Raw genomic sequence first — 60948 nt, forward strand, 5'->3', positions numbered from 1 at the left:
GAACCCCAAGAGCATGAACTATAGAGTCAAATTTACGACGTTTTCCGTACATTACCACAGCATTATGAGAATGTATGCGTCTGAATATAATGTTCCATGATTTTCCCCCCTCTGTTTTCCTGGAAGTCATTAGTGACTTTGGATCTGTATTTTAAAAAGATGCATTTGGCGGTTTGCAACCGATATACAGCTTTTTATTGCGATTTGGCCAATTTAATCCAAAAAGCTATAAATTTGTGACACATTAGCCATTTTGTGTGGCAATGCTAACTTGCCAGTTCATAAAATCTTTAAAGACCTGCTGTCTGTGGTCCCCAAAAGCTGTCCATGCACTGGTCAGGAGCCATAGTCTCACCTGATGAAATTATGAATTGGATGATTTATGATATTCAGGACTGGAATATTCCATAACAACAGGGATTAACTAAACAATTAGTTTACATAAATTAAAGGGTTGATGTCTATGAGGCTAAACCTCTATGAGTCTTTATCACTAAACTGATGGAAAAACAGACCAAATATAACACATTAGACCATGTCTAGACATCCTTTCTTTTTAAACTTTGGGAAACTTCATATTTTACATTATATTGTACAGCTCCAAATAACTGGTAGTTGGTCCATTGATATGCTCTGTTGAATTCCATCTCATTTTCCATTTTTATTTGTAAAATTGTTCATGTACAGTACTTTTTATATCCAGTTTTTAACTTGTCAATCAATGCATGCAAGTTTTTGTTCTTCATTTTTGCTGTATTTATTCTCCTTTGTATTTTTTATTTAATATTTTAAAGTTTAATATTTTGCTTCTCAATGCATCCACTCATGTTAATCATTTAGTGGCTTTGTGCAAACAGACACATTACTGAAGCATTGCTTATCCAGCATCTGTTGTTCACATACAGCAGGAATCCATTTCTTGGCATCTGTTGAGTACTTTTGGCATATGCACATGGTTTCAAGAATGTATTTTACATTCACATCACTCCTGCACCTGTCTCATCAAAAGGGGGATAAAGATACTTTATGAAGAATAAGTCCAAATCTGGTGCTTGGTCAGAGCTCAAATTCAAACTTTTACAGCAGTGCGTCACATCGGGTCTTTGACTTTTTAATTGGTCTTAACAACTGGAATAAATATTTGATCTTTTTGTAATTTTGTTAGATTCTTTCCAAGAAGCCATGGTGACTGTTGGTAGGGAGAATGAGATAAAACACCTGATTTCTCCACCTGTGCTTTTGGTAATCCTGTTAAAAGACCAAAATATGTTGTTCTTGTACTTCGGATGCTGTTTCCATAAGACTTCTTTGCTAGCATTAAAGGGACACTGACTTAAAAAAAAACAGGCTCATTTTCCAACTCTCCTAGATTTAAACCGTTGAGTTTAACATTTTCAAATGCATTCAGCCTATCTCTGGGTCTGGCGGTAGCATTTTTTAGCTTAGCTTAGCCTATATCATTGAATCTGATTAGAGCAGTAGCATCTCGCTCAAAAATGACCAAAGAGTTTCTATATTTGTATATATTTTTATATTTTCTAGGCCGATGTCTAGGAACTATACTCTCATTCCGGCGTAATAATCAAGGAACTTTGCTGCAGTACCATGTGTGCAGCAGGCACAGTGATATTATGCAGCACCTGAAAATAGTCCCCGGCAACTCTGCTATTGCTGCAACTACACAAACTAGCTGGGGACTATTTTCAGGCTCTGCATGATATCATTGCACATAAAAAATATAGAAACTTTTTGGTCATTTTTGAGCGAGATTCTAACAGTCTAAACAGAGTCAATTATCTATGCTAAGCTAAGCTAAAAGTGCTACCGACCGAGCCGAAGATCGAAGATTTAAAAATTGTAAAACTCAGCTGTTTAACTCTAGGCCCATTTTTGAACTCTCCTATTTAAAAAAAAAAGTGGAATGTTCCTTTAACCAGCCAGGGAGTGTCCACTTTCCATTCTTACTCACCTTGTTCATTTTGCATACAAACCCATTTGCAAGTAAAAAAAAAAAAAAAAAGGATTTGTACACTGAAACCAAATGCAACCTTTTGATGTAACTCAAGACTCATCTTTTCCAACAAGCCAGTTTGTCTTGAACAATACAGACCTCTGTCAATGACTGATTAACCTCGTGTCTTTTCCTCAACTGTTACTGTGATTTCCCTCCCACATCTTATACTTAGATACTGACAGCACTTATATCATTTCCGGTGCTCTTCAGCTTAAAGATTGCTCTATGTGTCCAGAGGCTAGTGCTCTCAAAATGAGGATATACTACTTCCCAACTGAAGCCCCCTGAAATACAGATGCTCTTTAGGAGGATGGCCCATCAGGTTGACAAAAAGCAACGCTTTAAAAAGGCGCTGGACTGCCCTAGTGATCCAGAGCCAGGAGCAGCGAAAGGTTAAAAGCGCTCGAGCCACACATATACATTCTTCAAGGGGCGAGTAATGGGATCAGGACTTCCATAACTCTTACGAAGAGCCAATCCTCCCTCGTTTTGTCTGGTTAGTCCTCAAAGGCAAGTCTGTATGTCAGTGGAGGCTGGGTAGAGATTTTAAGGGCTTGCTGCTCCCGCTGCTTTTTTTTGGGCATGAAACTCGATTTCCATGGTGTGCTGGAGAGGACACCATCTGAAACCAGGAAATAAAGATCTTTTAATATGGGCCATATAACCTGCTCTGGCATGAAGAGATATAACTGTGATTGAATCGGCTGAAATAATCATCATTTCAGACGCCCCACAGGCTCCACCAGGACCAAGGAAGGTCCAGTTCTTTTCGTTCGTGTCCTACTGACAGTGCTGGTGTAAGGTTTTTGGACAAACTGAGAAATGTGTTGATGTATTGCTCGTTCTTTTACCATTATTCATCTTTAAAATCTACTCGAACAACTTGCTGAGTGACTTAACACAACCCTGTTTCTGTCATGATTCTTATCGATGTCTCGTTTGGCCGTCATCCTGGATCCCCGTTCCCCAAACGGCCCTGAGGCGAAGTCAAACTCCTATTCTGAACCACTGCCTGAGAAAATCCAGAGAGAGGACTCCATCAAAACACAAACTTGACCTCTAACCTCTTTTATGAGAACCTGTGCGTCTGTTCGGTGACCTAATGCCAAGAGCAAGTCTCCCTGAACTACTGTATTCATGTGGTGATAGGTGAGCACACCTCACCTCTAGATCTCAAGAGAGGCCTCATTTGTCATGGTGGTCCCGTGTGCTGTGGTGTACTGTAGTTGGGGCTGGATTTGGGATGTAAGTGTGGTCGGACTGCTAAACTGGGGAGATGGAGAGCCAAAGGCCCAGCGGGCGTGTCAGACTTCCGCCGTTGAAAGAAGCCATGGTGTGTTGCTCATAATGAGAAGCAATATTTCAGTAATGTGGGCTAGAGAGAGGGCTTGAACAAATACAGGCGTTCTGTAACCTAGAGGTTAAAAGCGACGGCATGCCTGCTCCATGCTAAATGTCAAACTAATTGATTCAAAACATTTATTTTCTCTGAAAAATAAAACACCCAGCCAACATTACTGAATGTCTTTATCTGTATTTCCATAAAATGTTTATTTTTCATATCTTGAATATGTTTCTCTTACTTTTTTATTTATTTATTTTTAAAATAATTTAATGATTTCAGAGCTGGAGGAAGCTGAGAGAAACCACGCCTATTATTGTTATTATTATTAAATTGAAAGAATGTGAACAGGTGAACAGGAGCGGATTTAGTGCTTTGACCAGTAGTTAGTCAACTTGATGCTGTTCTAAAGCTATATTATGCTACCTTATTTTGTTTTGGATCACAAAAGAAGAAGTTATCAAAAACAATACTTGTCAATTTAATAAACTGTAAACTTTTTCAATCTTTTTACAAACATAATTTTTTACCATGCAGCTCATTCCATATTCAAAGTGTTTTGAAGAAATAAAGTTTAGGTTTATAGAAGGAAAAAATAAAATAAAAAATGTAATCTATAATCAAACGAAAATCTCCAGTCATCACACTCTTGCATTTATACAAGTGCGCAGCATTTTGCGTCGGTGCGCGTAGGAATAGCACACAAGACATTAAGACAAATACAATTATTTTACCTGAAACACAAGACTTTTTTTCACTGATGAGACTATTGTATGAGAGTATTGTTGTAACGAATCCAGTCTATGAACTTCCATACACACGCCACTCAGACATTCACCCAGTACTCCATTTCCCAAGATCCCCTCTGATTACACACTCACCTGTTTCCAATAACACTTTAAATGTTGCTCTCACATACACATGAGGCGTTTCTCAATGTCAAGGATACTTCCTTGGTAGGACTGATCCTTCCAAGTCACTTCCTTCAGAGGCTAGGTGAGAGTCCTCTTTAGCATAGGGAGAACACGTGAATGGTATCATTAAATTACTTTGGACAACTTAACTAGTTATTTATAAAATAAATGCCATTGACGCAACCAATTGTTAAATGACAGGTCCGGTTCAGTTAACCATTTGTATTTGTATAATTTACAATTTCAATACGGTAGTAATTTGTACTGGCATTTAAACGTCAAACTTTACTTATATTTACTACAGTTATAACAAATGTTTGGTAACGTGAATAAAAACCGTTACCGCTCCGACTACGTTAATGTTCGACATTTTTTAATTTTTGAACTAACGTTAGATAGCAAAGCTTCGCGCATAGGATTGTGGGTGATTTGAGAGCACGAAGAGCGCGAAGGATACACATATGCATCCTTTCCTGTGTATGGGATATTCTTCGAACGAAGGACTCAGTCCTTGGTTGAAATTCCAAGGATCCTCGACATTGGAATAGTCCTTCGACGGATGTCGATGACGTAACATCCTCGAAATACTGGCTTCCGAGGATCCTTCCTTGACATTGAGAAACACCTATGCTCAGTATTGTTTAGCCTAGCCAAGTGCTTCCTAGTTTCCTTTTTCCCAGTGCTGTCCCTCGCCTTGTCTTGAACCTTGCCCATTTATCTCTCCTCTGCTAGTTTGCTGCCAGCCTTGTTCTTTTGCCTGTTTTTTTGATTTTTCTCTTGTCTTGCCCTCTGGACTCTGTTTGCTGGTATATGACGTTTGCCTGTCTGACTTAGCTCAGTGTTTGATTAAAAGCTGCAATTGGATCTGACCTTGCCTACTAGACCCTCATTGTTACAATTGTACAGCCAAAATGCATGCAAAGAGTGCTCTCTTATAAAATCACTTAAAGCTGTCACTCACTTCAGTTCATTCAATAAGCTCTCAACACTGCACTGTGATTATCTTATTTACATCATATCTACACTCTGCTATAATGAGAGGATTCCCGTGCTTGCGGGAAGTATGCACTTGACCAAAACTCTGCATTTTGAGCGGTGAGTGGCTTCTAAGTTAAACATTTGTTAAATAAATCAACAGATATGTCTGTGATTGGCTGCATTGCTCAGTGCTGCAAATATGTTTTGCTCATATCAGATGAAGCGCCCTGATTCACCATGGCCCTAAGCAGTTGCTTACCTTGCCTAAATGTTAAGTCCGTCCTTTATTGATTAATTTATACTAGTGGATCGAATTCAAATTCTTCAATAATATTAGCCGATAAAATGTCAAACACAGAGAATTTACTGTACAGCCTGTGCTGGTGATGCTCGTCTTTCACCGGCTCCTCTCGAGCGGATCCCAGCGTTGCTGCTAATTAAAAGGACTCCATTGTGTTGATCCGATCCTCCTTTTCACCTCATCTTGGATCAAGTGACACTAACAAGAGAGAAAGGGAACCAGAGATTAGAAATGCAAAACAAAGCTCTCAAGCATGTCCTCAGGGTGCTCCTGGTTTGCCACCTGGACTCTGTTACCTGACCCTAGTAGACACACATAGATGCCACCACACTTACCTGGATCATATTCCCTATATCACCCTAGCCAATGACGGGCTACAGTAAATGTTGGTTTTTGTTTGATTTATTTGCACATAATTAATCATGCAATGTTCTAAGATGAAGCAGACCACTAAAAATTAGTTTAACAGGCTATTTTATATACAGCACATTAGTTAAGTGCTACAACATAGGCTTTGTTTACCAAGAGGTCAGTCACCTGAGCAAATACAGCTGTGTAATTGATGTCTTTCTCTAGTTTTTCAAATTGCCAGCCAGTTTGTCTGTAATAGGCCTTATTCCATTATAAATTCCATAAATATGTACAGTAACATACGTACATGTCTCAGGAAAAGGTGCCTCAAGCAAACAATGGCACATTTCATGTCATACTAAAGCCAAACATGGAATGTCTGTGTGAACTTGTCTGGCTCAGCATTGGCTCAGACGTAATATAACCTGTTTACACTGTCGTCAGGTTTAAGATGCATTAATCACATCGAGACCTTGAGAAAACCAACTACTGTGAAAAATAACAAACTGCATATTTATAAGGCTGTAACTTGGTCTTATAGACTCACTGAACTTCACAGCAGCACATATGGCATGGCTGAAGAAACAAAAAATAAACGAGGAAGTTTTTGCATGACACATTATGGAGAAAAGTGAGATTTTCTTCATTTTTTTTTCTTCTATTAAAATCATGTTTTTCTCAGATGTTTCTCCTTAAATTCTTTAGAGTAAATGTACAGTAGAAACAAATATGATGGTAGTTTAAAATAAGAGTATACAGATACAAAATGTATGTGAACAGCATGTTTCACAGTTATTAATACTTTGATGTGCACTCATTAAAAAATAATTATCAGCATATTAAAATGATTTCTGAAGGATCCCTTGAAACTGAAGAATAGAGTAATGGCTGCTGAAAATATTTTTTTATAGTTTTTTAAGTATCTTATGCTTACCAAGGCTGCATTTAATATACAGTAAACATAGTCAATACTTTACTAATAGTGTAAAGTATTACTGTCATATTTACATGTTTTTTAAAGCATTATATTTTAAGATGAAATTTGTTTCTGTGTAATGCAAAGCTGAATTTTCAGCAGCCATTACTTCAGTCTTTAGTGTCACATGGTCCTTCAGAAATCATTGATTTATTATGTGCTGATGAAAATATTAATAGTGCAAGTTTATGATATTTACATATTTATTGTACCTTGCTTACATGCATATAAATCAGACTTTAATAACATGTAGATATTTACTCTACATGTTCTCAGTTCTATAGCTCCTGCTAACATAACTTGGAGGTTTGCTACTTCTTATTATTTCTATTGTTTCTTTTTATTGTTTAAAATTAAGTAATTGTGTTTTCTGGGTTGCGGTGCACCACTGTAGTCATTTAAAATAGCTCATTTGTGCTTTTTCTTTCCTATGGGATGAAATAGGAGTAGGAAACTCATGCTGTGATAAGAGTAGGCTGGAAAGTAAATATAGATTGTTGGACGTCCTTATTCCTTATGAGCCGATCAGGCATTGTTCTCTGTCTCTCTCTATTTCAATCACCCTGACGCTCTCCGAAATTTTCCAGTGGTCTGTTTCACCTTCCCAACGGAGGTTAATTCCTGCCCTTTGGCCTTTTCTTGCACGAGCAGAATTTATGTACTCTCCACAATTTCCATCGTAACAACATACAGGCTTCCTGAGCGCAGCTTGATTCATCCAGCAGCACCCTGGCAGAAAGTGTCGGCACACCAGCGCACAGAACCCAATAAATCCAGAGCAGACTGCATTTCCAGACTGTTCTTCTGCTCTTCAGTGAGTGTGGTCCTTTGTGATGTTGACTGGGATTGCAAACAAGCGCACTATTTAGGTGACACCCTGTCCATCACTCCCAGTGCTTCTTGATCCAGGCGCCCGCATGGCGTGCCGGGGTCATGAATAATTCCCGCTCAAGTCGCTGACTGTGCCCCCCATCTGTTTGCATGTCATCTCTTAGCATGGCACTTTGGCACTCGGACGGCGTTAATTATTTATAATCTTCATCATCACTTGCTTTGCTTGACTGAGCTGTGTTGTTCAAGTGTGTGTGAGTGTGTGGTTTCATGCGTGTGTCTGTGTGTGAATACGATGTGCTCTGTGTGTTGTAGTGTTTTCGGCTTCTGCCCTTTATAATGAGGACAGGGTAAACACTAAGCTTTTCATTAATTTATAAACTCACTGAATAGACAAACTCGTTTATTACTTATTCAGAGCCGTTTGTTGCGGGCCACCAAGAAACAAGATGGTCACACTCGTCTCACGCCTCTGCGCTTTCTTACTGTCCCTATCACAAGGACGGGCCATTTATCAGCATGTATATTTGATGGAGTATCTGACCGAGTGTTTCGTGTTCGTTGGTTTCAATAGGATGATACGGTTTTATCGTGTTCACAAGTGTAAGAGGACCTCCCGATAAAAGTCAATTATTGCAATAAATCAGTGTCACAACTGTTTTTCTAGAGTTCAGTTTGAAATATCTGCTTTCTGATAACCTTTCTTGTGTGATTTATATTTAATCCTGTAAAAATTGACCAAATTTTCAAAACTAAATATATTTATTCTCTCTCTCTCTCTGTGTGTGTGTGTGTACAAGAGAAACCTCTCACATTCAGGGTACTATTTTTTAAGGATAAGTTTGTAAGATACAGTGGTCAGCATTTGAAGTGTGTCAGAAAAGTTCATCAAAGTTGTCCTAAGACAAGAACACATTTTGGGTTTAGGTCAACTTTGATAAAAAATTTTGTCGACACTTCAAATATTGACTAGTGTGCAGTTACAAAGGGAATGTGTTTTTCATATATTATACTTTTTCCATAGTTTCCATAGAACCATAACATTCATTACATATGTGCCTGTGGAACAGTCCTTATAATAGTCCCTTTTATATATTAAAGCAGTCAGCGTATGGCCATTTTCCACAAAGTTGATATGATTCTTTAGGGTCTTAATGAACAGTATGTAACACATTTTGATTAAAATTTCTCAGTGGTAGTGTAAAACAACACCATTTTTACCCTGTCAAAAACAGTTCTTTTCAGAGCTTTTCAGAGCTTTTCAGAGCAGAGCAGTCGTTTTATTGCATGTCGCTTTAAATGCAAATGAGCTCTGCTGACACCGCCCCACTCTTCCGAGCCGCTTTCTGAGAGAAACTTTAAACTTTAGCCACAATTATTGTGAAACTCGTTAACTAGAACTTTATCAGGAAAGGCGATTTGCAAAGATTCATTAAAAAACGTTATTTAACACAATTCTTCTGGAGGTGAAGCTGGACCACGCATAAGTTGTGCAAAGATAGATGTATTTAGGGAGATCAGGAGCCTCATTCCCTTCAGGAACAAAAGGTAATCCACTGCGTCTTCAGCAGCTCAGATGTTAACATTACATCCGACAACAAAACACCTAATCACTTAGGAGACATCTGCTTCAGCGGTGAAACAATAGTGTACTGAACCACAAACACTACTGTCAATCAAACAATAGTGGGAGGGGCCTTGGGGTACAGTAGAAATACACTTGGGCTTTGGGTAGAAATCTTTATTAATGTTTCCTAAGAAAGCTGCAACTTTCTTTGAGAGTTAAGAGGAACATGAAGTCTTCTGAAGAGGTGCTGCTGTTTTCCTTCTGAACAGATGTGTTAATATCCCAAGTGTTATAATGGGACAGTCTCCTGCTCTCAAATTGGCCAATTTTGTTCTTTATTTCCAGACTGGCACTTGAAAAGAACTTGCTCTGTACACAACATATTTCCAGTCAGAGTGGCATCTGTTCAGAAAACACCTCTTAATCAGATCTTGAAAAGAACTAGTCTGTTTCATGACAGCGACAAATGGGTCTATTAAATGTAGATTTTGATATGTTTACCCAGGACGTTTGGCCTTGAGCTCTGCCTCATTTAAAAAATCACTCGCTCTTTGTCTGGACTGTACATCCACATGAAGATGAAACAAAACCATTTAAAAACCCATCCGAGACGCGGGGCTGAAAAGCTCTTTTATTAATACAGGCTTTAGACTGTTCTTTTGAATTGTGTTTGCTCAGACGATTATGAAGATTAAGCATAGCTTCTGAGATCCAGCGAAAACAAAGTGCAGATCGCCTTGATGGCCAACCGCAGGGCTGACTGCTCTCTGGGTGCGTGTGTTTATGCACGATATAATGTCAGAAAAGTTGCATGTGTGAGTCAGTTGTAGAGACCACCATCACTACAGCATCAAAGGTGACCATTGATCCCCTCCACATTCTCATTTACATTGCATGACCTTTTTACCGAACCATGCACACAACATCTGTGCTGGATGCATTTACCTGTCTCAAATACCTCTTCCTTATTTTACCTAGATTTTGATCAGCCCTTTGCTACTTTACCAGGATCAGCGTATTTAAAACATTAAACTTTTTTTTTAATATATTTAATTTGAGCATTTCATTAGCTCCTCTACAGATCCTGTAGTGACTTTTTTTGATTTGATTTGTTGTTTTGGATTTTTTATAGGCAACAGTCTAAATTGTTATATTTAAAATTTATTAAATTAACAGAATTCTGAAATACACTGTGTGATATACGTGTATAATTTTTTTTAAACTATACATTTCTAAAAAGGTTGAAAAAAGCACCATGCTCAAATATTTCCACTAAAAAGTTCATTTTTGATGCTGCTATAATACTATAATTAATACTGCTGTCTGTGTCATTTTCTTTCTCTCTTTTTCTCTCTCTGTCCTATTGCAGAACACAAGCTGTTGTTGAGGCAGGATGAGTGTGTTATCAGGGTTAACAGAAGACTGAAAGAGGGTCATTGTGTACAAGTGAGTACACTCAGGTGTCTTCACCCTCCCAGTGTTGAGTTTGTGCAGACCCTCCTGACAGTCTCTTGTGTGTGTGTTTGTGGGTCAGGCCTTGCTTTCATATTCAGCCTCAATGTGCCACTGTCTTTACTATGTAAATGCAGCTTAGATGCTTCAAGAGATTCAAGAACATTCAAAATCCTGTATGCAAATAGGTATATAAGATATATAAGATATATAAGCAAAAAGACCAATTGAAATTCAAACATGACATCACTCTTAGAACGGTCAGCTTTTAAAATCTGACTAACAGCAGTAGAAAGGCAGGAACAACCTTTGCCCAGATTTTTGCCTTGTTTTTTGTTTTGTTTTTTTGGGCACGTCAACGCTAATTGGTGAGTCTCAGACCCAGTCTGCAGGTTTTAGTCAGAGTTAGTAGATTCTGCCAAAAATTGCATAGTGTATGATGGGTGAAGAATCTCATTTTTTTGCTTCAGTTGTTTTGTGTGCAGTATGTTGTCAAGTTTTTCTCTGTAACCATTATTTACAAAGTCGGCAAGCGTATGATGCCTAGTATTTTCAAATCTGTTCAGATTTAGAAATTTGTGTGGTATATTCCAGCCCTAAGTCAGTTGAAACAAATTCAGATCTTTAATTTTAACATTTCAAAAGTGTGAAGTTTGCAAAAACTGAAATAAGGCTAAAACTATCCCTTACAGTTTGGAGTTTAAAATGTAATAATTTTGGGCTGAATTAATTATGGAAAGTAAAATGTAATATTAAATAAACCAAATGTAATTTTGAAAACAGTATAGTTACGAAGCAGTAAGTGACCTGAGTTATTTGAGAAGATTTTACATCATGCAAAGCATTGTAAATTTACAGTGATGGATGCTTATTTTGATGTATGGATTATTGCATGTGTTTAAGTGCTTGTGGGCTCATTAGAAAGTTCTCAATCCTTAAATTCGACAGCTTTATATAGATGTCCTTGATTAGGATTGTGATGTGGTTGAGCCGAACAGCTGGAATAGAGTCTGTAAGAAACCCAACCTGTGGAATTTAATTTCGATGCAAGTCAGGTTAACACACTGTTTAAGTTCATAATGAACACTGTCAGATTCCAGCCTGACTGCAAAGTCTCTTTTAAAACAAACATACCGAGTGGATCGACGGGACTCGAGGGAGCACGGAGGCCAGAGATGAAAACGAAAACAAACGAAAGCCAAGGAACGAGGGATTGGCGGAGAGCTGGTGGCTGTCAAGAGCCTTAAAGCGGGGAGAAATTTGCATGTGATAAACTGAGAGAGAGAGAGAGAGAGAGAGAGAGAGAACAAGAGAGAGAAAGGTTGGGTTAAAAATCCAATTCCTCCTCAAGAGGTTTCTGCAGTTGCCATGCAAATATCCATTTTGTCCATGTCTTGCCGTCTCCGTTTGCAGTGGTGCTCAACAAACAGTCGTTAACCAGCCAAATTAGAAAAGCAAACTCCCGACAGGCTTCTGCACAATCCAGAATATAATAAACCCACAATGAGGAGCATCTTCTGGGGGCCTTGGAGCATCCTGCAACTGCCTGGCTTGGACGAGAGACTGAGATAAGCTAAGACAATGAGGCTGGATGGAGCAGGACAGATAGGACTGCATCCAGTGGAGGATGAGGTCTGCTGTCTGCTGCCATGGTCTTGAGCCTTTCTGGAGCCACAACATACTCTGTATTTATTTTTATTTTTTTCAAATTAAAATCTGAATTTGATTTATGCTGCATGAACTGAGTGTTATAATTCTAGACTAAAATGTTCTGTATGCAAGTTATTATTAAAGGAATAGTTCATCCAAAAATGATCATTTGCTGAAAATGTACTCACCCTCAGGCCATACAAGATAAACATGAGTTTGTTTCTTTATCAGAAAAGATTCAGAGAAATTTAGCTTTACATCACCAATGGATCCTCTGTGGTCAATGGGTGCCATCAGAATGAGAGTCCAAACAGCTGTTTAAAACATCTTGAAATAATGACACCAATTCATCAATTGACAGCTTGAAAAGTAAAAAAAAAAAAAAAAAAAAAGCTGTGTGTAAAAAAAAAAAATCATTAAGAGAAAAATAAAATCCAGTGAAAAAGTAATTTTATCTGGATCAGGAGAGAAATATGCACAGAAATATCAAGAATCGTTTACAAGCAAAAGACAGTCCAAAATGGTTTTACAATAAGCATTTTGGTGGATTTTGATGTGTGAGGACAACAGGGATGGATTTTTTAGAGTTATGTATAATAGTCTTGTATTTTAATCAGAAGCAACAGTTTAAAATTAAAACGACTTAATGTTTTTTTTTGTTGTTTTTTTTTTTTTTTTTACTTTAATTTTACATTAAAGTGGACTGGAGTGGTGAGGATTACTTGTGGATTATTATTATTATTATTTTTTTTATCAGCTATTTGGACTTTCTTTCTGATGTCATCCATTCATCGTTGTAATGCTAAATATCCCCGAATCTATATCCGTGAAGAAACAAACTCATCTACATGGATGGATGAAGGTGAAAATAAATGTTTATTTTTGGGTGAACCATTCCTTTAATCAAATACAATCACAGTCTGAAAATAATTTTTAAAAATGATGTTTTTATTAAAAATGTGCTTTATAAAATTCATTATTCAAATTAAATAAACATAATTATAAAAGCATAATGTCACTGATAATATTGCAAAGGAAAACAATAAATTCACTCACACTGAAACTAAAGGTGATACATGTAGTGCAAAAAAATTACCACTTTTAAGTTTCCAAACAGGTTCACGCACCTTGAACTTTCTGAGCCAAAAAATTGCCTATTGATGGCTCATTTAAATGTGTAATTTTAAAGCATTTTAACATTGTACAATTGCACGAATCACCTTTAAATGGAGAAACACTGACTGAATGTCTTTTAGAGGCACTGCTGTTTTGTAACAGTGTCACTCACTCTCTCTCTCTCTCTCACACACACACACACAAACACACACAAACACATAGAGATACAACTTTAAATGGACTCTTAAAAGCTTGCCATCCAGTCAAATCACAAATTGTACTTTCATTCATTTGTTCTGTAAAACCAAAAACCCAAACGTGGGGGGAACTTACGTCATGTTCTGCATGTTTACTGCTTTGGCCATCCTATTATTGTATTTGATCCATTAATATAAGAAACATTTTTGAGAAAACATTGCTCTCAGTGAATAGGATGGTAAACATTTAAATGTGCTCATTTAAACTTCAGACCGCATGAAACGTTTCAGAAAAGACATTGTGTTATATATGGTTCAAAAGACAAAAGAAGTCACCCACCCTCAACGTGCAAAAAAAAAAAAAAAAAAAAAAGGTGAAGGGAGGTGTTTAGTGAAGATAGTTAAAAATAGTTAAACTGTATATGAGTACATATTTTAAATAAATAAATGTAAAAAAAAATATGCTTATTTTTATTCTTTTGCTCTTTTCTTCCATATAATTGTAAAGGTATATAAGCAGCTAGTCTTTCTACATTAAATATGGCAAATGAACTGATCTGATCTCCAAGTCCACACACAGTGGATAATTCACAGTTCAACATCCAAATGCATAGTTCAAGAGTGGATCTCTTCAGCTTTCAGGTGTCTCTTTTAGGTCCTCTTACATTACAATATATGGCTGTTTAAATGAGAAATACGGCAAAAGTCTGATTGGGTAAAAAAGGAGTACTATTTTAATCAACAAAGGAAATGTGTAATCCTCAACTTTTTGCCTGATGAAGATTTAAAAGTTCAAAATGTGATTTTTGAATCTGAAATTGAATAGAATCTGGAACTGTAATAGCAGTTTGAGGACATTTACTCAGTTTTTTTTTTGACATTTGTTCATAGTGTTCTGTGCCTAACTTGAGTTGGATGTGGACTTTTCTATCGTTTACCACAACCAGATTGGACCACTTTTGGGGTTATCATAGTTTTGTTGCTGGTGAGGTCACAGTAAGGTAGTTTCTTCATTGTTTCAAAATCCAGGGTCTACTGTCAGTCATCCCAACCAAATTTTCTGCCAGTCATTTGGTAGAACTTCATGTTGAAAGGCCTGTAGAAGTCTCTAAGTCTCTGCACGACCTCAGGGTGAATGTTTGGATGGGTCCGGCCTTTGGTTTTACCCAGGCAATGGGGCTTGCTGCTGCCCTCTGCCTTTTTGAGACAAGGGAAGCCCTTGGTCTGGTTGAAGTAGAAGTGTTTGTCTGTGATGATCCTCTTGAGCCCCAAGAAGTCCTGCACGCGGCCCAGCTCTCCGGCCGGGTCACTGATCAGCCGCTCTCCACTCACGAACAGGATCTGGCTCATGGGGAAGAACTGCAGCCAGTTGTCCAGGTGTTTGGCGTAGATGCCGATCTGAATGGCGCTCCACGAGGTGTCGATCAACCCTGTAGTCCTGTTTTTGAACGTCAGGCTCTCAAAAGTAGGAATGTCAGGCTTCTTGGACAGTGTCTGTGTGTAGTCAGAGATGGCTCGAGTGACAGGGTCCCGGACCACCACGATCACCTTGGTGTCGCGGGACATGGCGTAGATCCGGGCCGGAGCCTCGCGGGTCACAAAGTAGCTTGGTGTTTTCTCCATGGTGATCTGGCCATCAAGAGTCTTAGGCATTAGGTCCCTATGGAGAAAGAGAGAGAAAGATAAGAGAAAGATAAGTTGATGTAATTATTGCAGCAGTTACAGTACATGTACAACTTGTTAAAAGTTTGGAATAATTATGTTTTTTGTTTGATGAGTCTCTTTATCCACACAAATGTATTTACTGTATTTTTCGGACTATAAGTCGCACCTGAGTATAAGTCGCATCAGTCCAAAAATACGTCATGATGAGGAAAAAAACATATATAAGTCGCACTGGACTATAAGTTGCATATATTTAGAACCAAGAACCAAGAGAAAACATTACCGTCTACAGCCGCGAGAGGGCGCTCTATGTTTTCAGTGTAGGCAACAGGAGCACTGAGCAGCATAGAGCGCCCTCTAGCGGTAATAGACGGTAATGTTTTCTCTTGGTTCATTTCTCTTGGTTAATGTCAAATTCATTTCGATAAATAAGTCGCACCTGACTATAAGTCGCAGGACGAGCCAAACTATGAAAAAAAGAGCGACTTATAGTCAGGAAAATACGGTAAATTAAAATTTAAAATGTAGTTTTTTTGTAATTTAGTTTATTCATGATGGCAATGCTGAATTTTCAGCATCATTAATTTCAGAAATTTGTTATGCTCACCAAAACTGCATTTGTTTGATCAAAGCATTACAGTCAAAACAATATATTTATAGTATATTGTCATGATGCACCTTTTTTGTCATTTTGCTACTTTTTTGGTCAGTTGTTTAACTGGTAGACTTTATCTAAAGCTTTTTGCTCTCACTCCAAAATAGCATTCAACACTCCGAGTTGTTCTCATGATTGACCTCTGTTCATTTCTGAGAGGATGAATGCTTTTCTCACAGGCTCTTAGTGCCAATCGAGACTCCATTAGACCATCAAGCACTGACCCCAACATCACATGACCCTAGACCCTCTCTGCTTTAATATGGGTTTCTTTTCTTTTGTAGCAGAGTTACTGACAAGACAAATTACTTTGAGAAAAACTGCAAATAGACATGCAGTGTCATATGACAAAAACACCAAAATAAGTTTCTGCTTATGCTGGCTTTTATGATAGTCTTTCTCTTAGGAAAAATAGCTGTTCATCTCGTTTCCATTACAAGTCAGGAAGGGCAGTTGTAATACTTTTCATGTGATTTTTCTCTTGTGCTTTGCTTTCTAGCTGTGTCGTATCTTGAAGAAGAAGAAAAGAGTCTAATCTGTTTGTCCATGCCGCTCTCACTCTATCTTCCCACTGCTCTCTAGTGCCTTCAGGACACTGACCTGAACCAAAGAGGATAAAAGCAGTGGATTAATGATTTACAGCACTCCACTCCACCATTTAGAGCCTCATAAGGCCCGTTCACTTCAAATTCAGCCCAAGTGCAGAATGCAGCCTTCAATTATTTATCTCCCTCCTCTTGAGGGTTTAGGCCCTGACAAAATGGCCTCCCTCAACCCCAATGGCGGTTTATGGGCCGTAATGGCATTAGCGGGCTGAGGGTCAGCGGCTTTAGATAGCCCTTCAGGTCGCTCTGATAATTGCCCTTATTTTTCATTGCCAATTGTATTTCATGTCACATGCCGGCACAAACTCATGCCTCCTGATAAAAACAAGAGCCCAGTGACATTCCAGCATGTGGCAGCTAGTGTTTATGTGCTCTGCAGCTGGGCCGTTTCGCTCAAGTGAACACCACAGGTTGCTGATTGAGTCAGGTTTGTAGCACTCCCACAGACGGAAGAAGTTTCTGGAAGGCAGATTAAACTAGTGATGTAACACATAGCAACACTTTTTTTTGCATATTACTTGTTTTTCCATTTAGCTGATGTTTTAAGTGACTTTTAGTATGTTTTTAACAGGATCAGCCCCCAAAAGTAATCTAGAAGTAAAAGTGTTTTGCTCATGCAACAATGCTGATAGTTAAAAATAAATTCATCTAATGAGGTCTGAGTTTGTAGCGGTTAACTTCAGTTAATCCCACATAACATTAACGTTTTTAAATATACTTTTATATTGCTATAATAACACATATTAAAAAAACATAAAACAACAAAGACCCGAGGCGAGTATAACTGATACCAATACTTCTAATGTGTCTAGGAAATTGTTCTTTATTGCTAATATTTGACCATTGAATAGCCATTCAACATTACAGTATACTTGAAAGCTCTCTACAAATCAGCGTTGTTGGCAAATCTGATCTGTAAGCAGATGGCGTGTGCTCTGCGCTGTGCCGATGTGTAGTTTGCTTTCAAACCAAAGCATAAATACGCAAATAAAAAAACGTATCCTTGTGGCATGGCTGATACAGAATAGCATACACCATCTGTGCACAGCTCAGATTTGTCGAAATGCCGCTACGCTGATTTGGAGAGACACAGAGGACAGTCTCAAGCCTACCGGTTTTCATCCAAAATATCTTAAATTGTGTTCCGGAGATGAACAAAGCTTTCGGAGTATCCCTTTAAAACAATCTTCACATAAACCCATTATAATAAATGTCATATTTACCTGTGCGCTTCAGAAAATAGTTCATTTACAGAAGTTGAATAAAGTTATCATGACTAAATTCTAACCTAAATAAAAATGAATCCTTAAAGCTACAAAAGTTATTGAATCCCTCTTTTTGTTTTGTTTAACAGACATCACAGCAGCTGGGTAATCGGCTTATTTGGCTGCTATTGCTTTAAGAGCTGCCGCTGCTGAATGTAAGGCAAAACTGACACACATGCTTGTAGTTTCATTCTCACTATAATCTGAAATAATAGAGGCTACAGCGCACGCTGCAATATTTGTGTGTGCTATTGAAGAGCATTCGCTAGGAGCACAGCATAAAGGCTGACAGGAGAAATTTCATTTTTACTGATACATGGCCTGACAACTTCTCGACAACTTCAACATTTGTTTGTTCAGTTGGTTATTATAGCATGCTTGTGAATAGTCTGTTCGACTGGTTCATTGACCTACCTAAATTAACTACTAAATGTTTCTAACTATGCCATGAAGATACAGTACATTCTAATGCCAAAATACAAAGGCGCAACATATATAATTCATGGAGCATTTTAAAGAATTCAATACAATTTAAAAAAACAAAGGCAATATGAGCTCCACCTGTGAGGTTTTAGGGCCATCAGGGACATCTACGTCCATGCCAAATGCATAACATTGCCTTTTGTATAAAATTGACATGAGCTTGGTCCAAACTTGGCATACATATTTAATAAGTTGCATCATCTTGTTGTCAAGGCAAAACAGTTGTGCTGTGTTTTTACAAAGAGCCCAAAGGAAAGTCCAGCTACCACCATCCCACAAATTAGTAAAAACAATTGGTATGGAAATTCTTTATTTTATTTTATTTATTTTCTTGTCTAGCTCAACAGGGCTTCAGTTTCATTCTTTCATTATATGGAAAAGAACACCTGAGACTGCTACCCTTCTCCATTTGTGTTCCAAGAAAGAAAGAAATTCATCCAGGTTTGGGAACGACTTTAATAAATGATGATCAGATATTCCTTTTAGGCTGCACTAACCCTTTAAATACGAAGCACAAAAAAGACCCTTCTTTTGAAAGAATCTTCTTTTGGGATGCGACTGTTTGAAACAGACCAGCAGTCAGAATAAATCTTCTTTCTGTCACAGCACAAGGCCATTTCTCAGACATTAGAGCCCGTAGAGAGTTTATAAGTTAAACAAACTCTTGTGTGCTTGTAAGTCTCAAATGATATCAGCGAGAGTGCGAGAGGGAATACAATGGAGATCTGGGAAGACAAGAGTGAAAGAGAAAAGAGAACATATGATGGACAGCTTTCACAGCTTCACCGTTCTCTGAGGGACAGTATAAAAGGGAGGGTGCGAGAGAAGGAATATTTTTCTCCATTCTCTGGCAAGGGAAAGTGAGGCTTTTTCTAACAGATGTTTATTGGCGGTACAAATGATGTAACACTTGAAGTAGCTTTGCCTCCGAGCACAAATGATTTACAGTCCTTTCAGAGCAACGTTTGATGTCTTCTTCACGCTGTAAGAACATGACTCCCTGTACACACATCCAGCCATTTAATACAGGCAGAAAGCCTCCGCCATTAAACACATCCGGTTCATTGCCGGGTCCGACATGTAGTGATCCAACTTAAGAATATCTGTCAAATGCTTTGTTTCGAATTCAGACCTAAGGGACAGTTTGGCCCAAAAAAATCTGTCATAATTTACTTCAAACCTGTGTAAGGTTTGAAGTAAGGTTTTCTATTGTAAAACACAAAAACACATTTAGAGTAATGTCCTTTTCAGTGCTGTTACAATTAAAAAGGATAATATAAATATTATGACTTAGTTCCTAATAGAAGATCATGATTTAATTGTTTGAATCAAATCTTGTCAAATAATCAATTAATCTGCTTAACATAATAATCACGTAATCATTATTTCAGACTGAAGTTTCAGAACAGACTCAATAATCTGGTCAAATGACTTGCTTATTGGATGAATGCATAAGCAGAAATAGTAAGTTTGAGAGGGTTATTATAGTTTATTAAAATTAAAACCATATTTTGTTTCTACTCGTTTTAATGTACTTTAACTTGGTGTACTAAAAATAGCTCAAATTAAAACAGTAATAAAATAATATTAATAATATAGGCTTAAAGAAACTACAACAAAAACTACTAAAAATGACCAAAAACAAAAAACAACTCCAAACAAAATTAACTAAAATTAAAACTGAACGTATAAAATACATTTTAATTTTAAATATTAATAAAAACTATAATAGTCTCACAATGATACTAAAATTACACTGGATATTGTGTTCCGCAGAATTTTTTAATGTACTCATTTTAATGTACTTTAACTTGATGTACTAAAATAGCTAAAACTAAAACTGAAAAAAAAAAAATATATATATATATATATATATATATATATAATATAGACATAAAAAACAACTGCAAACAAATTATTTTTTTTACTAAAATTAAAACTTAACATATAAAATACAATTAATTTCAAATATTAATAAAAAGTATAAGTCTCACAATGATACTGAAATAACACTGGATATTGTGCCCCACAGAAAAAAGAAAGCCATAGGTAGGACAATGGGAAGGTGATTGAATGATGATTTCTTTTTTCTTTAAGCAAAGCCAATTATGTATATATTGGATCTTGATGTGAAATTCAAGCTCGATATCAAGCTAATTAAAAATCAACATTTTTATAATAATATATTAAAAGCTGCATGAAAAATATAGGCCTAAATCATTTAAAATGGCACTATGGCAGATTACACAAATTCATTCAACCTGTTCTTAAAGCATTCTGCTTCATTTGTGTTTAATGCAAATGAACTGCCGCCAAGCGTCTCTCTTCATATCAGACCAGATTTACGTCTTCCTGTTGTAGCGCAAGTTTGGCCTACAGGGACAGACAGGGGGCACGGCGAGTCAAACGGGCGGTATTCACGAAAAAGCACGAGGGTACAGGGGCCACAGCGCCGTAGATTCATGTCTCCCCGTAGAGAGGTAAAACACCCATAAATATCTTCCACAACTCCACGCTGGCAACCACAGCAGATAATTGTCATCTAATTGGCTCAATATTTCTAGCCTTTGGCCAGACAGTCTCTTTCTCTTTTCCTCACCGCTGAACTCCAGTGGAGGTCAAAAGAGTGTGTCTGTGATTTACAACGACCGTCACAGTCTCTGTTTAAGTCTGTGTGTTTTGAAATAACATGAATTAACTACAACTGTCTGACTTTGTGACCCCGTCAGCCAGTGCTTTACGAAGCTGCGATGGTTCACCTGTCCTGAAGTGACTCAAGGTTGCAGTCTCTGACGGTCGTGCGAGGGCTAATCACTGCTGATGGACCGCAGAGCAGATGAGTGCTGGAAATCATATGTGTTGTTTCCACTCAACCATCAAGAAAGCTCTGGCTGTTGAGAAAGGCATTTTAGATTGCATTAGAGTGACAGAAGACGTTGTATCATTACCATTGCACAACTCTCTGGAACACTTGATTCGGATTGGTCAGTCACAGCATTCTACAGTCAAATATTTGTATATAATGTCTACTAAATGACATAACTGCATTACTGTGTTAGACTAACCGGAACTTGTCACAGCACTAACTTGACTGTACATACGATCTTATTCACTCTATCCACTTCTACATTCAATCCACTTTTTTTATAAATAGATTTCTACTATTTGCATAATTGTGTATGTTTTTTCTGTTTATTATTGTAAGAGTGATACTCGTACACTTCGAGACCACTTTGAATCAGGGTTCATGTTACTATTTATTAAAAAAATATAGTAATAATATAAAATATTTATTTGTAAACAATGATTGTTAAAAAAAGAATCTATCTATCTATCTATCTATATATCTATCTATCTATCTATCTATCTATCTATCTATCTAAATATATATATATATATATATATATATATATATATATATATATATATATATATATATATATATATATATATATATATATATATATATATATATATATAACCAAATTAAGCATTATTTAACCAATGATTTAAAGTTGTTAAGCAGTATTGACAAATAAAAAAATGCATAAGTAATAATAAATCATAAAATATTTTGTAAACAATCATGCCATTTAAAACAATTTTTTTACACCTTTTAAAATAATAAATTTAAATGTAAATATATGCATAAAATTATAAATTATAATAAATAAACAATGGAGAATAACATGGCCGTCCAAAAATAAGGTAATTCAATATGTGTTTAGGAAAGTGCAAAATTAGCAAAAAGCGTTGGAATTCAAACTCTAGGATTTATAGCTGCAAGGAAATCTGCAGAAAGGTTTCCTGTATTTCATTTCATAAAGCGAATAAACTGGACAAAACTGCAGGGACATATTTCTCATAGAGACTAAATATGGGAGATGAAATTTTAAACAAATAGTTCATTTCATGACAGATTCAAGAATGTACACTCAAAGATTTTTACTGGTACCTTATGGCATTAATTCAGTCAGTGATTTAAACTCCTACCATAATCCAATAAAATCTAATTTAGGCATTCATGCAAAGTTTCCAGACCTGACACACATGCACGCACACACACACACACACACACACACACACACACACACACACTGTACTTTATTCAAACCACAGTCAAACTGGGCCAGTGCAAGGGAAAATGTACACCGATAAAAAAAAGTTTTCACTGAGCCGCTTCACTTTCACTATAACAGGAATGAAGGGGAAGCACAAATTTACTTAGTATGTCTACAAAAAATACTATGTTGAATGCTATTTATTCAACCTCATTTTGAACAAATAAATCTTTCTACAGGAAGTACGGTAGGCTGTTATAGTGGTGTGTTGCAGGTGTTTTTCTTTTCTCCCTTACTATAGCAACTGCCTTTGCACAATTTAGTAAAAATTTAATAGAGTTAGCTTTACAGTCTGTTCTTATAAATATATCAGCAGCATTTTAAGCACAGCACAACTTCCTCTGTTGCTCTCTCAGTCCATGTCTCTCTGTGCCTCGAGTAACTCCCAAGTTTATTGTGTAAGAGAGGAAAAATAAGCAGTATCTCTGTGGCAACCTTCTTGTGAATAATTCACCCGCTCTGACTGTAGAGAAAGATGGGGTGGAATGAAAGACAGAAAGAAAACACTCTCTGCCATCAGAGGATGAACATGCTTTTACATTCCACCAGTTAAAATACACACACACACACACACACACACACAGACAGACAGACAGACATGCAGAACCTCTTCTTCCTCTTCTTATTGCCTTCCGTTACCAAATGGGAAACTTTAATGTTGCATTTGCTTTGAAGGAAAACCCTGACTGCTCCTCTGATCCTCTTGGCAGCTAAACTGGGCTGTGGATTGAAAAGTGAATGCTTGAAATGAGCTGAGTGTGGCTGAAGACATTTGTGGATTTATAGTCCTGATCCCCCACCCCGCTGCCGTCGCAGAAACAGACGGTTACTAGAGAAGCAGTTCACGCATTAGTGTGAGTGTGTGCCGCTGAAGAACTGTCGAAGTGCACGTGTGTGTGTTTAATATTGGTGTAGTATATACTGTAGTATGCATACTCTATATGGTATACATAGAATACCCTACATTTTCCAAAATGAGCAACATTCCGCACTGTTTGGAACACTGTACACTTAACTCGTCCTTCCATTTCAGGAATGATCAGAGAAATTACATCTGTGATTTTTAATCTATCTTTTTTTATTCATTATGTGATTGGACTATGAAAAATTTTATATAAAAAAAGCAAAATACAATAACAACAACAACAACAACAACAACAACGACAACAACAATAATAATAATAGAGAAAATAATAGTAGTAGTAGTAGAACTACAGTTGTTTTTATTCTTTTCAATTTATTTGGCCTTTTCTTTTAAGATTGTGTGTATATATTGCATACATGATATATGTTTGTACTGTGTATATTTATATATACAAATATATATATATTTATATATAAATATTTACATGTATACAGTATGTGTGTGTGTGTATAATGTATATTTTTATGTATATGTTATACATATATTACATATAAATATACACAGTTTACACAATATGTAAATACAAACTGTTATTACTCGATTTGAAAGCCCTAAATATATAAATATAATGTAAAAGTATATATAAATTTGAAACCAATTTCAATCAGAAATTTTTAACAAATAATTACAAAGAAAGACAAGTAGAAAGATTTGTTCAAACTTACCCACCAATAATCTCTGTTTTTTTTACAACTATGTATACTACAATGTCCTACTATGCTACGCGGACTTAGTATTGCAATGGATTCTACATCCCTGGTCAATATGCCAAATGAAATGCAAAATTAATCTTTGCATACGTGTATCCAAGTGTGGCTGTGGTGACCGGGGATCTGCATACAGTGTGTGTGTGTTGTAGGCTGATGCTAAAAGTTTTAGTGTAAGTTTGAACTACACTTCAACATGGAATCTGGATTACTTTTTAATGTCTTTCTGACCCACTGGTTTCAGTTGCAGTCAGCCACAGACACTTTTCTCTTTTATCTTTTTCTCCCTGTCTTACACATTCTTTCTCTTATTTTTCAGCAAATTCTAGGGCTTGAGAGTGATAAGACACAACTTAACGCCAAGCTTATTTCTGAGGCTTTGTATTACCTGCAGATCAGCTTAAAACTCAAGCGGTGCTGCATCACAACTACTTTGGAAATGTGTCTGGAAATGTAGAAATGTGACTGGAACAGGTTTTTTTAGTAGACCTGCATCTGTGAGGTACATGTCAAGTGAAAGTGTTTTATTTAATCTCAGTTTCACTTGCAGGACACCATATGTTTATTAAGAGTCAGCACTGAGTAGTTTATGAAGAAAAAGAAATGGCTGTGTGTTTGATTGCTGAGCTGTGCAGAGATTAGTTAGCTTTAAACAGCTTGTTCTTTAGTATATCCTCTTCCATTTAAGCCCTCCGTTAAGAGGCAATGATTTTGTGCCAGGTTCATTCTTTCTGCCAGGCGTGGATACGATCCCTCAGGAGGAAGCTGGAGACGATTAGACGTCTGTTACTCCAGACCTATTAAAAATCCCTCAGTAAGAACCACATAAGGAAAAAAATAACAAAGAAACTTGACCTCCGCAAAACAACAATCACTCCATCAGCAGCAATGGCCTGCTTGATTTTGCAGTACTTACTAAAGTAATATATTGGATTTTTAACTTTATTAATGAGGTCCAGGTGTGTATGTATACAGAGAGAGAGAGTGAAAATAGGATTTGTTATAGCTATATCTAATATAATTACGGAACAAATGTCTCAAAAAGTGGAAATGTCTTTGTTTTTGCTCAGTGACTTGGGCACAGGCTCACTTGGTAGTTCCCGACATTAAAGGTCCCTGGATTATTTTGCTGGAGCAAAATATCTTGAACTGAAAGGTCAGGTTGTAGAAGATTTGCTGTATTATGTCGACCTCTGGAAAAATCTATAAAGATTGTCTGTTCAGGCTCAAAACAGAAGGCTTCTTAAGTTCACTGCTTCGATTGAGTGATTGTTTGTGCATGCCGCTCAATAAATGTTAACCTCAACTTGTGCAATGTAATCGGCCAAAATAGTGATTCTATTCAGTTTCAGAGAGGGTTATTATTGAATTCAGTTTTTATTTTATTTTCAGTTCGTCCTTTCAGTGTAGTGTAGTTTTGGTTTACACTCATTACACTCAAAACATTTTTTTAGTTTAAGCATTTTTTCATTTGTATTATAGTATTAGATTTTGAGTTTTGATAGTTTTTGTTTTTATTTGAGTTTTAACATTTTACTGTTATACAATACAGTATAATTCAAGTAGCATTTGTGAATGTTTCATGTTCACTGATGGCGAGGTGAATCTCTGTTCATTTACTTTTTAGTAACTTTTTGGATTTATAAAAAAATAGTAATTCATCCCACCCCCCCGCCCCAGTTATATTACTTTTTATTATTTTTTATTAACAATATTATCACTGGTTCCAAACAATCTTGTGTTATTTTCATTCAGTTTAATTATAAAAATGTAAGATGTAGCTACATTTGAAAACTTCATTATTTATGAAAAACCAACATTCATTTTTTTTGTTACTTTTTGGATTCATGAAAATTAGTTTTATTTTAATTACATTTTACACATTTATATTAGCTTTTATTTGTAAGGTTTTCATTTAGTTTTTGTTTGCGATATTAGCATCGGTTCTAATCACTGTTTTGAAATGACAGTTTTACATAGAGAACACACTATAGAATATTACCTGTTTTACTGGGAATACAGAGCTGTTATCAGGACTAAATGTTGAATTAATTAGCAAAAAACATATTCATAAATTCCCACATGCATGCTTCTTTTTATTCTACTCTGCACTAAAATCATGCTGAACCAGAAACACACATGCTGTGACCACATTATGTTCTTCTGTATCTTCTACAGCTGAGGTGATCAAAACCCAACACATATGGCAGCCATGCTGTGGTGATGCTCACTGTATCATTAGTCTGGCACTCCTACAGTGAAATCTGCAGGTACTTGCTTCTTCTCAATGACTTTCAGACCTCAAGTATGCCTGCATATGTTCTCGATTATAACAGAGGCTCAGAGGATTCGCTCCACATGTCAGAATCCTTCCTGTTAGTTGCAACACTGTGGGTGAGAGACCTGCGCTGACTGCTAGTTCAAGTTGTGCTCTAGGCAATACTGTGATGTTTTGCTTAGTATTTTACCCCATCTGTGTTCTTCAGGAGGGCTCTAATATCATTGCTGGTGGGTTTTGACCCCTTTTGTCTGTAGATACAGTATGTAAAGGATCATACTCTTCCTTTCTTAGAGTTCCAACTCTGGTTCAATACTTTTGTAAAATGTTACTTCATTGCTTATCAATTTTAAATTCTTGGAAATCTCAGAATGGAGCCAAAATGACATTTTTTTGCAAAGTCCATTCTTGGTGTTTTAGGGGAAAATATGAGGTATGAGAAAGAGCTTGCATAAACTTCTGCTGCTGTAAATAACAATCATACAGTAGTTTTCTATGAAATACAGACCTAAATGTATTTCATTATTCACTTATAATATTGACTTCCATTGAGCTGGTAACCACCATGAGCTGATCATTGAGTCAGTGATTTGAACCCAAGAACTGGATCAGTCATCTTGAATGAATCATTCAGGATATTTTTGTGAACTGCTTAATTGAAAAAATCTGACTTAGTGATTTGTTCATGTATTTTACATTTAAATGTTTTCCTACAATTTTGGCGTGTTTTATACACAAAGCTATCGTATGGCTTCCAGATACTCAGAGTATATTTTAGTCAAATAGACTGCTTTTAAAATGGTATATAATAGTTTTATTGTGATTTGAGTTCTTTTTGAAGCTTGAACGATTAGAACCCCATTGCAACTGCATGGAAAAATCTTCTTTATAAATTATTATTTTGTTCTTTTAACTTTCTTTCTTCCTTTTATATTCCACAGAAGAAAGAAAATCATATAGGTTTTGAATGACAATTTGGGCGAGTAAAATATTATTATTATTATTTTTTTTTGGGGGGGGGGGGGGACTATTTCTTTAATCTATAGTCGACATCTATAGTCGTCTATTAAGAAAGACATTACAAAATTAGTTTAAATCAAAGACTATTGTAACCAAAATCTCCTGCTTCACGGTTCCTCATTTGTATCCCGAACACCAAGAACGAAACTTGCAAAAAGGTTATTTTGCCATTTCTAGTCCCCATTCTGAGAGTTAGACCAGTGGACATGGAGCAGCATTCTCCCAAAGAGAGAAAATCATCAGAGCCACTATAAATCAAACCAGGTGAAGATGACACGAACAAGCTGCTCTGTGCTCAAACTCTTCTCTTTTGTGTGTGGCTCTGGTAACAGGGCTATAAATTAGACATTGTGCTCTCATTGCTTGTCTAGTATGGACCAGAGGTTCTGAAACCAATGCCCTGTGGCTGTGAAATCAGTGCACAAGGCTCATTTATCATCTGGAATTTTTAATCTGTCGAAATAGACTGATGTCACCATTTGCATTTAAGTTCACTCCCGGATCACTTGTGTTAGCTGCTTTGGAGAAACCAAAGTAATAAAAGCTGATGTAAGTATGACTTAATAACTAATAATGTGGGGTTACACTTGAGTGAATGCAAACAGGGCCAGCCCATGGCACATGGGTGCACACTCACACACTACCAGTGGCGTGTAAAAGGGAAATCCCAACTCGATTCCCGGCACCTGGTCCTCCCAAAATATGAGATCCTGTCAAACAGCAGCTGTATGAAGGCAGCCATTGTTCTGCTCTTAAGGCAACAAAACCTGTTTGGCTGTCTTTAAATCAGGACAGGGACAATGAAGAACACAAATAGTATATGTTCTATGATCTAATATAAGACAATCGTATAAAACCAATGCAAAACTTGCCTAAACTTGCCCTATGAAAGTTTTGTCCAATTCAGTTTTTCTGGTAATTTGTCTTGTAAATATTCCTTTAAAAATAATATTTTATCATTATTTTATTAGTAGACGTTGTCTGTTCTCACAATGTAATATCGGAATGCGAATTGAAGTATGAGAAAAGAAAATACTATTTCAGTCCTATTGCCACAAAAATGCGAAATTTATTTGTGTAATTTACCAACAGTTTCTGAGTGAAAACTGATTCAAGGCCATTTTTTAATTGTAGCTGTGATATATGATTATCGTCTAGCTCATTTTGGATATAAAAAAGCATACAGAAGAAACCTGTTTAAACAATCTGAAGCTGTGCAGGGTCGACCTGGTCATGGTTTTTCTACAGGAGCCAGAGGTTTAATTCCTTTTTATATCTGAATACAGACGTTTTGGTGTCTGCACCACTTTTATTGACCTATTTAGGCCAATAACTACAAGCTAAAAAGAGGCAGAGGCCGAGTTGTGCGGTTTGGGAAGAGATGAAAGTAGGGAAAATGGAAGATGATAAAGAAAAAAAAAAGGCTTAGGGATGAACCATCAAGCACTTTATGGAAGAGTGAGGAGCAAAGCTGATTACACAGAGTCTGTTCTCTCTCTAAGTCCCTCTCTGGTTGTCTTAAACGTACTCTTACTGTAAGCTATAATCTTTATTTCTTCCTTGTTTATATATATGCTCTTTTACAGTCTTGATTTTGTTTTAGGGGTGTACTAGAACATGCTCACATGCTTGGTGGTTCGAAAAATGCATTATTTTTAACATCATTTACATTATTACAATACTCTTGACTTGGCTTGATTAGTTCCAGAAAAGATGAAGGCCCACCTCCCGAAAAAACGAAAGGTGATGTGATTGGTTAGCTGCCCCAGTGCATTGTGATTGGCGAACAGCTTAGACAGTGTTTCAGTACAGCCACGCCCCTTGCCAAAGAAGCAAGTTCCTTCTGCTCCAGTATAGTTAAGAATGGTGTCAATATTGCCAAATCACTTTGAGCCGGTTTCAGAACCTGAGAATATTGAACAAGAACTTTTGCAGGCACGGATATTGCAAGACATATTAGAGTGGTAACTAGGCTTGGGCCGATAGACTGCCAATGGCTGATAGACATCACGTTGTTGAGTCGGTGTTCTGACAAATAAGGTTACCTATCAGATTATGCAACGTGATCTCATGAGAATAAGTGTGTATTTTTACGTTAAATGTGGTTCTACAACACGTACATTTACTTAAGTTTTCATGCACATAAAAACGTACAACTTTGACGTATTTATAGCAGTAAAACGTACAAATACTTACATGTTAGCAGCTGAAAAAACGTAAATAATCTAACGTAAAATGTGAATGTATATGAAATCCCATGTATTAATATTAAAATTGTGGCTTTAATTATTTAAATCTGTTGTATTTAATCGTCATATCAATACATGTTTTTATTGAATTTATATTATATATTTATAATAATATTTTGCTGTGCAATTTTCTCCTATCCAATGACTGACAATACAATCATAGATACACAAAAGCAAAGCATAAAATTACAAATCACATCCATTTTATTTGTTTGCTGTACTCTATATCTTTAGAATCCAGATGTTTGCAAGGAACATATCCAAATTCAGCCCTTTATCATTCGATCGTCATCTTCATTCTCAGAGACAGCGACCGTCACAGTCAAAGCCCGCGCTCGTTAATTTGAAAATAGCGCCAGAAACGTTACGACATGGTTTACGGCACTGATATCGAACGCTCATTGGTTCTCACCTACTGTAATTCGTCACAGATTGCGACATGTCGTGTTTCAGTTCATTTGAAATCAGTACTGCGCCTTCACGGAGAGAAGACAGATACATAATTTCACGGATTAATAAATTAAATTCTGCTCTGTACCCTATAAAAACTATTACCTCCAGAGAGGACTGCGACTGGAACTCATTATCATTTGAACTACTTTTGGTACCACTTTTGATATTTTCGCAAAAAATAAATCATTAACGTTACGTTTGTTTGTCTGTTATTTGTTTATTTATAACAGTAACGTTATGTAGTTCTAAGAAATGGTTATGGGTAGGTTTAGGGGTAGGTGTAGGATTAACGTTAGTGGCTCAAAATAATTTTTTAATGTTATATTTTTACTAAAATTTTATTTTATTATGTTTTATTCTTTTAACATTCTGTATAAAATGGGAAGGTTTAGGTTCGGGTGGGGTATAGGGATCTTACATTTATAAATACAATTATAAAAAGGGAAAATATATATAAATATTAAACAAAATAATAGATACGCATTGAAAAGCACTGTAAATACGTAAAGGCACATACGTATTGGACAGTTTTAATTTACGTCGAAATATGTACGTTTTGATTGTGAGATCAGGCTGAATTATGCTACCAACACGGGGGAAGTCGTGGCCTAATGGTTAGAGGGTTGGACTCCCAATCGAAGGGTTGTGAGTTCTAGTCTCGGGCTGGACGGAATTGTGGGTGGGGGGAGTGCATGCACAGCTCTCTCTCCACCTTCAATACCACGACTTAGGTGCCCTTGAGCAAGGCATCGAACCCCCAACTGCTCCCCGGGCGCCGCAGCATAAATGGCTGCCCACTGCTCCGGGTGTGTGTTCACAGTGTGTGTGTGTTCACTGCTCTCTGTGTGTGCATTTCGGATGGGTTAAATGCAGAGCACAAATTCTGAGTATGGGTCACCATACTTGGCTGAATGTCACTTCACATTTCACTTCACATTTTCACTGTATTTATCCTACTGTAAGAATAGGTTTAGGGTTGCATACACAATACACACTAAATCAAATTCAAAAAGTGAAAAAGCATAATAGGACCCCTTTAATCAGCCTAACTTGCACTTCACTGTCACTCTCTCTCTCCTCATCAGTTCTCTTTCTCTCTTTCTGTAAGACTCTTATATTTTGAGCTTTACTAACACAAAAGACTCCCATCCTGCTCCGCCTGTCATGGTGCCAAGCTGCAAGAGACATAGCAGCAGTCCGCTCACAGCTCTTCCCTGCCATCATACAGACTTCTCAGCACAGATTAGCATGTTTAAAAATGCCACTTTATCCCGTGCTTCATATAAACTCATTACAGTGCTAGCAAGGCAGCGCTAGACTGATATTTCTTAAACATTCTACTTAGGGGTTTGTTTTGGACCATATTAAATGTCTGAAATTGACGCACCACAAACATACAGACTTTGCAGATGCTGCATATAATAAATATATAAATACATATTTGTATTTCAATACATTTATTTATTCGAAAAGTACACATTTAACATGCAAAAGTTGTCTATGGTGCCAGTTGGCGTCACTGACATTCATTGGTTCATAATGTCATTAGTTCTCAAGTGCATTTTAACCAAATGTCATAATGTTTAACCTGTGCCATGGGCAATATTTGCATACTGAATAACAATTGGTCTTCTTTCTTGCATGCATTTGGATACCTAATAAGAATAACTTTTTTCTTTCATATATCTATTTAAGCATCTACAAAGATGGTGTCGGGTCACGTTGATTCTGACATAAAGCTCAAAGAAAATGAACAATCTGATGATATAATTTGATGATTTGATTTGATTAAACTTACCTGAAACATTAACACCTTGCAAGCACTTACACCAAATACAGTTACATATACTTTCAATTCCTTCTTCATAGACTTCTTGTTCAGTATAGCATTTGCAGAAACAAACAACCATCAGTGTGTTAGTCATCATGTGGTCGATTAGAAGTCTGTTGCTTTAAATATTTGATGGGATTTCATCTCCCTTTCCTCTTATATATTTGCCAGAACAAGTAATGTGCCTCGTAATAATGTGTTAGCACGGTAATTTATCCGAACGAGGAGTTCGAAGAAAGGCAGGAGGGCTAGAAAATGGGAAAAAAGGGGTGGGTTAATGTGCCATTTCCATTTTGGAGGCCTTTTTTGCATTAGCCATTAAGTAAATAGCCCAAGGAAGAAATGGAGCTGCGTGCACCTCGTTCAAATCCAACAGCGACTGAATCATGTGGTACAGGTGACCGTGACGATAAAATGAAAGAGCAAAAGCTATCTGTGGCAGTTGTGTTAGTATGCTTAATATGCAGGAAGACTGAAAAAGAGGGGAAGAGATGAGCAAGACGATGAAGAAAGCCTTTGTGGTTTGTAACGGTGTCTGAACTGAGCTGTGGTTGGACTGGGATCGAACCCAGATTCAACAGAACCGAGAAGTATGCGGTGAACCCAGATTAAAAGAAATATCTGTCCTTGGAGAATAGAAACATTTAGAAATACCTCTTCCTTTTTCCTACAGTGAAGGTAAACCCATGCCACTGAGTAGAAATTGTTCACTTGCTGATAGGAGGGTGTTGTGAAAAGCTGTCAACAATTCTGTATGGCACTGTTATTTAAATGAAGAGGAGAAGATGAGGAATGGATTACAGAAGGATGCTGTTGTAAGGCTTCAACAAAAGACCTATTGAGAACTTGGCTTTTGTCTTGGAACAAAATGGAAAGATTGGTTTTTGATAGAGTGGCTATTTGGAAAATAAGCCAGTTTTGCAAATAAGAAAAACAATGGAAGTATTAAAGTTTTGAATGTTGGCGAGCACAATATTCATTGAGCGTGTCCTGTTAAACAAAAGACTCGTAAATTTAACGCAAACTTACATTTAAGTGCATGCTGATGCTTCTTTCTGTGGTTTATTTATTCACAATCAGAGTTATCTGTCTTATAACTAATGTGCTTATTCCAAAAAATAACTCTTACTTTCGACTCTATAAGCTGCACACTCATCATGGCAGTGATTATAAATGAACAGTTGTCTATGTGTCGTCCATAATGGCATACGGGGGTGTTGGGGTGGGCCGTCCTGATATGATAACTCACCTAATCAATCAGAGAGATTTTACTCTATTTTTTTCATACTGATGCAATCACTCCTCAAAATGCATTAGCATAATGGGAGAGTGCTGAAGGAAGATAATGTGTGAATTTTTGGGGAGTCGAGAGAGAGAGATTGAGTGAGGAGGCCATGCTTGAAAGACAAATGCCCCACACATACCAAACAGAGTCTATTAATAAAAACGGGGCGTGAAAAGAACGATTAGAGATCAAAATGGATTATAATGAGGATGGGCTCACTGTATGAGCATCACTCAAGAAAAAAAAAAACATTTTCCAAAATATAGAGAATAAAATGCGTATTAGCTGCATTCATATTCTCAGTGATTTAACACTTGATATATAATGCCATTTGATTTGCATAAACATTAGCAATCAAGAGCAGTTCGACATATGAAAATTGCAGAGGAGGCAGTTTGTCATTTATGCAGTTTGAAGCAGCAGAAGTGAGTCGATTAAAATCATTTTGTGTGTGTTGGAGAAAATAACAATAAAAAAAAAAAATAAATTGTCAATTATGCAAAAGCGACACTACCAGTGCTGTAGTTTAAAGTAGCTCGCATGAGTATTTGTGTCAGTGTGAGAAAGCATCTTTACAGGTAAATGAGCACCCAGAAATTTACATTTACACATTCTCCACATCAACACATTTCCACATATTTAAATTGCCTATGTGCAGCCTGATGCAGAGTGCCATATTTGAATACATGCGACCCCATCTCATAAGAAAGCCATTTAGAAAATATTTACACACTCTTTGTAAGGTTAATATATAAGGTTAATATATAGCAGAATATATATATAATAAATATATATATAAATAAATATAATATAATTAGTTTTGCATTGCAATTTTTATTTCAGTTGCCAAGGCATTTCTAATCTCTTTAAATATTTATTTATTATTATTTATTTTATTATATATATATATATATATATAATATTTATTTTGGATAACAAAAGCATTTTTAAGAATTTTAGTTGTAATACCACATACTAATATTACATAATATAATTTTAACTTATAGATATTGTGTCCTACCCAACATCTAACTTATAATAAATATAGCAAAGTAAGACAATGGGTTTTGCATATATCCATAAAAACTGCAGACCACAAAAAAAAAAAAAAAAAAAAACAAAAAAAAAAAACTTTGATTTGACTGTTTATATATACGTATAAGAATTTCAAATGGCACATTTCCATCAAAGAATCATAGTTAATCCTCTGTGGTATTATATTTCTCCAGTCCCTGTTTAAAACGAAATGCATTGCTCAGCTATGCCGTCCAAATTATTAAGAATAATTAGATTAAAAAGATTCCAATGATTATTGCAGAATAACTGAATCTCTGATGAAAACAGATGTGTCGTCTCTGAGATCAGCAGAGAAAAATACAGCCAGCCCAGCACATATTTCACTTATCTCTCTAATGAAATACACTGCAGTATTAACAATACATCATCTCATGTCTCACGGTGTGTAGTAGGCTAAGCACATTTTGAGATTTTCGAACAATGCCCTCGGAACAGCCTTCTTCCTTCACACACCCAGGAGAGGTTTACATTTCTCCAGATGTTAAAAGAAATGAAGCAGGTAGGAAATATTCTGTATTACAGATTTTCTTATCTGTGCAAAACTCCCCGCCACGATGATAGTGTGATGTATGTGGTGTGAAGGTATTCTGGACGGCTTCTAGGGCGTTGCAAGGGTATTCTGGGTGGTTGCTTACTGGGATAGATCAGAAGAACTCACATCAAGTCTGGATTTCAGTCTATGAGATTTTTCCCCACTCATTTTATTGCCTGCCATGTATAAAACATATATCTGATCAATTAGAAAGATAAGGGTCAGGATCAGAGGTTTTCTAGTGATCGTTGTAGGGATTGGAAGCACCAGTATCTTGTTGCGGAGGTTGTTAAGGCTATGGTCTGACCTGGACAGACGTCAGAGCATTGATGTGTGGGATTGTTTGTGTGCTGCTCAGTGACATTAGGTTTGGTGGGAGTACTTGAAGCCTCATTTGAGTTAATAAAATGTCTCAAAATAGTTTGTGTAATGGAATTATGGTTGTTAGTGAAGTGAAGTCCGTTGTTGCGGAAACTCTGGGAGACCTCAATTAAGGTGATAAGCAAATTTAAATAAATTTCCCACAATGGTCCGCCTGGGTACAGTAAACAGCGAGAGGAAACAGGAAGTGATATGAAGAGATTTTTTTAAAAAGTGGACATAAATCTCCACTACTCTACAGCGCTCTCCCAAGCTGTTTTCCCAACGGTCTCTTGCTCAGAACAAAAGGAGGATTTAAAACTTCCTCCACAGAGATAAAATGAGGAGTAACGTATACTTCCAGTAGACTATAGCTAAATATAACTTGAGTTCTGTGAATTTGATAAACTAATGTGGATAAGAAGAGACCACTGCCTCTGGAACTGATCATTCTCAACACTGCAGTAGAGCATGATGATTTACAACAAGTGGCTAACAGATTATTATTTTGACTTATGATTCCTAACCTACTTCTAAAGTATTTATTTTTTTAAGTGAAAGTATAATTTAATATTTTTGAATAATACGTGCCACTTGGTTTGATATTTTGTTAATGACATTTATACTTTTTAAGTAACTAAAATGTCCAAATACATTTTGAGACCACTTGAACAGTGAATTGGAGTCAACATTCAACCAGCGAGATGTTTTTCAAGTACTAACTACTTTAATTAACCAGATACAGTGGAAACATCCTTACTTGGGACAGTAGCTGAAGGGTGTGTCTCTCAAGAGGATGAAGGAATGAGAGATTTAAAGGACCTCAGAGGCATCGCAGTTCTCAGGGTGTCCTGTTTCAGGAGGATGCCATTAAAAAGACTCTCTTCCTGTCTCATGTGTCCAATCTCTTGAAATATGCTGTCACACTCACTCTCAATAGAATGACATAGATATACAGTACTATACTAGTCTGAGTGTTATTACATGTTCAAGGCTTGTAGGTGAGGTCCTACAAGTTAGTGGTTTCCGTTTGACTTTTGTTTGACTCCACTGAAAAAATGATACATTTGAAATGAATTCATTTCAATCTAATGCAGCTAGTAGTTCAAAAAGTTACTGGCCGTTGATTTTATTTTTACAATTATATATATGGGCACACTTTATTTTAGGGTTCAATTCTCACTATTAACTGACCATTAACTATGACTTTTGCCTCAATTAACTCCTTATTTGCTGCTTATCAATAGTTTATAAGGTAGTTGTTAAGTTTAGGGTATTGGGTAGGATGATGGATGCCATGCATTATATGTACTTTATAAACACTAATAAACAGCCAATATGTTAATAATAGACATGCTAATAAGCAACTAGTTATTAGTGTGAATTGGACCCTATATTAAAGTCTTACCTGTTTTTTGTTAAAATAAACTTTCATTCATTAAGGAAAATAAATTAGATTTTCTTGAGCACTAAATCAGCATATTAGAATGATTTCTGCAGGATTTTGTGGCAGTGAAGATCAGCATAATGACTGCTGAAAATTTAGCTTTGCCATCCCAGGAATAAATTAAATTTTAAATATATTCAAATAGAAAATAGTTATTAAAATTGTAATCGTATTATTTTTAATCGATAAATGCTGCCTCAGTAAACATAAAAGACCAGTTTTTAAAACATTAAAAAATCTAATCTTATGTCATATGATGCAATTTCAAGTTTTTCCTTTCTCTTTGGAGTGTTGCAAGCGCTTGGTGAAGGAAGAAGAGTTGTAAAGTTGCAAATACTGAAGTCTCAAATCCAAAGAGATATTCTTTATCAAAGTTCAGACTCTGCCATGCCCTATTAAAATGACTCATTCAAACACGTATGTTTTGTTATTAGTTTAAGTATTTGTTATTGACTGTTCAAATGTGGAGTTTTGCGCATTGTGTGTGTGTGTAACCGTCCATGGCTTGTGTACTGCAAACACATACGAGCTTCATCACTATCTGACACGTGACTCTGTTCCCCTTGCAGACTTAAACTGATGGTAAAACTAAGGACATTATTAACTGTCTTTACATATATTTTAAAGACGAAGCTTGCGATTATGGAAAGGGGCGTTACATTTCTGACGAGTGCTTGCGGTGTTCTGCCAATCACAATTCATTCGGTCAATTGGCCAATCAGAGCAGACTGCGCTTGTCGGATTTAGGGACTTTGTAGAAAACGACATGTTTGAGAGAGGTGAGACAGAGAGGACCTACAATAATTTACTGTATTTAAAAAAATAATGTCTTTTTTTAACATTAAAGAATGTCAAAATATTCTGTTACACCAAATACACAAAATAATGATCTTTAAAAAAGCATTGTGTGACCCCTTTAAACTTTCAAATGCCTGAGTACAGTACCTCATGCTAAATATGCAAGTAATATTTCTGTCCACACTGCAGAAACACTCTTGAAAACATTAAGACACCCCAAGAAAATATTGCACTAGAAATTATATACTTGGAAAACCAGGAAATATCAGAAATTCCAAAAGTGTGACTGGAAAACTCATGGAAATTAATTAAATCTTAAAAGGTCATTTAAAAAAAAAGTAATGGGCATTTATAGTATACAGCATATAATTTTTTCTCAGGCTAGAAATTACTCTGTGAATGCAATATATATATATAGTATATAGTCGCTTTGGATAAAAGTGTCTGCTAAATGCATTAATTTAATTTAATCCTTCCCTTTGGTATCGTCCTGCTAGCTCTGTTTCTCAACAAATACAGAACCTTTTTTAACTTTATTGCCAACCTAATTGATGCCCCATAAATCCTTAATTTTTCATGAACAAGAAAGCAAAACAAGCAAAGGTGTGCCTCTCCTCCATCACTTAGACACTGCATTCTGTCAAAGTTCCTCCAGACTGTTTAATGGCAACTCAGGGCTGGTTCCATTAGCAATTAGAGGTGTTCAGTTTGGGACTCATTAAATTACTGGACCTCGTCAGAGGAGTCTGTGGTTACAGTATCCATCACAGGCCGTTCAGAGGCCTACACTCTATCTTTATGCAAAAGAGCCAAGCTCTGCCAGTGGGCTTCATTCGTCAGCGCTCCGGTGCCAGAGAAGGTCACTCTCTCCTGAGGACTGATTCGTCTGCTTGCCATAACAATTAGTAAGGGCAAGCTTGCATCTGGCTGAATGTATATTCATAAAGAGGATGAATGAATTCAATAAACATATGCTAAGAACATAGACGGCTCAAGTTTTAGGTTTAGATGGTAAATTATTTGCAAAAGAACATCTATTGGATCAGTGTGTGGGGAATTATGAGACTCTTTAAATCACAACAGGGATCATCTTTTGAAACGTATTGCGGAATATTTAAGAACAACGGAAAGAATGTTGGAACATCCCAACCTGATAATTTTGTGTCATAAATCTACGGATATTGTGGTTGGGATTATGATATTCAGACTAACACCTTAAACACCTAAACATGGTTTATTGCATTCTGTACAGTACTTAACAGTGCTTGTATGTTTACAGAGTCTGTGGCCACCTGAGAGATTTCACCGCAAGAATAAGGATTAATACAGAGCGTCTAGCATTCGCACGTAAGGTTTGATGTCTTTCTTTACCACAGACATCTCTCTTTTTCTCTGTTCTGCATGTTTGTGTGGGAGATCAGCCCAGTTTGGCTGAGACTGCCAACTCTCAAGTGTCTTTTACTGGGGCTGTGGTGTACATGGGTCTTCTTGCATGTTTCTCTAACACTTGATTAGACAGAAAATGCCATGATACATTTCCCAAATTCATTTTTACAGTCAAAACAATCTGCCGTGAACACAAACACATCACTGGCTAAGAATAAAATCAATATGTGCACATACTGTTGATTCTGTTACATGTGATTGGGAAATACAGCAGAATTATGACAAGGCTTGTCTTATGGATATAAGAAATAGCAAATTTGTGTTAATTGATAGTATTAGCTAATACTCAATTAATACGGTTTTCTGGAGTTGTTAGAATTATCGTAATTATGGCAACTTGGAGTTTGCCTTCAGAATTGCTAGTTCCCAATTCCCGACGAATTGGGATGTCACTTAGAGAGACCCATCCAGCTCTCCTTTGATTATTCCCAACTTTGAGAAGCTCTGCTCGCCGGAAGCATTGGACACCATCATGCACAAATAGATGCGGAATCCAATTTCGACATTTGGAAAACGTCAGAGAATGATTCAGAGATGGCAAAAGCTCGTACAAGCTCTGCTGATTCATTCACAGTCACCAGTTTCTGAGTGACTGTGAATGTTTTTTTCTGTTTTTTCCTCACGAAAGAAAAAACAAAACGTAGTATTTACAACTTTAATGACGAGCGCTTATCAGGATCAACTAAACACTGGAGTTCAAAAGTGTGTGAAATATCTAAAGTTAGCTGCATAGAATCTTTCAAATACATCTGAGAGTTTTATAACATCACCACCTATTGCTCAAAAGTGATAAGCCACTTAATCAAATTATTAGTGGTTGTATTTATGATTTTCAGCCATTTTGACTAAAATCATCTTCAAATGGTTTTAATTACTCATTGCTGCAGTTGGTCTGACGCTTACTTCTGTAGTGCTTAGCCCAGTAATTACTCCTATATTTTTAGTTTATTTTATCTCTATTTTATCTCTATTATGCCATTTTCATTGTCATTGTGTACAATGAATATTGTTGCCTCTGTGATAAACGACTTACTGTGTGTGTCTCTTTTGTAAGTCACTTTGAATAAAAGGGTCTGCTGTGTGCATGAATGGAAATAAAAAAAAATAGTACATTAAATATATACACTATTCAATATTGAAGAAATAAGAAAGCACATTAGGTAACATCAGCTATAAAAAATATAATACAGTACATGTTGAGGTCACTACATATCTTTCTTCATCTTTTAGAACAGCTGTAATTTTAACTGATTTATATGATGAACTGTCAAGTAGAATAATGTAATGCTGAGACAAATAATTAAATGTTTTCTTTTTACAGTTTGGAAAGTCCTTATTACAGTAATTATGATATTATATGAATGCACCATCAATGTCTTAAATGAGTTGTGAATAGACTTCTTATAGATGTTTTCATTTGATTGTCTGGGTTCTCTATTTTCCTTTCAGAGCATGCAGGTCTGGCAAAAGTGCACAAGAAGGGAGAATGGGTTAAACTGGGCTGACACACACACAAATATTTTTCTCTCTCCCCACTCTCTCTGTCTTGTTTTCTGTCTGATTCACAGTGGCATAGGGACACCACAGGACTGGCATGGTTTGTACTGCTGGCACGGGTCACATGGAAAGATAACACACACATTACACACAGCAGCTCTCAGGACACCCACAGCGTTAAAGACCTAACAATAGGAACCACATCAACACTAGCGAAAACCTATAATTTTAAAGAGCTCTTATAATATTTCAAATGTGAACAAAGTATGCCAAAAACGCAAGAAAGACTTATGCTTTTTAAAAGAGGAATTTGTGCTGGATTCATGAATGGAATAAGTGCTTATAATGGGTTTGCATTTCAAGTTGATAAATAATAAATGTTACTTATTACGTTTTCATTTTACATTTGGTCATTTAGCAGACACTAAAGCGACTTACAAATGAGGACAATGGAAGCAATCTAAATCAACACATATTAATCTCATCATGCTGGGAAAGTGTTGATTTTTGCTCATTTAAACCATTTTAACAGTTATTTCAGAATGGAAAAGGAACTACGCTTTGTCTCTCTCTGTCTGTCTTAGGGTGGAAAATTGATGTCTCCCTTTCCTATGATAAAGCTGTTGCCGGTGCACTGGAAAAGTGAAATCCATCATGCGACAGAGAGGGTTTATTCCACCATTCCGCCCCATTGAGGCCCGTAACACGTATGTGCTCTTGCCATGCCTCATTTACCCACAACACCCCTCTCGCTCTCTCTTTGTGTTGGTTCTCGGTACCGTCTTTTGGCTCGTTGTAGCGACAGCTTAGCTTGCATGCAGTCTTTTGCAGGATTGATCTATTGTAGTTGTTTTTTGCGGGTAGTTTTGTTCAGCGCTGCTGGGTCTAGTTCACAGACATCAGCGGCTCCTTTATATTGTCAGACTCCTTTTGCATTGTTCCTGCAGGCTCTGCACGGACATAAACCCACATGCACTTCTACTGCCAAGTGCTTGGTATACTATTTCAACTTCTTTCTGACAGGATAACACTTTGCTACAACTTTCAAGGTTTTTCAAGAGAAAGAGCGAGGAATCTGTGTACAGGAAGGTGAAATGACACTAAATTGCTGTGAGCGCTGAAATTTTGAGCTGCTTCGGTTGATACATTGAGAACCGCTCCGGGTTAGTTCGATGTAAAATATACAAAACCATCAACCAGTGTGGTTCCACAATGCCCAGAGCAAATAAACAAAAATTTACATTCACAGACATGTCCTTAAGAGCTCGTTGAATAAATTGCTGTGTTTATCTGTGGAGGTTTCATGATTTTGTGGCAATAAAACGCCTCCACTTAGATGGAAATATTCAAGAGACGTCTTTATTGGCAAAACAAGATTAAGCAAACGCAGCTGCTGTTAACGTATGCTATCAAGGCTTCTTGTCTCCTGTAGCTTGCGTATGGATATACAGTAATTCACATGTGTTAAAGAATCAGATTCAATTGTAGAAGGTTGTCATGTGACCATGCGGTACTTTTGGTTGTTAGTTGGCTACAGGTTTTCCATGAGTATCCACTGTTTTAGAAGGTAGATCACATGAGTAACTGTTTCTCATGTCACGTAAAATGACTAACTGAAAGCAGTCACTTTGTAAGTCTGAATCATTGCAGGTGTAAACATTTAAAGAGATGATTTAACCCAGATTTAAAATTTTATTGTCATTTACTCAGCCTCATGCTATTCCAAACTTTTATTACTTCGTACATTGTAAGAAAATGCAGTTACATCATAATTTTATAATCATAATTTTGGTAGCTGTGTTTGCAAGAATAATTTTGTAAAATATACTGAAAAGAGCGCGACACACACGTCTCCCGAAAATCCTGTATAATTCAACCAATCCAATAACGACTTCGAAACTCCACCAAAGTGTTTCCACCTTTTTGTTTCCACGTGTGCCGTATGCATCAGACATTGGCTGAGGCTGAGGCTACCTAGACACCAACTCTGTAGTTAAAAATAGTCCCTAGCTGTTTTTGCATGATCAAAGCTTGCACAAATCGAACAACATAAACAAGTGGTGACACCCGACTTGTGAGTAACCGATCCCTTGCATTCCCATCTGTGTCTGCACGCGGGTCACTCTCATGGCCAACATCTCTCGCCCTTTAGAGTTGCTCTCTGTGACCTGCAAATCATCTATTCCATTTCATCCAAACCTGCTTGTGCTCACCTTGGTGTTGAGCGATGCAAATGCTTGTCCTGCTGAGCTGTGTTCAGGTTGTGAGGGAGCTGTAGCAGATAATGGCATCAGGTTGGTGGGTGGGTGTGTGTGTGAAGGTGTCTGGGGAGCAGTCTACACCTGCTCGCTCTTCTCAGTGCCCACTGGGGCTGGATTCCCAGAATGCCTTTCAGGCAGCTGTTGACAGCCAGCACTGTGCCCTGGCCCCCCAAACAGCTCTGGGGATCAGCTGCTTAAGAGTGTTTGCGTGTGTATGTTTGAGGGGGTTAACACAATGTGTGTTCTGTAGAGAAAGTCATAAGACACTTGTTGTAAGTGTGTATGTGTGCGTGTTTGTGTGTGTGTGTGAGGGTATACAATATGTGGTAGTACTGTTTATGTATAAGGCTTTCATAAAAAAAAAAAAATAAAAAAAAAAAAATATATATATATATATATATATATATATATATAGTACATATAAATGCATTTATACTTCAGGCGTTTGTATCAGTAGGTGTATATTATATTATATTATATTATATTATATTATATTATATTATATTATATTATATTATATTATATTATATTATATTATATTATATTATATTATATTATATTATATTATATTATATTATATCATATCATATCATATCATATCCTAAACTGATTGATGTCTATATGATCATAGATGGGAAAAACACCCTGGACAGATGTCCAGTCCATTCTACTCTATTCTATTATAGTATATTATATATGTGTGTATGTACAACAATGTACATAAAATAATGCATACAGGGTGTGTTGTGAGAAAAAATCACAAGTTAAGGAATAGATTGATTTCTATTCATCATGTATTTTATTTCTAATATTGCTTGTTAAGTCCTTGTATGAAAGTCTTATTTTAGTCTTTATTTATTTGTTTATTTTTACATTTCTATAATTTTCTAGAGTTCAAGTAATGACAAAACTATATAAGGTATAATATTTGTCAAGTTTATGTATATGAAAAACCTTATGCTTAACAGGCAACACTTTTGAATTAAAATTCTTAATTTTTCTCTTTAATTAGGGAAAACTTTTATGATAAAAAATAAATAAAAATCTACTTATTTTTGCCCATTACCAAGATTCACTTGGCATTCAAACATATTTAACATATTTCTTTTCAATATGCTAAGTGTGTGAGACAAACCCAAAATCTCAATTTTAAAATCTAATTTAAATATTGTTGTTTTTAAAAAGTTTAGTTTTTAATTGAAAAGGTATTATTGTTTTAATTGAAATGTTTTCCTACAGTTCAGTTCATGAAGAATCATGTCATAATTGTTCATACTGAAATTAGCGTTCAAAAGTGAACCAAATCTGAAAGGAGTTTTCTCCTGCTTGGCATGGTTTTAATCTCGACTCAATTATGACAATATGATTCATCACAACATATATCGCAATGTCTGTTTCATCATGAGGTAGTTGGCCGTAACCAGCCATAGTCTATCTGTGTATATCAGATTGCATGCTCACACATTCCCTCAACAAGAGTTAAGAGACCTCTCGAGTTCCCTCACACAGTTGTACCCCGATGTTAATTTTCACCCTCCTGAAGTCCTTCACTTTTCAGATCCAGTTACTGACCCCTCTCACCTCCAAACATGACCTACATAAAAGGTCTGAACCTTCCAGTGACCCACGTCTGTACACACACGCAAACAAGCACATTTATACTCTCAGTGTCTCATTGTAAATCACAAGGCTCTAACTTGGCTTGAGCTTTAGTCGTTGGCATCTTGCTTTACAAAATAAACAAAGTCCACTTTTAGTCCATTTCAGTCAAGGAGTATGATTACATGTGCAATTTTACACTGGTAACAGTGTAGTTGTCAAGGAAAAGCTTTGAGCGAAATGTGATCAGCATACCTGCAGTTATCGAAAAGTGTTTGGAAGATTGTAATTATGCTGTTTAACTGTCTGAAGAACTGAGTAAGAATTGCAGAGCGAGATGATAGCGTTTCTCAGTGTATTTGCGGTAACTTGAGCGAACATGTCACAGCGGAGCCCCTAGCCAAACCAGATCAAAGGCCTCTACACACGCAAAGGGGTCTCTTTGTTCAGTGTGATCTCATGTCCCAGATGGCTTATGTCATCCTAGCAGTACAACATTACAGTACAACCTGCCCCAAGGCTGGCTCAGGTAGAAAACTTTATAATAGTCTAAAGCACATGCAGGTGTGTGTGCGAGCAGGTGAGCGACTGCATAGGACTCCTAATAATAGTGTTCTAATAATAAAGCTCCATTGTGTTTTTCTTGCACCTTAAGTTCAGCAAAAAACATTTTTGATCTTGTTGGTATTTATATAAGATGCAAAACTAGCACACTAGCAGTTTTGAGCGTGTGCATTTTTCCACTTAACATTTTTTTTTTTTTTTTTTTACATGCATACAACTTTTGGTCAGCTTAAATATGTGAATCTTCTGTTTGGGTTTATCGGTTATAGAATGTATGCAGTTAATTAATGATTTAATCATTTACTTGTTGAGCTTTGATAATTCCTTGCAAATGATGAATTCTGATTTAATTCTTATATATATATATATATATATATATATATATATATATATATATATATATATATATATATATATATATATATATATATATATATTGATAGTAGCATACTGGTATTTGACCTATATTATGAATTACTAATTATTATTATTATTTTTTATTTTTTTATGAACTTTTTTATTTAATACACTTTAATAATCTGAAGATCCATTTTCCACTATAAATAACCTTTTATAGGAAGGTGCCATGGATGTTAAAGTTTTTTAAAGGAACCTTTATTTTTTTTTAATGCTAATGCTAATGCTTTTTTATCTGAATGCTAATGCGATCATGATAGACTCAGATGACTCTTTGAAATATTTCACCAGCCCAAATGTTAAATAGTGTGTTGAACGCAAATTAAGATGTTACTGACTGTCAGTTTTTACTGTACTCATGTGAATCTGTCCATATTTCCACTAACACGGGGGTTTTATTTTCCCAGGAACTTTGCCACTGCACTATAAACCACAGGCTGCGTCTGCCAGTGTTGAAGCGAACACCATGTTCTGTCTACAAGAAACGGGGTCTGTGCCATGCATCGCTCAAGAACATTCCCCTTATTCCAACAAAGTTCACACTACCCTCTGCCAAATGGCCAGCCAGCCTCTTCACAGGTCCTCCAAAAACTTCTCCACAACACCTGTAATGAGAGATGTCTATAGCTCCAAACAGAGGTGAGTTTTAGAGCCTACTTCCCACTTAATCACAAACCATCTTTACAAGTCAAAGTTTGTTGCTTTGAATACTATTAATGTTCAGAGACATTTGGAGCTTTTGCAAACTAGTTTATTTGCAGAATGCAAACTTCAGCTTAGGATAGTTTAAGGAGAAAAATGAGGAGTCCTTAAAAAATGTCTTCAGATGTGTGGACTAGGATTTTTCCACATTTTCCAGCTTGAATTTTAAAGAGGTTTTAATGTAGTTTGAGTGGCTATGCTTTGATATGCGTTCCTTGAATCCACTTGAGAGAAGCCCTCACCGCAGGGGCTACAAAAGGGGAAGAGTGCAAAGAAACATAAGCGCACAGGCTCTCCAGATGTGTAATTACTTAATTCCCTTGTATATGAAACAATGCTATAATTAAAAGGAAGTATACAAATTTACCACAAGTAAAGTGGCCCAAATAATTTATGAACAAAACTAATTCAGTTCGTATGACTATTAGTGCAATACCAAAAACAAAGTAATATTTCAAAGATGTTGTATCGCAACTTTATTTGGTTATGTTACAGTGTTTGTTCCACACTTTGAATGTGGTGTAATTGTTCATATGGTTTTGGGCCCCGCATTAGTTGCCAATACACTGTAAATCTTAATAAATGTACAACCGTTCAAATAATAGTAATAATAATAATTTAAAAAGTTAATCGATTTATTTAGAAAGGATGCATTGAATTTATCAAAAGATTTTTACATTATGTTACCACTATGTTACTTTGCTTCATAAAAAGATTAAAAAAAAAATACAATTAAATAGCACAATGTTTTCAACATTTATAAAAATTCAGCTGTGCCATCACATGAATACATTACTTATTAAACTATATTCAAATAGAAAACTTAATTTAAATGTTAATACTATATTTCACACTATTACTGTTTTACTGTACAGTATATTTTATTTGGTCAAATAAATGCAGCCTTGGAAAAAAATCTTACCAACCTAAAACTTTTGAACAGTAGACTAAGGTAAAATGTGACTGGAAAGTTTACTATATTACACACACACTCTTTAAAGTGTCTCCTCTTCCTCAACTGGGAATTATGGAATACAGTATCTACTGGATAAGTCAGGTATTGGAGACCAGTGGGAAAGGCTTCATGATTTTATGACAGATGATGGTCCAATTCTGACGTGTAGTTCAACTAGCCATTTAATCAATTACACACACACCCCTGGACACAACAGATTTCAGGAAGGGTCATTTTAGAAGCCCTGATTGTAACACGCTTTCATTTAAGCAAAGACCTCCCATTACATCAAGCCTTTTAAATGATCTCTTTTTGGACTCGCAGAACAGATTTCCATAACAAAAGCATTGGGGTTTAAGTGCCATTTTCTCAGCACAAGACCGTTTTGTTTTAGCTGACAGTGAGCCGATGAACTGTCAATAATTTAAAAAGGGGTACTTTGGTAGCCCAAAGAAAAAGCCTGCTTTTCATAATATTATATAATCTTATACTCCGTGTTTTACCTCTCACAGATGTTCTGGCTGTGTGTCTGATTTCACTGTTGCGATGTTGACTGCAGATGGGTGAGTAATGTTTGACAAGAAACCACAACACTGACATTTGTAGTAGCACAGATGCAGTCCGGTATCATTACAATTACTTTTTCTTTTAGTTCTTTGACAAACTTCTGAAAACAGTATAGAAAATGCATAGCACATTTAGATTTTCAGATTTTTTTTCAGCCATTTTGAGCCACCAATACGACCAACTGGACACGAGCAACTTAATTGACAAAACACACACAGACGTCTCACATTCCCATAGAGAAGCAAAGTTGTGTGACTCCTTCACAGTCTCCGTATCAGCCATTACGACACACAAAGGACCTTCATCCCTGCAGATGGAAGTCTCTGTGTTTAAACATTCACAGCCTAGTCTGAAAAGAGTCACATAATTCCACCAAATTGGACACAGTGATTAGTGCAAGGAGGAAAAAAAAAACAGAGCCCATTCATAACTTCAGCGGTCGGGAGAACGCAATTATTCCCAGAGGGTTTCACAAAGGGTGAGAATTTATGCCGCAAAAGTAATTTTATGTTTGTTTTCTTTATTTTTAAGACATTTGCACAGATCCATCAAACTGTCACGCCTTGTGCATATATTCAGGAAATGTCTTTCAGCTCGTTTGAGAAAAGAGAGTGAGAGAAAAACATTGGCCGCTTAGTTTATTTCTTTATTTTTTCCTGTCTTGTAGAAAGTTGAAACCCATCCACAGTTGTGTTTTAGCTTTAGTAAATCACGCTTCTTCTAGCATTTTCTGCTAGCTTAGTTATTCCACTCACTTTTAGTTAATTTTTTTCCTGATGGGCCACACTTTTAAACACATTTGCCGGTTTAAAAAAACACAGACATGCAGACATACTGTAAATGGATGAGTTATCTGACACATGCTGTTATTCAAGCAAATCATTTTAATGTTGCAGTTATTGTTTTTTTGTTTACCCATTTTAAATTAAGGGCCCTTCCTTTCTAAACGACGGGGGGTTTACAACTACCAGGCCTGTTTTTTCTAGCTTTGTGTCACATTCCCAAGAATCCTGGCAACTCTTGGATGGATGGGATTCTCATGGATATAACGAAGCACAAAGCATGAATAGGATGGTGTGAAAGAGTGATGCTGAAAAGAGAGACTGCACAATGATAAAGCGAGTAAGTGTTTTTAAAGGATTTCTGTATTTATTTGTTTCTTTTCATCTATATTTTCGACAAAAGAAAGTCTGGAAATTATCAGAGGAGAAGAGAGGGGCAGGAAAGATAGCATTAGGACTAAGTTTGCCTTTGCACTTTTGCATGACCCGGTATGTTCACTAAATCTGGTGGTGAAATATGCCTGCGGAGACAGACAGGTAACCTTTCATTATGGCCATAATCCCTCTTAATAACAGAGCTGTGATGTCTGATATGCCCCATTACTCTGAGCAGCAAAAGACAAGCTGCTGTTAAACTCGAACAGCAGCCTGAAGATGTGTGAATGAACCACACACACACTCACCCACATAGATGCAGAAAATATACACATAAAAGCACAACAGAAATACACTTAAGACTGTTTTTCTTATATTCTTAATGTGTGTGTCTCACTTCCATAGACTCAGTGTAATAGATTGTATCATTACATTTTCATTCCTTAGGTAAAAAGTTAATAAAATCTTAAAACAATTATAAAAAGTAGTAAAAAAAAAAAAGTTTGATGGCAATTCATATCTTTCTGCTAAAGGTTTTTTTTTTTTTTCTTAATCTTCTAGTGAGTAAAAAACGACTTCTTGCACTTTACACTTTTTCTTAAATTAAATTTAATTAAAAAATTATTGACCCTAAACGTCTATGTGCATTATGTAATATTGTGAGGATACTTTTTATCTTGTGTTCACCCCTTTGATTTTCTGCAGTTCAAAGTACCAAAAAGTTCTAGAGATACTTTCCAAATGAGAATTGTATTTAATATGAGAACATGGGATCTGCTAATATAGTATTATTCAATCAAAAGGGATGGTTTTATTTGCATTTTTAGATTTGCATGTTTTTATTTATATAATTTACATTTGTTTAAATGAACAAAACTGTAAATTCCACACATATTGTTTTCTTTTTCTTTTTATTATTAATCTTATCAAATATATGTTTTACAGAGTAGACTAACATTTAGATCTGGTTTGTGTGTACTGTTCTTTTTTTTTAATTACTTGTTGACCTTCCATACAGCAAAATTAAATAATAATACAACTACAAATAAATTATTATTGATAATATATTTTATAGTCTACAATACATTATTACATTACTTCATATTTAAGATCAAAGTCCTTTTATAAATTGTCTCTGGTAAGATATAATAGATTATGAATTATTTTAAGATTTCTTCTCCAAAGTCACCAGCGAAAGTATTTATTTATTAAACATGTAATAATAATGACGAATGTCTTTTCAAGCTTTTGTGTCAATAAGCCACATCATCATAATGAAATGTAACTTACCTGTACCAGTCCATTCCGTTGTCATAGTTACGGTCGAAGAAGTGAGGTTCGGCTCCGACCGCGCGAATATCTGGATGCACGCGCAGAAACTCCAGCAGCGCGCGCGTCCCGCCTTTCTTCACGCCGATGATAATCGCCTGAGGCAGCTTCTTACTGCCCTCACCTAACGCACTTAGTTTACCTGAATCAAAATACGATTCTCTCGTCTCCAAATCTATATCCAGAGAGTTTGACATCTTTACGTGAGCCTGCAAAACGTGTCTGTCAGCATCAATAAGAGATAAACCCTCTTCACGGACACTTTCGAGCTGGTGGATCAAGCTGTGGTGCCTCATGACGGTCCATTTCTGAAGAAGTCTCTTTCTCCTCAGCGACTCAAAATCTTTAAGTTTCGAGGCATACAATCCTTCCACTGGACCCGCTTCTCTTCTCTCTGTGGGTATACAGGTCCCGCATCGCTCCGTGAGGCAGTGGAGAAAGTATAAAGACGTGACTATAGACAGCAACATGACCGCGAAGGTCTTAGAGATGCTCTTGGACGGAGGGTCCAGAAAGACGCGGCTAAATGCCATGTCGGTCCACGGATGGCATGAGTTGGAGAGACAGCCATGCTATACTGGCATTATTCCGTCTTGCCATCAAAAAATAAGGCAGAGTTTGGAGCTTGAGAGCATCAAAGGTGGATTAGTGTTCGCACGCGCCGCTCTCCAAAAATCCTTGCGCATATGTAAAGCTCCTTGTCGTTATGTAAACAGTTACTAGTCTGAGAATTACTTTACTGCGAATTTTAAATTACTATGTTGGAGGAGTCCATTTGAATTATTTATTTAGTTTGTTTTCAATCCAAATATATAGATTATTAAAATTTAAAATATCAGCTTTTCATTTTTTTTTAAATCCAGCGTTTGCTTAAAATGATTTGTGAAATTCTGATTCATAGCACTAGTAGCTCACACGTGTGTGCCTTGCATCTAACTTCAGAATGACGTCACCTGAAGTGACTGACATGTCGCGGTCCAATCAGGTTCCACAAACCTTTCCCGAGCGCATGTAATTTGCATGCTAGTAACCAATAGGATGCAGGATAGGCTGGGCAGACTCCGCCCACCTGTCAGTTCGGCTGAGGAACGGTCACGCTCGTGTTCAAAGCAAATGTCACATTGAGCGCCCGTGGCCACAACCGAACAAATGCAGGTTTGTAGTTTACGCAAGGTGGTTTTAGAGAAATCAAGATATGGTTTGTAGGTTCATAATAATCACCATATTCACAAAATAAATGGAAAAAGTAAATCCACTGCTAAGACTCAAATGCCTCTCCAGTCAACCCTATAATATTGTAAATAGTAAACATTATTTTACAGTGAATCCCTTACTTAAGTCAGGCCAAAATGCTTGGCCGTTTTGTTTGGAAATATTATATAGAATTTTAAGCTAATTCTAAACATATGATAAGCCACTGGATAGAGGAAAAATTTAGTATGAAACTGATACGTTGTTTGATCTCTTGTGCAAGTGTGTGTTTACATAGTCATGGTGATGGTTTAATAAGATTATTTCAGACATGTATTACTGCATGACTAAATCTATAAGCATTATCTCCAAATCTACATTGTGCACTGTGTGTGCACTTAATCATTTGTTCAGATGGATAAGAGAGTGAGAAAGAATTTGGTGTTCATTCCCTCAGTTTTCACCACTATTTATCTTTTATGTCCTTACAGATACATCACTGACATAACATTTGGCTCTTCTTTTGCTTTTCCCTTAATCCGTCATTCTTCCACCTCCGATTACACTCGGACCTCAGCGCACTTCAGGCCACCAAGGACGACTGTCATTTTTCCCCCCCGTTGTTACCGTATTCTCTTTCGTTTTTAATAAGGAGAAGAACACAGCGTGGTGAAATGAAAGTAAAAGCAGCACATTACTTCTTTACAAGTGAACAAGAACAGAACCAAATGTTTCACATCTGCTCCTGTAGTTTGCATCATTACCATGAGAAAGCCAAAGGAGTGTTTCAATGCGGTACAGCCCACTGCTTCAGAATAGAGATGGAGACCTCAGTCAAAACACTGGCTTGCTTGTGCCAGATGTCCCCATGATGAGGACACAATGCAAGGGCTGACTCGCATTTAACAAATCACACCCTGGCCTTTTCGTCCATCCCGGGAGAAAGGAGAGGCAACAACCATAGCCGGGGCCGTCCCCCTGTGATGCCCCCTGGGTCAAATGTTTTTGCACCACCATTATCGGTTTCATGATAAAGGAATGTGCGGAAACGCTGTTTCTGAGTGGACAGGCCAGTCCAATGAAATTTAAAACGCAGGCTGAGAGAACTTCATTGCACAATACCGTGCCAGTGTTTATGTATTTTTGGGTTTGTCCTTGCAGTTTTGTTACTGCAACTTTTGTAGAAGTATGTGGTTTTTTTGTTCTCTTGAGTAACACTGAAGAGGAAATCTCAGAGCGTAATTATACCGTGCATTTGGTTTGAATAAAAAATGTAAGAGCATATATACAAATAATAGATAACCCTCTTTTATCTCTGTTATATTTACCCTGGATAGTTAAAGTGTACTGAAATATAAAACAGGCTCAAGAATTTACAACAAATAATTGCAAGTATCCGCTGTCATTTGTTTAGAGAGTTCAGATATATCCATTTTGAAATCAAAATGCAGTTGTTTTTTATTAGATGAACAGCTTTTATCATTCTTTTCCTTGTTTTTGTTAATAGGATCTCAATGTGTTTATGGTCAGCAAAGCGTAACCTCAAGACAAGAAGACTATGTATCGGAAATGTGAATCCTGAGCCCCCATGGTTTGCTGCCCTGAAAAGCTTGCTGTAGCTTTCTCTGGACAGCTTTATGTGTGGATTTGGGACATCTCAGCATGAGAGAGGCATCTTTACAGCCAGTGCTATTGGAAAAATACTGGGCAGGTAATGCAGTTCAATACTGAAACAGAAGGGCATGTGAGGTAACTGTCCAGTAAAACTCTGATTTCATGATGTCCAGATAGATAGTTGGACATATAAAGCATAATAATCTATATCTATATGATATATTTGAATATAACTTTTACTTGTCCTTTAATACAGGATTGGCTGGGAGGATTTATACATCCAAAGTCTAAGCAAATGGTTAGGAAATGTATTTAGATACATGAACACATCTGTGGTTCAGCCGTGCAAGCAAAGTGTTTTTCCGGTACTGAAGAGGAAGAATGTTCATTCACGACCGCGGAAATGCAAATAAATCATGCTCTTAGTCGAATTAAGAGTCAGAATTGAAATGCTGCTTAAATGTTTAGATCAAGATTGATTGCAAAGAACCACCCAAGGCTTATTTACATCAAATTTTATACCTTTGTGAGTGCCAACAATAGACCCTCAATGTAAAATAGATTTAGAGAAAAAGTGTGACAGTGTTTATTAATCAGATTTTGAATTTCTAATTAAGTGCGAATGTGATTAACTGTGTGTGTGATTTAGTGTGTCACACATTCCTACCTCTAAGAGGCAGCAAGACTTAACCCAACTTGGAGAAGGTTTGAGAGGCAGTGCTAAGACAGAGAGACAAGAGCTGCATGGAGGTCATCCATAGAGAATGACTATTGCATGTATAACACAAATAATATAGTTTAAAAATATGAGAAGATACTTAAACACTAGAAATGGACTTATGGAAACGTGATACATGACTTCCACAAATCCAGTCCACAAAATAGAGATTCCAGCCGATAGATATGATACTGAAACTTGTTAAATTTCCTGTGTATATCACTCTAATACAATGCTCTGGTCAGACTGTCTCTTTCTCTCTCTCTCTTTCACATTGATCACACTAATGGGCCTGGCTTTGGAGATGAGTCTCGCAACCTCCCCGTGTGATTCTCATCTCAGCTCTCCTCTACCAGAGGCCCTTTGAGAAGATGACTCAGTCATTAGATGGATTGCTTTCTTACATAAACAAATGTCAGCCGTGTTCCCGACCTCCCTGTTATACTCTGCTGTGGGACCAGAAGCATATGTGATATCAGAAGTGTAGAAACCTAAACAAACTCTTGCAGCTCATTAAAGGTCAAAGAGTAACCGTTCATTAAAAAGCAATACAAACGTGTGACTCACCTTCATGAATTTTAAGTCATGTTTAGATGGAATATAAAAATATATATTTAAATAAAAGATAAAAAAATAGTAGTTGTCAGTGAGATTGTTTTATTGAATTATTATTATGTGTCAGTCAGATTCTCAGCCAGAATTTCTTCTTCTTCTTCTTCAATTTTAATTGCTTGCTGTATATAGTTTTGTTATTTTTTATTATTATCATTATTCTTTTTTTTTTTCTTAAAAGCTTATCACGTGGCAATTTAAAGTGAATTCCAACTCTTGGATTTACTACATTCCTCACAAATTATTTTGAGCCGAGCCAGATGTCATTCTTCTCTGTGTTGGAATGTATGTTGGAATGTAAATGTTAAATGAAAATACCGCAAATGATGGCACACTCCATTCTAAAATCTCCAGATTGACAAAGCTTGAAGACAAAAGCTGGAGAGATCTCCCTTCTCTTGCCTTGTCCACAACACCAAAGAGAAGAGCTGGAGAAAGCCACTGAAAGCTTCTGCGTAGGTGGAACCTGTTATGATGTGCACTCGTACCTGTTTCCAAGTTTACAAGAGGTTATTGATGAGGTGGGGAGCACTGTGTGTAACAATGGTTTTTATTCATTTTTTTCTCTACTACAGTATGACTGTCCAAGGTTCCGTCTGAGGCACTCTAGGGATAGATGATAAAATTAGTTTTGGTTTTGCACCCAGTTTATCCCATCATGTTGAAATTTCTGGGTTAGAGCTTAAACTTTTATAGAGAATGTTGGCGTTCAGTTTAGCCACCTGAGTACACATTACCTGCATCCATTCCAAAAACGGTTCATCTTCCTTAATTTGATAGAGTGTGGAAACCCTGCCTTCGACTTTTTGCATGAGCCTTTGACAGTCAAGACAGCTGGATGTAACAGTACCTCAAATAGATGTCATACATGTCAAAAAAGAGGGTAAGAAAAGTGTGTGAAAACTCAAAAAGGAGAAAAATGGAGCTCAGACTGCTTTCTAATCAAGCCTGAAAGCCAGATTCCTAGCAATCAAACTAAAATACAGAAGGTAATAAAATATTTATTTATTTTTACCTGAGTGAGAGCACAAGGATATTTGTATGCTAGTTTTAGATAGATAATCAGTTATCATTTGCAATCAAATACTGTAGCATTTTTCATCCTTAATTTCCCACTGATACTTACATGCAGGAAGATCTGACCCGGTCACTCGGAAAATATGTAATGAAGACTATTTGTTAATGTCAGCTTCTAGCCTAATGCTATTAACCAGGACATAAGCAGAGCTCTCATTTAAACAGTTAGATTTTTTTACAAGATCCAAACTGTATAATTAAATTTTTGCCATCCATGACTTGTTAATATTTGCCAGAGTGTGACAGATAGCCTACCTTGTTAGCCACACTGCGTAATCAAAGAGTGATGACAAATTAGAGTGATTTTGCATCTGGGGAAAGGTTGAACGAGTTAGCAACATGGTGCATGTTGCTGCTCTTTTGGCTTTTGTCTTGCTTGTCTCCTAAGGGCAACCAAACTGAATTAAAATGGTTGGTTATGCTTGTCTGTCTCATTTATTGTATCAGAATATTTTATTTTTCTAAAAAGACTAACGATTTACTAAAAAGACTGTAAAGTATTCTAATTAGAAGCCCTAAAGTAAAAAGTGTAATTGAAGAAAAGTTCCCAACTGCAAAAGGAGCGACTCCATTTAAGAATACACTTGAGTGCAACATCAGACGCCTCCAGCACGTTTAAAGGTTTTCACAAGTGCCTGAATAGCTCTATTAGTCTCTAAAGTGGTATGTTAAGGGAGGCGCTGATGGAGACAGTTTTTTTTTTTTTTTCTGTTTGGTTTGCTTTAACACAGCGGTGTAATTGATACTCTGCAAAAATTGTGCTGACCTGTTGGTCTCATTGAGCATTGTTTTTAAGCGAGAAATTACAGTCTGGCAAAGACTCAAAGGCGTCAGACTCTACTTAGGGACTCTGGGTGGGGTCTGGGGTGGTTGATAAAGCATTTGAAGGCACACATTACACAAGAAAGGAGGTATAGGTTGTGTGTTTGAGTGTGGTCTGACTGATAAGATATCTGTGTTTAAAAATAGTAATGGGAGACAAATAGTTCGTTCCTCGTTCACTCTCAAAATCATTAAAACATATGTTTATTTTATTTAAGTTATTAACCAGTGTATTTAATGTATAGGCCTTTAAAAAGAGCTAGGCAGGGTTAAAATATTTGCATAATATTATGCTTTAGGTATGCAGAGATAAATATTTGGTTTCTTTAAGTCTAGCCAGAAAGAAAAGATCAATTTAAAGCTTTATTATTATTATTATTATTATTATTATATTTTTGTAACAGATGTTTCTGTTTTTGGTAATTTTTTGTTCTTGTTCTCTGATTGTGCATGTTTGTATGTGTTTTTCTTTATTAATATATAGTGATTTTAACAGGTGTTTACAGATCAAGCAGTGTTTGTTTTTCTCTAAACAGGTCAGATGTCCTGCTTTCGTCATTTGGTTATAATTGGTTATAAAACAAATTCAACATTTTTATGCACTTTTTTTCAATTCATAGAAAAAGAACATGACTATGCTTACCATTTTCTATGGAATTTAAGAAGAAGAAGAATTGAAGAAGCCCTAATCATATTAATATATACATTGTAAAACATGGTACATTTAATTGTTTAATGCTTTGCAGACTAGTGCTTTGACTAGTAGTTTTTCTCGTTCTTCTCTCTTACAGTCTTTTCTGTGTAATACATGCAGTAGGTGAGCCATCCAAAGTGTCCAAATCACGGGATCAGAGAATTAAATTAATGGAGCATCTGGACATACACAGTAATTATGTATGGCGCCTTTTCAGTCCCCATTTATATCCAAAACCTCCTCATACCTAGCAGACATACACATCAATATGACAATATATGGCATAAAGCCAAACCTCTCCCACACTTTCGTATATCTGTTTCTGTCACTGTCTTTCACTCTGACACACAACTGTACACACACCTCTATTTCCTTCCTGTCCTCCCTTAAGATTCAAATGGCAAGCATTCCTTTTTCCCTGTGCTTCCATTGAAAGAGCCTCCCTCTCTTGTACAGAACTGTACAGTAACCTGACTGCTCATGTTACCACCCCTGGGACGAACAGGTGATAAAATAGGACTCTGGCCAGCCGGAACATCCTCCCGCATCTTTTCTAATGAGCACAGAAAGGGAGAGCTGGGACAGGGAATGGACTCCTTCCCTTTGAACACACTAATTATCCAGGATGATTTACACATTTGTTTGCTTGGGAATTTGAAGGGAGGATAGCTTGAGCACCAGTGTGAGCCTCTTGTTGAATACTTGGTTGTCTTTAGAGATTAGCAGTAGTGAGCTTTTTTCTGTGGAACCCCCCATTCCAAATTGCTTTCGCTGTCTTTTTTTGACAGCACGGGCAGCAAACATTCACCGATCTACAAAGACAGACAGATAGAAAGAGAGGGAAAATATCTAGTATTTAATGAGAAAAATCCTGTGAGCTGTGTTTTGAGCACTGTTTGACGTTGCCCTCGTTCCCCCCATCATCGCCGTGTCAGTGCCACCTCATTTCGATGGCGCGATAGGGAAGACGGGGCCCCCACCACAATTTGACACAACTAATTTAGACCCTGGCTTTTATGACACCCAAGAATGTATTACCTTGCACTGGTGTAATAATAATGGAGAAGCATCAATCAAATGGACCCTGTGCACACATTGTGCAATAAAGCTTATCTCTGACTGCCACAGTCTGTCTGACTCAACCAGGCTCAGTGACAATAAGTCTGTGTGCAGTTCTCTGGCATCAGCTCAGTTAACACAGCATAAATATGCAGTTTAAGGGTCAGTGACATTTTAATAAGCCTTTGGCTGACAGATCGAGCACTGGATTTTGGGAAAGTTTGGGTATATGCACAGGGTGGCTTTGGGGAGCAAATTCATTGTTTCTTGCATGTTCACATAAAACTTTGTTGGCTGATTGTGTTCTTTCTCCTTCCTTTTCTTCTATATTCATCAATTTTACTTTTACTTTACGGGCATCTTATTTTAGTCAATGAAAATAAAATTTTAGTTAATAAGAGTGCAAAATCAAACCAGATGTGAATATATGTTAAAATGTGATGTATTCATGTGATGGCAAAGCTGAATTTTTGGCAGCCATTACTCCAGTCTTCAGTGTCACATGATCCTGCAGAAATCATTCTTATAAGCTTATTTGGTGCTCAAGAAAAAACAAACAAACAGAAAATCTTAGCAATGTTGAAATCTTTTGTGCTATTTGAAATTTTTGTGGGAACTGTTACTTTTTATTTTTATTGATGTATAGAAAGTTTAAAAGAACAGATGATTTATTTAAAATAGAAATACTTTTATACATTTTTAATGCATTCTTTCTCAAAATTTGTATTATTATTTTAAAACTTACTGACCCCAAACTTTTTAATTATAGAGTATATGAATTTAAATGCATCAATATTTAACATGGAAAAAAACTACTACTTTTTCCATCCTCATTGTTAATGCATAGTTAATGCATAGTTAATATCTAGCAGTGATATATTTTTGTAAACAGTATGCTTTAATTAAAATTGGTTAATTAATACCATGACAAAGTTCCCTTATTTTTAAGATAAGCCTTGCCCACTTCTTTGTCTGTAGACGTATTTACTCAATCTCTTAATTACTCTTTGCCATCTTTCTTGACAAAGTTCTTTTTTCCTGCTTTCTTTTCTCTTCTGCCATCTCAAAGTTCCTTTTGTGGTTTAAACAGTGATGTCATGGGTGGTGAACACCTGGAAATCTCTGGAGCTCATGTCACAGTGTGTTTAGATGAGACGTGTAGAGGTGTGCTGGCTCAAAGCCCTCAGCATAGCAGGAGATGACCTATTTGTTCGAGTTGATTAATGTCCCTGCTTGCTAAACCCAGGGTTACATGTTCTGGTTGGTATGGCTGCCTGCTGATAAGTATTGCTCTGCTGATTTTCAGACTACATCAAGAATGCCTTTCGTTGACAAATGTTATCAATTTAAGGCAAAAGGCATTTGTAATCTGCTTTAATCCTATTATTTTTGTTGAATTTGTGCCTGTAGAGTTACCAAACGTGGCAGCTTTTACCTTACCAGTTTTGACAGCAATGTCAAACAGTTGTAGCACATTGGACGAGATTGTGTTTGGGAGTCCTTGTGTCGATCAGCTTTAATAGTTGCCATGACGGGGTCAGAGACCCCCTGCCATTTGGAGGCAGTCAGGCTGGTCTATAAAGGCTCCAGTTGGGCTAGAACAACATTAGCTTCATGCAACCAAACTTTCCGCCACACACCACTACATGTATGCCAGGTTCCAACAGTGAATTCTCTCTCTAAGCTCCACAATATCTTGGCTATAGATCTAAACTGGCACAGATCTAAACTGGCAGTATGCGGAGTTAACTTCAAACTCCCTGACACCAGGGATGAATTCAACTAGCATAATTAGCTTAGAAACTTATCCACTATAGTCACCCATTCTCTCATTAAACAACACACATCTAAAGCTGTAAATTTAAGCTATACTGGAAAGAGTTATAATTAAAGCTAAGTAGGTGGACAGGACGCTAACACATAGTGTCTCAAGTCATTATCACCAGGGATATTGAGTTTGATCCTCTTGCCTATAGACTGAGATACATTGTTTTGGCATAATGGACGTTGTCTGTCAGTTTAAGAGTTGATTAAGCATCATTCATATCGATCACATGATCAGTTATGGCTCAGACCAGACATTGCATGAGTTTTTGGCTCATGATAAGAATGTGTGTTTGTGTCTAGGGGTGTGTTTTAACACCCTGTATCCAACTAAAATACCTGTTTACTGACAATGCAGTCACGATGGAGAGCATTCCATAAATACCAGACATCATGGGGTTAGAAAAACATAAACGTATGTCCACGGTATGAACCCGATGATCTATTAAATGAACCATGTCGTTTTTTTTAACATATACTACAGTTCAAAAGTTTGGGGGCTGTAAGAATTTAATTCAGGATGCAGTAAATTGATCAGAAGCAACATTGAAGACGTTTATATTGTTACAAAATATATTTAAAATAAATGCTATTATTTGAATCATGAAAAATATATATATATATATATCACCATTTCCACAAAAACATAAAGCAGTACAACTGTTTTCAACATTAATAATAGTTTCTTAAACACCAAATCATAATATCATCATTTCTGGAGGATAATGTCACACTGACGACTGGGATAATGGATTCTGAACATTCAGCTTCGCCAGAAATAAATGAAATTAATTTTTGGTCAGAAAAAGGCAGCATTCGTGAGCATAAGAAATCTTACCGTCCCAAAACTTTTAAACAGTAGTGTACATTGCGTGCACACTCTTTCACACTATGTGTCAAAACTTTCCGATAACCAGTCCAGCCATATTCAACAATGTTATGGCCCAGCTAGTCTTCTGTATCACACCCACATCCCAGCTGTCACAGGCCCTGAGCTTTATTAAATGCCTTGTCTGGAGGTATACGGGCAGCCATAATGCCTGGCTCTGAAATGGTGGAACAGAAGAGGTGTTATATTGGGGGTCTGGCTGGGGCGAGGATGGCTTAGGGCCCGTCACCTGCAACGTGCTTGACTTGTCCATAAAGTAAGTGATGATTAGGTTGTGGATTGGCCAGAGTGTCTGCAGGGCCACCTTTAAGGTCTGAGTATATCATATGCTTGTTTTTTATGGGGTTGAGTTTATGTTGGAATGGCTCATTCACACTTTGTTTGGTTTGCACTTTTCTTGACACTCTACTTGCTGCCGGTTGTATCGACCTGTGTAAACAGTAAAATAAGTTAAAGAACAGTTCACAAAAGTATGATATGTAGTTCCCTGTGACAAGGCAGTAATTGTG

The 60948-nt window shown here is 36.6% G+C and overlaps 1 protein-coding gene across 1 annotated transcript; it reads right to left on the reverse strand.

Annotated features, from left to right (window-relative positions):
• Window positions 1–14566: 14566 nt before the first annotated feature.
• Window positions 14567–50824, reverse strand: LOC113111666 (heparan sulfate glucosamine 3-O-sulfotransferase 3A1-like). Its single transcript, XM_026276638.1, has 2 exons — window positions 49901–50824; window positions 14567–15349 (listed from the first exon to the last, which is right to left on the reverse strand). The coding sequence occupies exons 1-2, from the start codon at window positions 50470–50472 to the stop codon at window positions 14728–14730; spliced, it is 1194 nt and encodes a 397-aa protein (XP_026132423.1). The 5' UTR covers window positions 50473–50824; the 3' UTR covers window positions 14567–14727.
• Between the last annotated feature and the right edge of the window lie 10124 nt (window positions 50825–60948).

This window comes from Carassius auratus, chromosome 12 (assembly GCF_003368295.1).
Source record: "Carassius auratus strain Wakin chromosome 12, ASM336829v1, whole genome shotgun sequence".
Classification (NCBI taxonomy): Eukaryota; Metazoa; Chordata; class Actinopteri; order Cypriniformes; family Cyprinidae; genus Carassius; species Carassius auratus.

Coding starts and splice junctions, on each gene's coding strand:
- LOC113111666 (XM_026276638.1), bottom strand. CDS start 50,472: ATGGCATTTAGCCGCGTCTTTCTGGACCCTCCGTCCAAGAGCATCTCT. Junction 15,350..49,900: donor AACGGAATGGACTGGTACAG/GTAAGTTACATT, acceptor CTTTCTCCATAG/GGACCTAATGCCTAAGACTC.